The 72,089-nt window shown below is 40.6% G+C and overlaps 1 protein-coding gene and 1 pseudogene across 3 annotated transcripts; both read right to left on the bottom strand.

The window, feature by feature from the left end:
• Positions 1-23,743: 23,743 nt before the first annotated feature.
• LOC145537707 (testis-specific Y-encoded protein 1-like) lies at positions 23,744-26,023 on the bottom strand (annotated as a pseudogene).
• Positions 26,024-26,667: 644 nt separating this feature from the next.
• Positions 26,668-51,286, bottom strand: LOC145537794 (serine protease 53-like). Of its 3 annotated transcripts, XM_081568638.1 has the most exons (12): positions 39,800-40,169; positions 38,459-39,514; positions 38,070-38,350; positions 34,730-37,973; positions 34,061-34,229; positions 32,972-33,231; positions 32,682-32,815; positions 32,272-32,572; positions 30,645-30,780; positions 30,044-30,291; positions 27,614-27,747; positions 26,668-27,072 (listed from the first exon to the last, which is right to left on the bottom strand). In XM_081568638.1, exons 1-12 carry the CDS (start codon positions 40,167-40,169, stop codon positions 26,800-26,802), a joined length of 6,606 nt encoding a protein of 2,201 aa, XP_081424764.1. In that variant the 3' UTR covers positions 26,668-26,799. The 3 variants fall into 3 exon arrangements, with proteins under 3 accessions (XP_081424764.1, XP_081424767.1, XP_081424766.1); XM_081568641.1 differs by lacking the exons at positions 38,070-38,350; positions 38,459-39,514; positions 39,800-40,169 and adding an exon at positions 51,156-51,278 and having other exon boundaries at positions 32,272-32,431; positions 32,516-32,572; positions 34,730-34,927; XM_081568640.1 differs by lacking the exons at positions 38,070-38,350; positions 38,459-39,514; positions 39,800-40,169 and adding an exon at positions 51,156-51,286 and having other exon boundaries at positions 34,730-34,927.
• Between the last annotated feature and the right edge of the window lie 20,803 nt (positions 51,287-72,089).

Here is a 72,089-nt window from a genome sequence, read left to right as displayed (position 1 = left end):
GTGATATTGGCCTGTAGTTTTCTTTCATTGTGGCATCTTTTTTTCTGGTTTTGGCATCAGGGTGATGGTGGCCTCATAGATTGAGTTTGGACGTTTATCTTCTTCTGCAACTTTCTGGAAGCGTTTGAGTAGGATAAGTGGTAGCTCTTGTCTAAATTCTTGGTATAACTCAGCTGTGAAGCCATCTGGTCCTGGCCTTTTGTTTGCTGGAAGATTTCTGATTACAGTTTAGATTTCTGTGCTTGTGATGGGTCTGTTAAGATCTATTTCTTCCTGGTTCAGTTTTAGAAAGTTATACTTTTCTAAGAATTTGTCCATTTCTTCCAAGTTGTCCATTTTATTGGCATATAGTTGCTTGTAGTAGTCTCTTATGATCCTTTGCATTTCTGTGTTGCCTGTTGTGATCTCTCTATTTTCATTTCTAATTTTGTTGATTTGATTCTTCTCCCTTTGTTTCTTGATGAGTCTGGCTAACGGTTTGTCAATTTTATTTACCTACTCAAAAAACTAGCTTTTAGCATTGTTGATTTTTGCTATGGTCTCTTTTTCTCTCTTGCATTTATTTCTGCCCAGATTTTTAAAATTTCTTTCGTCTACTAATCCTGGGGTTCTTCATTTCTTCCTTCTCTAGCTGCTTTAGGTGTAAATAAAGTTAGGTTATTTATTTGACTTTTTTCTTGGTTCTTGAGGTAAGCCTGTATTGCTATGAATCTTCCCCTTAGCACTGGTTTTACAGTGTCCCATAAGTTTTAGGTTGTTTTGTTTTCATTCGTTTCTATGCATATTTTGATTTCCTTGATGAAGTGTTATTTATTCAGAAGCATATTGTTTAGCCTCCATGTGCTGAATTTTTTAACAGTTGTTTGTTTTTGTTTTTGTTTTTGTTTTTTTTTTTTTCCTGTAACTGAGATCTAATCTTACTGCACTGTGGTCAGAAAAGATGCTTGGAATGATTTCACTTTTTTTTTTAATTTACCAAGGTTATATTTTTGGCCCAGGATGTGATCTATCCTGGAGAAGGTTTCTTGTGCACTTGAGAAAAACGTGAAATTGATTGTTTTGCGGTGAAATGTCCTATAGATATCAATGAGGTCTAGTTAGTCCATTGTGTCATTTAAGGTTTGTGTTTCCTTGTTAATTTTCTGTTCAGTTGATCTATCCATAGGTGTGAGTGGGATATTAAAGTCTCCCACTATTATTATGTTATTGTTCATTTCCCCTTTCATACTTATTAACATTTTCCTTACATGTTGTGCTTCTCCTATGTTGGGTGCATATGCATTTATAATTGTTATATCTTCTTCTTGGATTGATCCTTTGATCATTATGTAGTGTCCTTTTTTGTCACTTTTCACAGCCTTTATTTTAGTCTATTTTATCTAATATGAGTATTGTGACTCCTGCTTACTTTTGGTTTCCGTTTGCATGAAATATTTTTTCCAGTCCTTCACTTTCAATCTGTATGTGTCACTTGTTTTGAGGTAGGTCTCTTGTAGAGAACACATATAGGGGTCTTGTTTTTGTATCCATTCAGCTAGGCTTTTTCTTTTGGTTGGGAGCATTCACGTCATTTACATTTAAGGTTATTATTGATAAGTGGTCCCTTTGCCATTTACTTTATTGTTTGGGGTTCGAGTTTATACACCCTTTCTGTGTTTCCTGTCTAGAGAAGATCCTTTAGCATTTATTGAAGAGCTGGTTTTGTGGTGCAGAATTCTCTCAACTTTTGCTTGTCTGTAAAACTTTTGAATTCTCCATCAGATCTGAATGAGATCCTTGCTGGGACAGTAATCTGTGTTGTAGATTATTCTCTTTCACTACTTTAAGAATGTTCTGCCATTCCCCTCTGGCCTGAAGAGTTTCTATTGACAGATCAGCTGTTATCCTTATGGGAATCCCCTTGTGTGTTATGTGTTGTTCTTCCCTTGATGCTTTTAATAACTGTTCTTTGTGTTTGACCTTTGGTAATTTGATTAATATGTGTCTTGGGGTGTTTCGTCTTGAGTTTATCCTGTTTGGGACTCTGGGTTTCTTGGACATGGGTGACTATTTCCTTCCCCATTTTAGGGAACTTTTCAACTATTATCTCCTCGAGTATTTTTTTATAACCTTTCTTTTTGTCTTTTCTGTGACTCCTATAATTCGAATGTTGGGAAGTTTCACATTGTCTCAGAGGTCCCTGAGGTTGTCTTCATTTCTTTTCATTCTTTTTTCTTTTTTCCTCTCTGCTTCATTTATTTCCATTATTCTATCTTCTACTTCACTTATTCTATCTTCTGCCTCCGTTATTCTACTATTGGTTCCCTCCAGAGTGTTTGATCTTATTTATTGCATTATTCATTATATACTGACTCTTTTTTATTTCTTCTAGGTCCTTGTTAAACATTTCTTGCATCTTCTCAATCCTTGTCTACGGGCTATTTATCTGTAACTCCATTTTATTTTCAAGATTTTGGATCATTTTTATCATCATTATTCTAAATTTTTTTCAGATAGACTCTCTATCTCCTCTTTTGTTTGGTTTTATGGACATTTATCCTGTTCCTTCAGAGAAGGCAATGGCAACCCACTCCAGTACTCTTGCCTGGAAAATCCCATGGATGGAGGAGCCCGGTAGGCTGCAGTCCATGGGGTCGTGCAGAGTCGGACACGACTGAGCGACTTCACTTTCACGCATTGGAGAAGACAATGGCAACCCACTCCAGTGTTCTTGCCTGGAGAATCCCAGGTACGGGGGAGCCTGGTGGGCTGCCCTCTGTGGGGTCGCACAGAGTTGGACACGACTGAAGTGACTTAGCATTAGCAGTAGCATCCTGTTCCTTTACCTGAGGAGTATTTCTCGGCCTTTTCATCTTGTTTAGATTGCTGTGTTTGGTGTGGCCTTTCTGTATTCTGGCAGTTTGTGGTTCCTCTTTATTGTGGAAGTTCCTCCCTGTGGGTGGGGTTGTACAATTGTCTTGTCAAGGTTTCCTGGTTACCGATGCTTGTGTCGGTGTTCTGGTGGGTGGAGCTGGATTTCTTCTCTCTGAAGTGCAATGGAGTGTCCAGTAGTGAGTTTTGAGATGTCTATGGCTTTGGTGTGACTTAGGGCTATGCTCCTGCGTTGCTGGAGAATTTGTGTGGTATGTCTTGCCCTGGAAATTTTTGGTTCTTGGGTGGTGGTTGGTTTCGGTAGGTACGGAGGCTTTTGGATGATCTCTTATTAATGAAGCATGTTTCTTATGGCTACTATCTATGATAGTATCTATGATACTTCTGCTGCAACTACTGAGTTGGCATTCTGGAACACATGGGCCTCCACCTTTGAACACATGCTCAAGTGCATGCATATGACTATTATGGAGCCTATGGTCCAGAGCAGTCTTGCTGAAACTACTGAAGTTACACTCTGGAACATGTGTTCTGCAATTACTGTGCCTGTGACCTTGAGCATCATGCTATAATGACGTAGCTTGCAGTCTGGAGCATCCCACTCATGTCTACTGGGACTTGCATTCCAAAGTACAAATCTTGTCTCTCCTAGATCCATGCTTTTGTGTATACATGACAAAACTGCTGAGTTTGCACCCTGGTGTTTGTGCCCTGTTACTAATGAACTCACATTCCATAGCATCTATGTGTCACTTCTGAATAAATGCTCCGAGCTCATGTTCTCAACTAGTAAGACTAGATTATGCATGCAATAATGCTAGCTTTGACTCTAGGGAATGCTTCTACTGTATGAAATCGGAGCATGTGTGCCGCAAATAATTAGGCTGCAATCTAGAGCATAGGTTACAACTCTAGTCCTACCACAATCTAGAGCTTGTGTATCACAGTGGGGCATGCCTGTGCTCTGGAGCTTCTTGCCACATCTATTGAGCCTCGACTATCCAACTCACTTTTCTCCACTATGGAGCTGTTATTTGGAATAAAGTGTACTACAAATTCTAAGCTTATACTCTATAACAGACATCATGTCAAGACTAAGACCGATGTTCTAGAATATGCATCCTGCAACTACTGAGCTTCCATTCTGGAGCAACACTTCTGCCACTATTGAGCCTGAGCTTTTGAGTAGTGTTCTGCAAATACTGAGATTGGACAGTGGAGGACGCATCCCACCATTCCAAAGTCTGAGTTCTTGAGCATATGACCTGCCACTATAGAGCATGAACCCTAAAACAAACCCGCTGCTGTTACCAATATTGCTCTCCAGATCCTGCGTCCTTGCACTACTGAAATTGCCTTTTAGAGCAAACGTGCCTCACCTACTGTACCTGTGCTCTCAAGCAGACATGCCACAAATAATTAACTTACTGTCTTAAACATAATCCCAGCCCCTACTGACCATGTACTCTAAGTTAGGTGTGTCAAGACAACTACTAAAGTTACATTCTGAAACATACTAATTGCCCCAACTGAGCCTGCCTCACGAAGAAAATAGCCTCCAATACTGGAGCCTGGATATCACCTGTTCTGCTCAGGATCTCAAGTGCATAAATTAAGCCTCTGTTGAGCCCATGCTTGAGAGTACATATGCCACAATAAGTGAACTTGCAATTGGAAGCACAGGTATCAGTTCTCACCATTGCAGAACATATAAACTTTCCAATGTTTTGTACTACCAAGATTTTACTCAGAAGACTATCTGCCACCATGACTGAGTTTGCGTCCTAGTCCTGGGGTAAGGACAATACTGAACCTATGCTGTAAAGCAGGTGTGTCTGAACTACTGAATTGCACTCTGGATCATGCATCCCACAACTATGAATACACGTAGTACAGCACACTCTAGTCACTTCTAAGTCTTCACATTAGGCAGGCATGACACAGTGAGTGAACCTGTGGTCTAGAGCACGTGTGTGGCAATGACTGATCTCACTCTGAAACATGTATCCTGCCACCCATGAGCCCATGCCCCAGAAGATCCATGTGGCAGCTGCTGACCTTGAACCCTGAAACACCCATTGTGCCCTCATGAGCCTGCTTTTAGAGCATGAGTTACACTACTAATGTGCCCATTCTCCATGGCTGGATGCAGAAACTAATGAGTCCACATCCTACGACTGCAATTCTGCAATGACTAATGTTGCTGTCTGTTGCATGCATCAGCCCAGTACATTTTCCTTACTCTGGAGCAGGTGTGCCAACTACGGATCTTGCACTCTGTAGTTCACATTCTACCACAACTGAGGCTGCATTCCAGAGCACATGCCCTGCCCAAAAGAGATCAAGCTGTGGCAACTAGTGAACTTGAACTCAGAAGCAAGAATCCCAGCTTCACTGAGCTAATGCTCTAGAGGACATGTGTCACAACTCTGTAAATGGCACTCAGACTAATAATTATGCTGCTAATTAGCCACCAAATACATAAGGCAAACTCCAGCTATTGTGCCTGTATTCTACAGCTGATGTGCCACAATTACAGATCTGGTACTATAGTCACATTTCCTGTCATTCTTGACCATTGAAACCAAAGCTCATACGCCATAACTCTTGAACTTTCACTCATAAGTATTTGTCCTTCCAGTACAGAGATCATGCTCTAAAGAAGGCAAACCACACTTACTGAGCTTGCTCTCTGGAGCATGCATCCCAACAAAGTGATCTGGCCTTCGAGAGGACTAGAAGCTAGTATGCTTCTAGAGCTAGTATGCCTCACTTACTGAAAATGCACTATAAAGCAGACATGCCACAGGTAATTAATTTGCAGACTTTAACATAAGTCCAGCGCCTACTTCACCTCAACTGCTGAGCATGCACTCTTGAGCAACTGTGCCACAACTCCTGAGATAACTCCTAGAAGCATGTGTCCTGCCACTACAGACCTCATGCTTTAGAGCATGTGTGTTTGTTCTAATGACCTTGCACTCTTGAGTATGTGTCTTACTGTCAGAGAACCAACAGTTTAGAACATATCCCTGCCACTACAGACTCATGATCCAGATCAGCCATGCTTGAAGTACTGAGCCTGAGCTTTAGAAAACACATGCCACATCTAAGCTTGAACTCTGAAGCATCCTTCCCACCACTACTGAGCCTAGTCATAACTAGTGGGGTGTCACTCGGGAGCCTGTGCCACACCAGTACTGAGCCTGAATTCTAGAGTATGAGTGCATAAACTACTGAGTTTGAAGTCTGGAGCCTACATCCTGCCACTAGGGTGCTTATATTTTAGAGCAGGCTGTCTGAAACTACCCAGGTGACACATGGAAGATGAATCCAGCCACTGCTGAACCTACATTCTAGAGCACACTTCTCACTAATACTGAACCCTTGCTCTAGAGCAGCATGGCTAAAATTGCTCAGTTGCATTCTGAAGCATATGTCTTTCCACTACTGAAATTTCATCCTACAGCTGATGTTTCACAAGTATTGAGCCTATGCCATATAGCTGGCATACCCCAAATACTTTCTTTGACTTCTGGAGGATGTGTCTTGCAGCTACTCAGCCTAAGCTTTAGATCAGCTGAGCTGAAATCTCTTAGCCTGCCCTCAAGATAATGTCTCACCTCACGTTTTATAGCACACATACTGTGACTACGAATTCTGTTTCCTAAGACAATGGTGCCACAGCTAGTGAGCCTGCACTCTAGACTATGTGTGCTACTAGTGCTCAGTTTCACCCTGCAGCATGCATCTTACTGATATTGAAATGCAGTTCTGAAGTGCACATTCCAAAAATATTGGATTTCACTCCAAAGCACAGTTTGCATCACAAATGAGCTTGACTGTAGGCAACCACACTGCTGATTAGCTTCTGTGTAACTAATCAGCCCATGCACTAGATTATGCTTTCAAAACCACTATCCTTGCACTCAGAAACACACATTCTACCACTTCTAAGACTATGCTCTAAAATACAGGTTCTGTATCTACTGAGCTTCTGTGTGGAGCACCCATCCCTCCAGTGTTGAAACAATAATCTAGAGGAGATGTGCTAAAGATCCTGACCTTGGAGTCTGGAGAACCAATCACATCACTACTGAACCTGTTCTAAGCCACATGTTGCCACTTGTGAGACTGTTTAGAGTAAGTATCTGCAAATACTATTTTTTCACTCTGGAGCATGCATTCCATCACAACTGAGACTGAGCTCTAGAAATAGCATGTCATAATTACTGAGCTTGTATGCTGAGGTTCACATTTTGCCACTACTGCAGGAGGAGAAGGGGACGACAGAGGATGAGATAGTTGGATGGCATCACCGACTCAACGGACATGGGTTTGAGTGGGCACCTGGAGTTGGTGGTGGACAGGGAGGCCTGGCGTGCTTCGGTTCTTGGGGTCGGAAAGAGCCAGACATGACTGAGTGACTGAACTGAACTGAACTAAATCAGGTATTTAAAGCAGGCATCCAGTCAATATTGAGCCTGCCTTCTACAACACCTCTGAGTACAATTGAGTCCACAGTGTAAGCCATCCATGCATCAAAACTACTGAGCTCCTCCTCTGTAGCATGTGTCCCACAGCTACACAGTGTGTACTCTGAAGCATGTTTCTTGCTGTACTATCCCGCACTCAATGGTTCTTTTGCTGCAACTGGTGAGCTGACTTTCTGAGTTGATCACGTGAACCACCACTACTGATCACATGGTTAAGAACAAGTGCCCGATGCAACTAGCCCATACGGAGCCTTTGTTCCAGAACAGGTGTGCCAGAGTTACTGAACTTGTACTTTGGTGTTTGTGTTTTACAACTACTGTCTTATGACCGTTAACATCTTGCTACAACAACATAGCTTGCTGTCTAGTACATTTCTCCGGGGTCTATTGGGCTTGTATTGCAAAACACAAATTCTTCTTCTTCTAAGTCTATACTCTTGAATAGACATGACACAACTTGTGAGATTGTACTCTGGAATATGTGCCCTGCTACTACTTAACTCACATTCTGTAGTACCATACACCACTTTGAAACTGATCCTCAAGCTCATGTGCCACCACTACTAATAGCACGGTCCAGATTATGCAGGCTACAATGACTGACCTTGGATACTTGAGCATGCACGCTCTACTCACATGCAATTAGAGCACATGTACCACAAGGTTGCACTCTACAGCATATACTGAAACTCTATCAGCCCACACTCTAGAATATATGCATCACAACTGAGTGTGCCTACACTCTGGATCTGGCATGCCACTTTTACTGAGCATGTACTATCCCAGACACTTATCACCACTACTGAGCCATTATTTCAAACCACACCTGCTACAAATACTGAGCTTGTATTCTGGAACCTGCATCTTTTCACACAACTAAGACCATCGTCTACACAGGTATACTACAACTACTGAGCTGACATTCTGGAGCACCCTTGCTCTCACTATTGTGCCTGTGCATTAGAGAATGTGTGCTGCAAATAATGAAATTGTAATGTGGGCATAAAGCCTACCAAACCTTAGTCTGTGTTCGTAAGCATATGACATGCCAGTACTGAGCCTGCATTTTAAAACATGTTTACTGCAACTATCAATATTGCACCCTGGATCCTGCATCCAAGCACAACGAAATCTCATTCTAGAGCAAGTGTTCCTTACCTACTGAACCTGTAAAGCAGACACTCCACAAGTGATAGCTTGCTTTCTTAAACATAAGTCTGATCCTTACTCACCCTGCACTCTATATTAGTTGTGCAGAAGCTCCTACTGAATTGGCACTTTGAAGAATGCTTCTTGGCACAACTGATCCTACACTCATGAAGAAAGTAGTGAGTTTGAACGCTGGAGTACATGTATCATTGCTACTCAACATGAGCTCAAGTGCATGCATCAGGCCTCTACTGAGCTCACATCAGTAACTAAACTTGCAGACAGGAGTACAGGTCTCACCACTATATAGCACAAACATCTTAACTTGGAATTTGTAGTACCGAGATTTTTCTCAGAAGAATACTTCCCCCCATGACTGAGTTTCTATACTCTAGAGCAGGAATGCCAGAACTACTGAATTGCATTCTGGATCACTCATCCTACTGCTATGTATCCTACGTACACTACAGCACACTTCTCACCACTTTTAGTCCTCACACTAGACAGACATGGCACCACTAGTGAGCACGTGGTCTAGAGGAGGTGTGTTGCACTTGTTGATCTTGTGCACTGAAGCATGTGTCCCATGACTCCTGATCAGTGACCACTACAGACTTTACATCCTGGTACACTCATTCTGCACTGGTACAAATTAAGTGCCTTGAAAAGAATGAGTTTCCACCATTACTGAGCCCATGTTCCATGTCACATGAGTAGGAACTAGTGAGCCCACAAATTACAGCTGAAACACTGTATTGACTTAGCTTTCATTCTCTTGCGTGGGTTTCCCACAACATTTTCTGTGCTTTATAGAAGGTGTGTGAACCACTGAGCATGCACTCTGGAGTACGCATTCCATGACACAGGCTGCTTTCAAGACTACGTATCCTGCCCCCAAATGAGGCTTCACTCTAGATCAAGAGGGTCCGTACCACAGAACTTGAACTCTGAAGCATGAATCTCTTCTCCACTGAGCCAATGTTCTAGAGAAAGTGTGACACATTTATTTAAGTGACATCCTAGACAACAGCAATTGTGCTAGTCAGTCAGCACTCCAGATTATGCAAGCTGCAAAGAGGGCACATGCATTCTACAGCTGATGGGCCACAACTATAGATCTGGTAATATCCATCACATATCCTGCCTTGCCTGATCATGTGTCTCAAAGCACAAGTCACAACCCTTGAGCTTGCACTGGCACTTGTGAACACTTGTCTTGTCACTACTGAGTTCATGTTCTAGAGCAGGCATACTTCCCCTATTCAGCTTGCTCTCTGGAGCATGCATCCCAATACAGCTATCCAATACTTAAGAGGACATTTCACTCAACTACAAAGCCTGCACTTGTGATTTAGTGCGCCACACCTCCTTAGAGGACACTTTGAATAATGCCTTCTGCAACTGCTGATCCAGTCCTTCAGAACATGCATGCTGAATCTACCAAGTTTGCATTCTTGAGCATACATCTCACCATCAGGAGCTTAGAACAGATGCCCACCACTACAGCTGCATGACCTAGAGCAGGTATGCTTCACCTACTCTGCCTGTACTTTAGTGAACACATGTCATTACTCCTGTGCTTGCACTCTAGATCATGTTTCTCACCGCTACTGACCCTGCGCTCTAGAGCAGATGTACCACAACTAGTAGGAGGGCACTCTGGAGTCTGTCCCACCATTAATGAGTCTGAGTTCTAGAGTATGAGTGCTGAAACTACCAAACTTGCAGTTTCAGCATGTCTTCTATCATTAATTTGCTTGTACTTTAGAGCAGGATGTCTGAAACTATCTAGCTGGCACACGAGTAAATGCAAGAAGCCAGTACTGAGCCTGTAATCTAGACCACATGTCCCACCGCTACAGATGCTTTGCTTTAGAGCCAGACACTACTGAGTGACTTCACTTTCACTTTCTATAGCTACTCCATGTATTATTGAGCTCACTGTGTAAAGTATGCATGCATCAAGACTACTGAGCTCACCCGCTGTAACATGTGTCCTGAAGATCCTGTTTGCCCTCTGAAGCATGCTTCCTACTGTTACCGCTCCACACTCTGGATACAGGAACCCCACTACTGAGCACATGTTCAAGTGCATTCATCTGACCCCTACAGAGACTGTGCTCTAGAGTGGGCATCCTTCAACTAGTGATCTTGCCCTCTGGAGCATGTTTTGCAACTAGTGTGCCTGTGACCTTGACCATCATGCTAGAAGTATATACCTTACACTCTGGAGCATTCTTCCCACATCTATTGGGCTTGTATTCTGAAGCACCTGTTCGTCTTAAGCCCATGCTCTTCTGTAGACATAAGACAATAGCTGAGCTTGGGCTCTGGACACATGCCCTTTACTAATGACCTCACATTCTATAGGACTGATCCATCACTTCTCACCAATGCTCCAAGCAAATGTGCCACACCTACTAAGACCACAATCTACATTATACATACTGCCCGATTTAGCATGGTCTCTGGAACATGTGTCAGGCTTCTAATGAGCAGACAATTAGAGCATGCATATGACAAGGAATTAGCTTTCATTCTAGAACATACATTACAATGATAGTCAGAGCACACAGTAAATTAGGTGTATCACAACCTGTTGATGGCTCTCTGAAGCTAGTATGTCACAACTATTGTTCATGAATTATGCAGCATTCTTTTTTATTGCTATTAAATCTCTTTTATTGAATTATAAATAACACACAGTATTATATTTTTTCAGCTACACTTCTTAGTGATTCTGTGCTTTTATTTTTTTAATAAATTTATTTATTTTAGTTGGGGGCTAATTACTTTACAGTGTTGTAGTGGGTTTTGCCATACATTGACATGAGTCAGCCATGGGTTTACATGTGTTTCCCATCCTGAACCCCCCCTCCCACCTCTCTCCCCATCCCATCCCTCAGGGTCATCCCCACTGCCCCAGCCCTGAGCATTTGTCTCATGCATCGAAGCTGAAATGGTGTTCTGTTTCACATATGATAATATACATCTTTCAATGCTATTCTCTCAGAACGTCCCACCCTCACCTTCTCCCTCAGAGTCCATAAGACTGTTCCATGCATCTATGTCTCTTATTCTGTCTTGCATATAGGGTTATCGTTACCACCTTTCAAATTCCATACATATGCATTAGTATACTGTATTGGTGTTTTTCTTTCTGGCTTACTTCACTCTGTATAAGGGCTCCAGTTTCCTCCATCTCAATATAGTAAAGTTGCAGGATATAAAATTAACACACAGAAATTCCTTGCATTACTACACACTAATAATGAGAAAACAGAAAGAGAAATTAAGTAAACAATATCATTCACCACTGCAACAAAAAGAATAAAATACTTAGGAATATATCTACCTAAAGAAACAAAAGACTTACATATAGAAAACTATAAAACACTGATGAAAGAAATCAAAGAGGACACAAATAGATGGAGAAATAAACCGTGTCCATGGATTGGAAGAATTAATATAGTGAAAATGAGTATACTACCTAAAGCAATCTATAGATTCAATGCAACCCCTATCAAGCTACCAACGGTATTTTTCATAGAACTAGAACAAATAGTTTCACAATTTGTATGGAAATATAAAAACCTCGAGTAGCCAAAGCAATCTTGAGAAAGAAGAATGGAACTGGAGGAATCAACCTGCCTACCTTCAGGCTCTACTACAAAGCCACAGTCATCAAGACAGTATGGTACTGGCACAAAGATAGAAATGCAGATCGATGGAACAAAACAGAAAGCCCAGAGATAAATCCATGCACCTATGGACACCTTATCTTCGACAAAGGAGGCAAGAATATACAATGGAGAAAAGACAATCTCTTTAACAAGTGGTGCTGGAAAACTTGTCAACCACTTGTAAAAGAATGAAACTAGAACACTTTCTAACACCATACACAAAAACAAGCTCAAAATGGATTAAAGATATAAACGTAAGACCAGAAACTATAAAACTCCTAGAGGAAAACATAGGCAAAACACTCTCCGACATAAATCACACCAACATTCTTTTCACCACTACTGAGCATTCACTTCAAACCATTCATGCCACAAATGCCGAGGTTGCACTCTGGACCACGTATTTAGTCACAACTACAACCATCAACTAGAGCATGTGTATTGCACTTACAGAAATTCCATTCCATAGTGCTCGTTCTGCCACTTTAAGCCTGTCCTTTAGAGCATTGTGCTACAAATACTGAGATTGTACAGTAGAACCAACAGTCCACCACTCCTGAGCCCATGTTCTTGAAAATATGTCCTGCCACTACTGAGCATGTACCCTAAAACATGCCTGCTGAAATATTGCACTTGGGATCCGGCATCCCTGAACTACTAAATTGCCTTCTAGAGAATGCATGCTTTACCTATTAAACTTGTGGTAAGGAGCCGCCATTCTCTTTTCACTGACATATTTAAACAGATAGCCAATAGGAATTTGCTATTTGATTCAGGGAACTCAAACCTGGGCTCTGTAATGACCTAGAGGGATGGTAATGCACGGAAGATAGGTGGGAGATTCAAGAGGGAGGGGACATGCATACACCTATAATTAATTCTTACTGATGTATGACAGAAATCAAACCAATATTGTACACCAATCATCACTCAATTAAAATAAATATTATTAAAAAGAGCAGCCATGCCTCAAGTATTTAGTTTTCTATATTAAACATACTTCTAGCCACTAACTACCCTTTGCTCTAGATCAGGTGTGCCTAAACAACTACTGTACTTACACTCTGTAGAACACCTCTTGCCACAACTGAGCCTGCAATCGTGAAGAAAGTAGTGAGCTTGAACCCTAGAGCAAAGGTGTCGCCACTACAAGCCACTATCTCAAATGCATGAATCAAACCCCTACAGAGCCCATGCTCTAATGCACGCATGCCACAATAACTGAGCTTGAAATTGGTAGCAAGTTCTCTCCACTAAAGGGCAAACATTTTAGCATGGGTTTTAAGCTACTAAGATTTTACTTGAGAGCGTACTTTCTGCCACACTTCAGTTTGCCTTCTAGGCCTTTTATACTTACTTTTCTGAGCCTGCATTCTAGTGCAAGCATACCTGACTTAATCCATTGCACTCTGGATCATGCATCCCATCACTATGAATCTGTATACCACAGCACACTTCTCACCACTTCTGATTCCTGATACTAGGTAGGCATGGCACAACTAGTGATTCTGTTTAGACCACATTCATTGCAATGAATGATCTTGCACTCTGAAACATGTTTCCCACCACCACCACTCCCGAACTCATGCCCCAAGGCATCCATGTAGCAACTATTGATTTTTCATGTTGGTACACTCATTCTGCACTCATGAGCCTTCCTTGCAGAACATGAGTTCCACCACTACCGAGACAATGCCCTATGGCCTGTATACTGGAACTAGTAAGCTCACATTATATGGTTGGAATTCTGCATTGACTTCCACTTGGTTGCATATTCTCCCACTACAATGCCCTGTTCTACAGAAGGTCTATTACCTACTGTGCTTGCCCTAAGGAGGGTAAAAAACCACCACAATGGAGGCTGCATTTTAGACCACATGCCCTGTCCTCAAATGAACCCTCATTCTAAATCAACTGTGTGACCACTACTGAGCTTGAACTCTGAAGCATGACTCTCATCTCAACTGAACCAATGCTCTACAGAATGTGTGCCACGGCTAATTAAGTAGCACTCTAGACAATATGCTAATGGAGATCAGTGGAGAAATAACTCCAGAAAGAATGATGGGATGGAGCCAAAGCAAAAACGATACCCAGCTGTGGATGTGACTGGGGATAGACGCAAAGTCCGATGCTGTAAAGAGCAATATTGCATAGGAACCTGGGATGTTAGGTCCATGAATCAAGGCAAACTGGAAGTGGTCAAACAAGAGATGGCAAGAGTGAACGTCGACATTCTAGGAATTAGGGAACTAAGATGGACTGGAATGGGTGAATTTAACTCAGATGACCATTATATCTACTACTGTGGGCAAGAATCCCTTAGAAGAAATGGAGTAGCCATCATGGTCAACAAAAGAGTCCAAAACGCAGTACTTGGATGCAGTCTCAAAAATGACAGAATGATCTCTGTTCGTTTCTAAGGCAAACCATTCAATCTCATGGTAATCCAACTCTATGCCTCGACCAGTAACGCCGAAGAAGCTGAAGTTGAACGGTTCCATGAAGACATGCAAGACCTTCTAGAACTAACACCCAAAAAAGATGTCCTTTTCATCATAGGGGACTGGAATGCAAAAGTAGGAAGTCAAGAAACACCTGGCATAACAGGCAAGTTTGGCCTTGGAGTACAGAATGAAGCAGGGCAAAAGCTAATAGAGTTTCACCACGGGAACGCACTGGTAATAGCAAACAACCTATTCCAACAACACAAGAGAAGTCTCTACACGTGGACATCACCAGATGGTCAACACCGAAATCAGATTGATTATATTCTTTGCAGCCAAAGATGGAGAAGCTCTATACAGTCAGCAAAAACAAGACCAGGAGCAGACTGTGGCTCAGATCATGAACTGCTTATTTCCAAATTCAGACTTAAATTGAAGAGAGTAGGGAAAACCACTAGACCATTCAGGTATGACCTAGATCAAATCCCTTATGAGTATACAGTGGAAGTGACAAATAGGTTTAAGGGACTAGACCTGATAGACAGAGTGCCTGATGAACTATGGACAGAGGTTCGTGACATTGTACAAGAGACAGGGATCAAGAAAATCCCCATGGAAAAGAAATGCAAAAAAGCAAAATGGCTGTCTGAGGAGACCTTACAGATAGCTGGGAAGAGAAGAGAAGCGAAAAGCAAAGGAGAAAAGGAAAGATATTCCCATCTGAATGTAGAGTTCCAAAGAATAGCAAGGAGAGATAAGAAAGCCTTCCTCAGCAATCAGTGCAAAGAAATAGAGGGAAACAACAGATTGGGAAAGACTAGAGATCTCTTCAAGAAAATTAGAGACACCAACGGAACATTTCATGCAAAGGTGGGCTCGATAAAGGACAGAAATGGTATGGACCTAACAGAAGCAGAAGATATTAAGAAGAGGTGGCAAGAATACACAGAAGAACTGTACAAAAAAGATCTTCATGACCCAGATAATCACGATGGTGTGATCACTCACCTAGAGCCAGACATCCTGGAATGTGAAGTCAAGTGGGCCTTAGAAAGCATCACTACGAACAAAGCTAGTGGAGGTGATGGAATTCCAGTTGAGCTATTTCAAATCCGCAAAGGTGATGCTGTGAAAGTGCTACACTCGAAATGCCAGCAAATTTGGAAAACTCAGCAGTGGCCACAGGACTGGAAAAGGTCAGTTTTCGTTCCAATCCCAAAGAAAGGCAATGCCAAAGAATGCTCAAACTACCGCACAATTGCACTCATCTCACACGCTAGTAAAGTAATGCTCAAAATTCTCCAAGCCAGGCTTCAGCAATCCGTGAACCGTGAACTTCCAGATGTTCAAGCTGGTTTTAGAAGAGGCAGAGGAACCAGAGATCAAATTGCCAATATCCGCTGGATCATTGAAAAAGCAAGAGAGTTCCAGAAAAACATCTATTTCTGGTTTATTGACTATGCCAAAGCCTTTGACTGTGTGGATCACAATAAACTGTGGAAAATTCTGAAAGAGATGGGAATACCAGACCGTCTGACCTGTCTCTTGAGAAACCTGTATGCAGGTCAGGAAGCAACAGTTCGAACTGGACATGGAGCAACAGACTGGTTCCAAATAGGAAAAGGAGTCTGTCAAGGCTGTATATTGTCACCCTGCTTATTTAACTTCTATGCAGAGTACATCATGAGAAATGCTGGGCTGGAAGAAACACAAGCTGGAATCAAGATTGCCGGGAGAAATATCAATAACCTCAGATATGCAGATGACACCACTCTTATGGCAGAAAGTGAAGAAGAACTAAAGAGCCTCTTGATGAAGGTGAAGGAGGAGAGTGAAAAAGTTGGCTTAAAGCTCAACGTTCAGAAAACTAAGATCATGGCATCTGGTCCCATCACTCCATGGGAAATAGATGGGGAAACAGTGGAAAGAGTGTCAGACTTTATTTTGGGGGGCTCCAGAATCACTGCTGATGGTGACTACAGCCATGAAATTAAAAGACGCTTACTCCTTGGCAGGAAGGTTATGGCCAACCTAGATAGCATATTGAAAAGCAGAGACATTACTTTGCCAACAAAAGTCCGTCTAGTCAAGGCTATGGTTTTTCCAGTGGTCGTGTATGGATGTGAGATTTGGACGGTGAAGAAAGCTGAGCGCCGCAGAATTGATGCTTTTGAACTGTGGTGTTGGAGAAGACTCTTGAGAGTCCCTTGGACTGCAAGGAGATCCAATCAATCCATCCTAAAAGAGATCAATCCTGGGTGTTCATTGGAAGGTCTTATGTTGAAGCTGAAACTCCAGTACTTTGGCCACCTCATGCGAAGGGTTGACTCATTGGAAAAGACCCTAATGCTGGGTAGGATTGGGGGCGGGAGGAGAAGGGGACGACAGAGGATGAGATGGTTGGATGGCATCACCAACTCGATGAACATGGGTTTGGGTAGACTTCGGGAGTTTGTGATGGACAGGGAGGCCTGGCGTGCTGCAGTTCATGGGATCGCAGAGAGTCGGACACGACTCAGCGACTGAACTGAGCTGAACTGAACTAGACAATCTGTTATGCTGCTAGTCAGCCAGCACTCTAGATCATGCAAACTTCAAAAAGTGTCTCTATATTCTTCAGTTGATGTGCCACAACTACATATCTGGAATTATCCATCATATTTCCTGTCATGATTCATTCTGTGACTCAAGAACACATGCCACAACACTTAAGCTTGCACTTAGCATGCTACTACCGAGCTCATGCTCTAGAGGAGGTATACTGAACCTATTGAGCTTTCTTTCTCTCTGGAGGATCCCTCTGCCCATAAAGATCCAGTCTTCAAGAGGACATGTCCTTCAACTACTGAGCCTATACTCTTGAACAAGTGCATCACAACTTCTGAGATAACACTGAACCTTCTGTCCTTCCACTACTGACCCCATATTTAGAGCATCATGCAATATGTACTGGGCTTGCATGCTTTTTTAATAAATTTATTTATTTTAGTTGGGGGCTAATTACTTTACAATATTGTAGTGGTTTTTGCCATACATTGACATGAATCAGCCATGGGTTTACATGTGTTCCCCATCCTGAACCCCCCTCCCAACTCCCTCCCCATCCCATCCCTCTGGGTCATCCCATTGCCCCAGCCCTGAGCATTTGTCTCATGCATCGAACCTGGAATGGCGTTCTGTTTCACATATGATAATATACATGTTTCAATGCTATTCTCTCAGAACGTCCCACCCTCACCTTCTCCCTCGGAGTCCATAAGACTGTTCTGTGCATCTGTGTCTCTTATTCTGTCTCCCATATAGGGTTATCATTACCGTCTTTCAAATTCCATATATATGCATTAGTATACTGTATTGGTGTTTTTCTTTCTGGCTTACTTCATTCTGTATAATGGGGTCCAGTTTCATCCATCTCAATAGAACTGATTCAAATGTATTCTTTTTAATGGCTGATTAATATTCCACTGTGTATATGTACCAGAGATTCCTTATCCATTCGTCTGATGATGGACATCTAGGTTGCTTCCATGTCCTGGCTATTATACACAGAGCTGCGATGAACATTTGCGTACACGTGTCTCTTTCGATTCTGGTTTCCTCCGTGTGTATGCCCAGCAGTGGGATTACTGGTCATATGGCAGTTCTATTCCCAGTATTTTAAGGAATCTCCACACTGTTCTCCATAGTGGCTGTACTAGCTTGCATTCCCACCAACAGTGTAAGAGGGTTCCCTTTTCTCCACACCCTCTCCAACATTTATTGCTTGTAGACTATTGGATAGCAGCCATTCTGACTGGTGTGAAGTGGTACCTCATTGTGGTTTTGATTTGCATTTCTCTAAGAATGAGTGATGTTGAGCATCTTTTCATGTGTTTGTTAGCCATCTGGATGTCTCCTTTGGAGAAATGTCTGTTTAGTTTTGGCCCATTTTTTGATTGGGTCGTTTATTTTTCTGGAATTCAGCTGCAGGAGTTGCTTGTATATTTTTGAGATTAATTGTTTGTCTGTTGCTTTGTTTGCTATTATTTTCTCCCATTCTGAAGGCTGTTTTTCACCTTGCTTATAGCTTCCTTTGTTGTGCAAAAGCTTTTCATTTTAATTGGTCCCATTTGTTTATTTTTGCTTTTATTTCCAATATTCTGGGAGGTGGGTCATGGAGGATCCTGCTGTGATTTATGTTGGAGAGTGTTTTGCCTGTGTTTTCCTCCAGGAGTTTTATAGTTCCTGGACTTATGTTTAGATCTTTAATCCATGTTGAATTGATCTTTGTGTATGGTGTTAGAAAGTGTTCTAGTTTCATTCTTTTACAAGTGGTTGACCAGTTTTCTCAGCACCACTTGTTAAAGAGGTTGTCTTTTCTCCATTGTATATTCTTGCCTCCTTTGTCGAAGATAAGGTATCCATAGGCGTGTGGATTTATCTCTGGGCTTTCTATTTTGTTCCATAGATCTATATTTCTATCTTTGTGCCAGTACCGTACTGTCTTGATAACTGTGGCTTTGTAGTAGAGCCTGAAGGCAGGCAGGTTGATTCCTCCAGTTCCATTCTTCTTTCTCAAGATTGCTTTGGCTATTAGAGGTTTTTTATATTTCCGTACAAATTGTGAAATGATTTGTTCTAGTTCTGTGAAAAATACCATTTGTAGCTTGATAGGGATTGCATTGAATCAATAGGTTGCTTTGGGTATATACTCATTTTCACTATATTAAGTCTTCCAATCCATGAATGCGGTATATTTCTCCATCTATTTGTGTCCTCTTTGATTTCTTTCATCAATGCTTTATAGTTTTCTATATATAAGTCTTCTGTTTCTTTAGGTAGATATATTCCTAAGTATTTTATTCTTTTTGTTGCAATGGTGAATGGTATTGTTTTCTTAATTTCTCTTTCTGTTTTTTCATTATTAGTGTATAGGAATGCACGGGATTTCTGTGTGTTAATTTTATATCCTGAAATTTTACTATATTCATTGATTAGCTCTAGTAATTTTCTAGTGAAGTCTTTAGGGTTTTCTATGTAGAGGATCATGTCATCTGCAAACAGTGAGAGTTTTACTTCTTCTTTTCCTATCTGGATTCCTTTTATTTCCTTTTCAGCTCTGATTGCTGTGGCCAAGACTTGCAAAACTATGTTGAATAGTAGTGGTGAAGCTGGGCACCCTTGCCCTGTTCCTGACTTTAGGGGAAATGCTTTCAATTTTTCACCATTGAGGATAATGATTGCTGTGGGTTTGTCATATACAGCTTTTATTATGTTGAGGTATGTTCCTTCTATTCCTGCTTTCTGGAGGGTTTTTATCATAAATGGATGTTGAATCTTGTCAAAGGCTTTTTCTGCATCTATTGAGATAATCATATGTTTTTTATCTTTCAATTTGTTGATGTGGTGTATTACATTGATTGATTTGTGGATATTAAAGAAATCTTGCATTCCTGGGATAAAGCCCACTTGGTCATGATGTATGTCCATCAGCAGATGAATGGATAAAGAAGCTGTCTTACATATACACAATGGAATATTACTCAGCCATTACAAAGAATATATTTGAATCAGTTCTATTGAGATGGATGAAACTGGAGCCCATTATACAGAATGAAGTAAGCCAGAAAGAAAAACACCAATACAGTATACTAATGCATATGCATGGAATTTGAAAGATGGTAACAATAACCGTATATGCGAGACAGAATAAGAGACACAGATGCATAGAACAGTCTTATGGACTCTGAGGGAGAAGGTGAGGGTGGGCCGTTCTGAGAGAATAGCATTGAAACATGTATATTATCATATGTGAAACAGAACGCCGTTCCAGGTTCGATGCATGAGACAAATGCTCAGGGCTGGGGCAATGGGATGACCCAGAGGGATGGGATGGGGAGGGAGGTGGGAGGGGGTTCAGGATGGGGAACACATGTAAACCCAGGGCTGATTCACGTCAATGTATGGCAAAAATCACTACAATATTGTCAAGTAATTAACCCCCAACTAAAATAAATTTTAAAAAGAAAAACCATCTGTATGTCTTCTTTGGAGAAATGTCTGTTTAGTTCTTTGGCCCATTTTTTGATTGGGTCGTTTATTTTTCTGGAATTCAGCTGCAGAAGTTGCTTGTATATTTTTGAGATTAATTGTTTGTCTGTTGCTTCATTTGCTATTATTTTCTCCCATTCTGAAGGCTGTCTTTTCACCTTGCTTATAGTTTCCTTTGTTGTGCAAAAGCTTTTAATTTTAATTAGGTCCCATTTGTTTATTTTTGCTTTTATTTCCAATATTCTGGGAGGTGGGTCATGGAGGATCCTGCTGTGATTTATGTCGGAGAGTGTTTTGCCTATGTTTTCCTCTAGGAGTTTTATAGTTTCTGGTCTTACGTTTAGATCTTTAATCCATTTTGAGTTTATTTTTGTGTATGGTGTTAGGACGTGTTCTAGTTTCATTCTTTTACAAGTGGTTGACCAGTTTTCCCAGCACCACTTGTTAAAGAGATTGTCTTTTCTCCATTGTATATTCTTGCCTCTTTGCCGAAGATAAGGTGTCCATATGTGCGTGGGTTTATCTCTGGGCTTTCTATTTTGTTCCATTGATCTATATTTCTATCTTTGTGCCAGTACCATACTGTCTTGATGACTGTGGCTTTGTAGTAGAGCCTGAAGTCAGGCAGGTTGATTCCTCCAGTTCCATTCTTCTTCCTCAAGATTGCTTTGGCTATTCGAGGTTTCTGATATTTCCATACAAACTGTGAGATGATTTGTTCTACTTCTGTGAAAAATACCGTTGGTAGCTTGATAGGGATTGCATTGAATCTATAGATTGCTTTGGATAGCATACTCGTTTTCACTATATTAATTCTTCCAATCCATGAACACGGTATATTTCTCCATCTGTTTGTGTCCTCTTTGATTTCTTTCATGAGACATTTCTCCAAAGAAGACATACAGATGGCTAACAAACACATGAAAAGATGCTCAACATCACTCATTATTAGAGAAATGCAAATCAAAACCACAATGAGGTATCATTTCACACCAGTCAGAATGGCTGCTATCCAAAAGTCTACAAGCAATAAATGTTGGAGAGGGTGTGGAGAAAAGGGAACCCTCTTACACTGTTGGTGGGAATGCAAACTAGTACAGCCACTGTGGAGAACAGTGTGGAGATTCCTTAAAAAACTGGGAATAGAACTGCCATATGACCCAGCAATCCCACTGCTGGGCATATACACCGAGGAAACCAGAATCGAAAGAGACGCGTGTACCCCAATGTTCATCGCAGCACTGTTTACAATAGCCAGGACATGGAAGCAACCTAGATGTCCATCAGCAGACGAATGGATAAGGAAGCTGTGGTACATATACACAATGGAATATTACTCAGCCATTAAAAAAAATACATCTGAATCGGTTCTACTGAGATGGATGAAACTGGAGCCCATTATACAGAGTGAAGTAAGCCAGAAAGAAAAACAACAATACAGTATACTAATGCATATATATGGAATTTGAAAGATGGTAACGATAACCCTATATGCGAGACAGAATAAGAGACACAGATGCATAGAACAATTTTATGGACTCTGAGGGAGAAGGTGAGGGTGGGACGTTCTGGGAGAATAGCATTGAAACATGTATATTATCATATGTGAAACAGAACACCATTCCATGTTCGATGCATGAGACAAGGGCTCAGGGCCTGGGCAATGGGATGACCCAGAGGGATGGGATGGGGAGGGAGGTGGGTGGGGGGTCCAGGAAGGGGAACACATGTAAACCCATGGCTGATTCATGTCAATGTATGGCAAAAACTATTACAATATTGTAAAGTAATTAGCCCCCAACTAAAATAAATAATTTATAAAAAAATTAAAAAAAGATAAACCATCCAATATTGTAAAGTACTTATCTTCCTACTAAAATTAATTAATAAAAATACTGTCTTACCATATGTAAAATAGATGTAAAATACTATATGTAAAATAGATTTCACCATATGTAAAATAGGTTACCAGTGTAAGTTTGATGCATGAAGTGAGGAACTAAAAGTTAGTATCTGTAACAACCTAGGTCTAAAGGGAGGTGGGTGTGGGGTTCAGGATGATGAAGGGTGGGGGACATGTGTATATATATGGCTGATGCATGTTGGCAGATATAATGGCAAAAACATCACGATATTGTTAAGTAATTATCCTCCAATTAAAATAAATTGATTAATAAAAAAACTATTCTTCCTAATACCTCACAATGGCCAGTATTCTCAGAATGATTGCAGTAGGTGAAAGAGACGCAAAATAAAAAAGGTAAGTGTGATATCAAAAAAAGAAACAATTGGCAGACAGTGGGTTACAATTTTGCACAAAGGAGACTCACAGGCTTCTGTCATGAGCAATAGCAAGTGAGCCCAAATTTAAGAAGAGACTGAAGGTGGTGTTGTTAGCCTTGGAATGACAGTTCAGAGATGTGCAGCTGAGACTATTTTAAATCTGAGTGGCTTTGGAGATAGTCAGACCACTTCATCTACCGCAAGATTTCCTAGTTCAAATCTCTTTTCCACTACAGTTCTCCACACTTACTCTCTCATGGTGATGCCCTCATGTCACTCTGTACTCCATGGAGTCTTAATTTATTCACAAGTGAAATAAATGACTAAGGTTCCCGGAAACACTCATGTCAGTGCCCAGGCCCTGGCGTCCTCACCTGTCCTCCTCCCAGTTACCTCTCAAGGCTTTCTCCTCACATAGTACTGCAAAGGATTTGTCCACAGATCCTTAGAGATGATCTGCCAGGAAAAGGAGCAAGATCAATACAGGTCTGGCCAGACCCCAAGCCTTTCCATGTACCACCAAGAACTCAAACATCAATCATCAGTGTTGCAGAAATCCAGTGGGACCCCACCTCAGCAATCCTGCTAGATCCTGCAAGTTGTGGTCAGAGAAGCAGTTGAAGATGTTAGTGCTTCTGATGTGGTACCTATGGCTGCATGCCTCATGTTCAAATATCTGGTACCACTGAACTGAAGTGGAATAAGATGCTCGGTAATCTGCAGGAAAAGGAGTATGGGAGAAGAGCCTAAACACATTCCAAGTTAAACTTACCCCTTCCTGCCCCTACTCCCCAAATCCAAAGAACTGCTTCTTACCAGTGGTGCTAATGAGATACTTCTTAACAATCACTTCCTTCTGGAAATACCTGTTATTCCAAAAGAAAGTGATCTTCCAGCAATCAGTGGGATACCTGAGCTCTTCCATCTGCCAGGACAAAGTGGAGCAGGGGGAAATGAAACCTCTTTACAAAAGAACTGTCCTTTCCTGTTTTCAAGTGTAAATCATCTCCCTTTCCCTCCCCAGTCAACTCCCTTCACTATATCGGTGTCCCCAGACTTACCTTCAAGTTGGTCATGTAGTTAAGCATGTCTGCATCTTGGTCACTCATCATGGCTGACATTTGGTGGTGGTTCACAAACTGCTTTAAGTCAATGAGCCTCTAGATGCTTGAGGTGAAAGGGCTGGAAGAACAAAGCTGTTCTAAAGAACAGCCTGACATTGTCTGAGTTCAACTTGCTATTAACAACTAGTCTCATCTCATCAACACAGACTGTATGAAGGCCCGACAAGCTCCAAGTCCATGGATATTAATGCACTAACACAAGGGTGTTCTCTTCTTAACAGGTAGACCCTAAGTTCTATCTCAGCCCCCTAAAAAAATAGCTTATTTCTGGAAAATAAACACTCCTAGCTACAACTAGCATGAGCACTTAGAAATCCCAATCTCATCCCCAAATTCATTCAGTGTTTTGGAGAAGACTTGTGTAGCTGACAACCCTTTTCTCTGAAGAGTTCCTGGTGCTAATGAAAATTATAATTAGGACCCCTGCAAGTAAAGCCCAAGTATCAATTTGTGCTAATTAGAATGCTATGCCATGCTATGCTAAGTCGCTTCAGTCGTGTCCGACTCTGTGCGACCCCATGGACTGTAGTCTACCAGGCTCCTCCATCCATGGGATTTTCCAGGCAAGAGTACTGGAGTGGGGTGCCATTGCCTTCTCCCTAATTAGAATAGGAAAGATATAACCCATAATATCAGGAACAGATTTGCAGGACAGTAGACAATATCCATAATCCAACAAAGAGACTCTGTACCAAAACTTCCAGATCTGTTAAACTGCTTTTGTAATAGCCCAGATAAAACGAATTTCACAAGCACCACAGGAGGGATACAATTTTGACTGAGAAGCCATGGATTTCCCAGATGATGCCACTTCTGTGTTCTAGATGGAGGGTCCACCTCTGACAGATCTTGTGTTTCAGTGGAGGGTGGGCCCTTTGGGCTTTCTTATTCACAGGATTCAGACCCACCTTCAGAGCTAACAGCATCTCCAGCAGGGGCCAGTCACTCCGGGATCCAGGCCTTGGATGTTCCTGGCCCTACTTCTCCAGCTTCTCTTCTTGCTCCTCTAAGGACATCTGCTCCCGCTCCTTGACCGCCACAACCTCCACTTCCTCCATGATGTCTTCTACCAGCAAGCGGAACTCTTGCCCTATCCTCCCGCAACTTCTCTATCCTCCAGGACTGTCCTTCCTCCACTGCCTCCACCCTAAAGAGGGAGGTCTTCTCATCTGGCATGCCACTTGGGGCCTGCATTGTTCCCACTGCCCCCACCATGCTTGCCGGCCCCAGGGCCCCTGGCCCCTGAAAACCTGGGCTCACAACTAAGAAGATCCACAGTCCCAGATCATTCCCATCTTTCTCTGGCCTCATCTCACTCTCCACATTGTCCTGGCCGTGGCCTCCAGCTGCGAAGGGGCTGGACACAAAAGCACAGCAAGTGGCTCACAGGTTGAAGTCACTCTGCACCAACTACTGGTTACTTGTCTATAGCCCATAAGCAGGGAAAGTGAGACATGCAGGCACAGAGCCTTGTGACAACATCCATACCTAATAGGTTGGCAGGAAGGAGCTGACTTCTACACCCTGACCTCTAGACCCCATCACTGAACCAATCAAATGGGCTCCAAAATCATTGCCCCTCAGCATGCCGGGCATTCTGGCAGCAGTGACCCAGCTGCCAGTCTTAGCTCAACACAAGGCATATGACCACAGAAGCCGTTTGCATGACCGACAGTTCAAAAGTGCCTGAGCCACGACTGGGAAAGCCAGGCCACTTGTGAGGTGCAGGCAAGAAACCTGAACCTGATGCTATAACCCTCCTCAAGCTGGCAATTGCCTCTGGAGCAGCAGGTAACCACTTTTTCTCAGGAGTCAACACAGGAGAGACAGGGTTACTGGGAATCTCCGGGATAAAGATGCTCAGATCCAAACTACAAACCATGTAGAGGGTGTGGGGTCACACAATGACCTCACTGTGGCTCAGCTGCTGCAGAGTCCATCCCTAAATTGTGCCTAAGGCTACAGCAGTGTTGGGAATGCAGCCATCCTTGAGGAAGAAGCGCACCACTTCCCTCTGCTCTCTGCCTGGCCCCCATACTGCACTCGAAAACCAAACCATCCTGGAGGCCCTGGCCAAAGGTCTGTCAGCCCCAGGCCTTTCCCCTTTCCAAAACCACGTACACCGTGTGCTTAGTGGGGCAGATCACATAGTATTTTGCTGTGTATATGTTCATTAATAAGTTAGTTTTTACATAATCTGTAAATATCACCTTTTTGTTGTAAAGAATCTTACTGTTTAATTTTCTTAAATAAATTTTATTTTTTGTAAACTGTATATTACATGTATATATATATATATATATATATATTCATTTTTCATGGAATAATGTGTGGCTTTTTTAATGAAATTACTTATTTTATAGGCATTTATTTTCTTAATGTTGGTATCATGAATTATTTTCCATTTTTCAATTGAATTGCACTTATTGGTCTAGAGAGCATGCTTTTTTTTTTCTTGTTTCATAGTTTTTGTTTTCTAAATCTTGTGTTTACTTTTTGGTGATGATGTATGTTTGAGTCCTCTTACAGTTTCAATATTTAGCAAAATAAAATTAATTTTTCAAAATAATGCAAAGGCTAGAAATTATCTTAAAAGTTAGTTTATTCATGACACATATTCTGAGGTTGCATAAGGTCTTAATTTTCTTTAACGTTGTTTAACAACTTTATTATATATAGTTTGAATAGATTAGCCCTGCCTTACATTTGCAGTGAGTTACGAAAGTCTTTGTAGCAAAACAATTATTATTGAAGAAAATGGCAGGGTGGTTGGCTGTTTTTTGAGACTAGAGGACTTAGGCTTTTCCATCCAAGGCATGAGTGCATGGCTTAATGGCTGCCCTGCCTTTGCTGAAGTGGATAATATCCATGAGAAGTGGGGGCTCACAATGGTAGCCAGTGCCTTCAGACTAGTGAGGCCTATCTGTCTCCAGCTTCCATTCCTAGACTTTGGTCTGCACATAACAGCACTGCCTGGACTTACTGGTTCCTGTGAAATAAAGGTAGAATTTAGATTCAAATCACCATCTCAGATTCTTCATTTACATTTTCAAGCTGGTATTCAGAGAAATAGCAGGACTTTAAATAGGTACATCAAAATAGGAAAATCAACTTTATCACCAAACGCATTAGTATTACAGGTGACACTACAAGTAAAAATCACTGGATAATGTGCCATAAAAATTTCATTTGTAAATTGACAATTTTTTAAAAAAGGTTTCTTATATGATGGACTCTTAGAAACAATGATTTTATAATTAAAAGTGCATAAATTAAATGAGATGCCAATTTGTTTGGAGAGCACCAAATCAGTTGTTAAGTTTGGGAAGAGAAGAATGACAGATGTGAGATAAGCCAGAGATTAGTCACAGTCTTTGAACAATTTTTATAGTTAAAGATGTTTTATTTTTCCCCACAGGTCAACAACTCAGTTTCTTAGTTTTATCATTTATGGATGATTTGGTTTATACAATTATAGATGGGAAAGATGTAGTTTCTGTGGAATTTTAAAGGAAAAAATCCCTGCTTACCACACTTGTGTCAGAGTCTTTGTCTTGAGTAATGAAGCATACAATAGAACTGCCTATATCAGGGTAAAGGTGGGCACAGCTTGAAGCACCTATCACCTGCATCTGTAATATTTCTGGGTTTTCATCTGTCTCTCCTAGAACAATTGGAAAGAAAATCTCAATGAAATAGTTTATCTTGAAACACCAGCTTTGGAGAGAAGACCACTATCTCTATCATCACTTTATTTCTAAGTTTTTATGCTAAGATGTTTTATCACTGTCATCATTAGCAACTTATTCCACAAATGTATATGTTTCAATCTTCTCACTCATTTTTCAAATGCCACTGTTGTTAATTAACAAGTACCATTTTACTTGTAAGTTTAGCAATTTCAACTTAAGTCTAGTTTCATTTTCTTAAAAAGAACAAATTAAAGGACACAAAAACATCTTCCTATGTTCTAAAGATACAAAACTGTTTAATTGCATATTTTCTCTATTTTGTTTATACAAACTGGCTGTACATAGAAAGATCTCCCTTGTATTATCTTTCATCTTTAAAATATTATGGATTCATCATAAAGCCATCGTTTTATGAAATAAAAATTAATTTCATATAAAATGATAGAAGTCTTAAAAGGAGGAATAATGGAGACAGTAGTGATTACAGTTCTTCCTTGAGGAGTGATATCTTTGCTCTCATGTTTACTGCAGCATTACTCACAATAACCAAGATAATTCAACAACTCTAATGTCTATATACAAATAAGTAAAAGCTGAGATATATATATATATATATGTATATATATGTATATATATATATATATATATATATATGCAATGGCAAGTATTCAGTCTTAAAAAAAGAAAATTTTCTTAATTATAATGGATGAACCTGGAGGACATTATGCTAACTGAAATAATCCAGTTACAGGAAGATAAATGCTCTATGATTCCACTTATAGAAGATATCTCATATACGTGACTGAACAACAAAAAGGTACCTCAAGTATTCAGATTCATATAAGTGGACAGCTGTCAGGGCCTGGATGCACAGAGAAATGGACTGTTGTTTGAAAGTCATAAAGTTTCTCTTAAGCAAGTTGATTAAGTGCTAGAGACCTGCAAAATCTCCTAAGGTACAAAAGTGTCCCTAAATTTAAGAATATTATATTATGCACCTAATTTTTTTATTAAGAAAGTAGTTCTCACATCAACTGTTCTTAACACATACACATACAAAATGGGGCACAAGGCACCTTTTGGAAATGATAGGTATGTGTATTAGCTTAAGTAAATGGTTTCACAGTTGTATTGCTGTTGTTTAGTCACTCAGTCATGTATGACTGTTTGTGACCTCATAGACTGTAGACTGCCTGGCTTGTCTGTCCCTGGGCTTCCTCAGGTAAGAATACTGGCCTGGGCTGCATTTCATCATCCAGGAGACCTTTCTGACCCAGGAATCAAACTATGCATTGTAGGTGGATTCCATACCAGTGTACACTTAGGAAGCTGCCTCATAGTTGCATGCATAATTCCAAATTCTTAAAATTGTTCAGATTAAATATACACAGTTTTTTATATGTTTGTTATATCTTAATAAAGTTATTAACTCTTAAAACCAGAGGGGTGGGATGGGGAGGGAGGTGGGAGGGGGTTTCTGGAAGGGGAACACATGTACACCCATGGCGGATTCATGTCAATGTATGGCAAAACCAATACAATATTGTAAAGTAAAATATATATATGTGTGTGTGTGTGTGTGTGTGTGTGTATTTTAAAAAAGAAAACATAAAGGTAATTCAATAAATAAAATAAAATAAAATAAAAAGAAATACTTCTTCCTTAAGTTTTTATCATCAAAAATATGGACCAGGAGTGGGATTTCTGGCTCATATAATAGCTTCATTTTTAGTTTTCTGAGGAACCTCCATGCTGACCTCCACAGTGACTGTGGCAATTTACAATACCAGCACAGTGTAGAGGGTTCTCTTTTCTTCACAGCATCTTCAGCATTTGTTATCTGGTGTTTTCTTGATGACAGTCATTCAAACATGTATTATTTAATTTTGGTTTTGATTTGCATGTCTCTGATGATTTTTGATGAAGAAGCAAAAGCAAAGAGACACAGCCATGTAGATACAGAGAACATAGAGTGGCTACCAGAGGACGATGAGCAGGGGGAGAAGGTAAGGGTTAAATGGAGATTTAAGCATATGGTGTTGCATGAAAACTAAATTTATGGTGTTGAGCAGTTGTAGTGTATACAAGGTAGAAATATAATGTTGTACAGTGGTCCAATATTCTTCACTGGACAATTCCATGGACAGAGGAGCCTGGTGGACTACAGTCCATGGGGTCACAAAGAGTCAAATGCAACTTAATGACTAAACAACCACCACCACTGTCTTATTTAAAATCAGTACCCTAACAAAGAAAATAAACACTAACCTGGCTTAAGAATTCGTGGCCCAGAGAGCCAGCATTCTGAGCTGTTCAGGTTCTTCAGATGACCCAAGGGTGCTAAAAGCTGAATGGGAGTCTGGACCTCTTGAAGGAGCAGCAATGCTAGATCGTTTCTTGCTGCCCCACTCACCAATCGAAATCTTTCATGCGGAAGAATGGTAGAGACCTTAACAACTCTCAGAGGTGCCCCAGGGTGCCTCAGGCCCAATATTACAGCTGTGTCTTCAGGATTCCTAGATGAATAGTTAGAGAAAATTAGAACAGACTCCCTTGGAAACTTGAGTCCTGTAAATCTACCACATTAGCTTTTATCATGTATTCCTTACCCCTGATACACCAAGTTCATACTTCGCATCAAGAAAAATAAAGCTGGGTTCACAGACAATATTATTACAGAAACATTAACTGACAGAGAAAACAATCGGCCAAACACAGAGACATGTTTGCTTAGCCTGATGCAAAGATGTTATGAAGCATAAGAGAGATGATTCAGGCATAAAATGAAGTGAATTTGTTCAAAGAAAGCTTCAACAAATGTGGAGATACTAGGTTATAGTATACTGGAAGATTCATGAGGCCAACTTACATATTCCTGACACAGTGGGCTGCAGTGAGTATCCAAGAGCTGCTAACAATGGAACCACTGCAAATTTGACTGCCACAACTGATGATCATGGCCTGCCAAGGCATGGCATATCTCAGAGAAATTCGTTCTGCCAACGCTGAGGAAAAACAGTAAAAATGAATTCAGCAGAATTTTCATCTATATCCCATCTATAAAATTTTCACGTCTCACAGCTCTGCTAAGCATATCTATTATTAAAATTGACTTGCAAACACACACTCAGCATTTTTGTGTACACGTTACCTCCCTGGAAATAATTCTCCCCTTATTATTGCCTTTTCAAATGTGTAATTTTTAATAGTCCAGGTTCAGTTTTCTCCAGATCTCTCACTGAGTTACAATATAAGAAAATCAACTAGAAAGCAATAAAAGACAATAATTTAATTTGAAAATGTTACAGAAATAAAAATTGTAGTTTAAGTGAGCTGGAGGGGTGAGCTGACTAAATTCAAAACTTAGTGACATGGCAAATAGACACACTAAATTGGAAATTTCAGCAAAATGCTTATATTTAAAAAATAGGAACTCAAAAAGTGGGAGTTGAAGCTAAGTATGTGTGTGTGTGTGTGTGTGTGTGAAATGGTGGAGATAAGCTACTTTCAAAAAGTAGTAAGGGCGTAAATGAAGATAAAATTTGATCCTTCACTGATGCATACTCTGAGATATCTGTGTGAAAAACATTGAAGAATTTGACTATAAAATGAGATGATCCCTATGTTTTAAAAGCATAATTCAGTGTGGATATGGCAATGTGAGCCAGGGCAAATGGCTTTAAGTAAAAATGTAAAATGTGGGAATCTTACTCAATCAAAATATATCTAATTTACTTTGATGAGTATAATTTGTTGCATAAGAGTTAAGGAAAGAAGAAATGATAATCATCAAAATATGCCATTGTTGGGTACGTAGTAAAAGAAAACGAAGTGAAGTTGCTCAGTCATGTCCAACTCTTTGTGACCCCATGGACTATAGCCTACCAGGCTCCTCTGTCCATGGGATTTTCCAGGCAAGGGACTAGAGTGGGTTGCCATTTCCTTCTCTAGGGGATCTTCCAGACCCAGGAATTGAACCCGGGTCTCCCACATTGCAGGCAGATGCTTTACCATCTAAGCCACCAGGGAAGCTGGGTACATAGTACCCTCCAGAAATACTTACATATTGTCAACAAAACCAACATATTTAACTTAAAATTTTAAAATTATTTTTGTAAAGCAATAAACAATAGTAAAAAACTTTATATTAGGCAAATAAGAAATTTGAGTTTCTGTGCTATCCCTGTTTCCACTTTGATCTTTAACAAATGATGAATCCAGTGTACTTCTCTAGGTTTCAGAATAATACATTAAGATGAACATAATGATAATGTCATGTATATCATATGGGTACATAAGAAAGTTAAATAATGTGTCAAGGATGAAATGCATTTGTAAGCCATAATGTAAATAATTCCTATCACTTCATTGGCATAAAAATTCATGCATTACCAGGAAAAAAAATATTCTCTACACCCTCCCTTTTCTACTTTCATTATCCTCTTCTCTTCCTTTCTTTCTACAACGTCACTCACTACAATTTTCCTGGGCCTTACTCTGAGGCTGTGGCAGAAAGATGAAATGTGGCCGTACAGAAGCAGGTATGGAGGTAAAAGCTGAGGCATTCATAGAGGTAGAGACTGAAAGGGAGATGGAAGCCGAGGTAGTCATGAGCCCTTGCTTGGACCAGGGTGCATGGCTGGGTCGTGTAACTCCCTGGATCCAGAAAAGGAAAGGGCTCACTTGGCTGAAGACGTAGGGCTTTGTGCAGTGTTCATCAAAATGAGTCAAGATTCCCACCTGCACCCATGTGTCTTTTTGTTGTAGATGACACACAAGAGGTGCCCCAAGGTCACCCTACAAGAAACAAGGAAAAAGAATATTTTAAAGGAGGTTAGGAAATAACTTCTTATATTGAAGGATATTCCTCTCTTTCTTCCTGCCTTTTATGCCCTCAACTCATCACCTTACAGCCAGCCTCCCCCATAGCTTTCTTGGCTTCCACACAGAAAGTAAATTCATTCAGTTTGGGCCAAAACTGGGCACATGTGATGACTTGCAGGATGCTCAGGTGCCTTTTTTGCAAAATTCCAGGACTTCCTAGTGGAAAACAGAGAATAGAGAGTTTAAGCATTAGCCTAGACTAGAAGGAGAAATGCGGCTAAAGAAAAAAAAAATCTACTATTACATATTACAAAATATTGCTCTTTCCAAATGTGTCATTGTCCTCCAATCTCAGTTTTCTGTATTACTCACCTCTCATGAGAGACCAACTGGGTAGCCAGCAGTCATATAGTTGTATATTTTTCTCTTCCTCTAGGTTCTCCTCCAGGCAGATAGGAAGAACCAGGGGTTGAAAATGTAATGGTTGCTTCAAGAAGATTAGACCAGGTCCCAAAGGTCCTCTGGAGCCTAGGTAGGGCATGGCACGATGAATGCCTACAGGTTGAGCTTGTGCAGGGTCTTGAAGATCAATAAGCCCCACCTGGACATGAGCCAGTGCTTCTGAGTTTTTTCTGGGAGGAAAATTAAGCAGGCATTTTATTGTTACATAATTCAATGTGAAAAAAAAGTGCTTAGAGATCATATGAATCAAATGAAATCTAGGTGAACACTAAATTACTAGTTTTATTCTCTTCTCTACTTGTTGCCAACATATAATATCTTATTAGGCACAATATGTTTGGACGCTTTCAATATTTTACATTCTACTACTTATAGTGTTTAACACTGAGTGATGCAGACTTGGAAAGTACCAGCTGAGCTACAAGGAAAGCCCAAGAATACTGGTATGGATAACCTATCCCTTCTCCAGTGGATCTTCCTGACCTAGGAATTGAACCAGGGTCTCCTGCATTGCCGGCGAAGGCAATGGCACCCCACTCCAGTACTCTTGTCTGGAAAATCCCATGAATGGAGGAGCCTGGTGGGCTGCAGTCCATGGGGTCGCTAAGCATCGGACACGACTAAGCGGCTTCACTTTCACTTTTCCCTTACATGCAATGGAGAAGGAAATGGCAACCCACTCCAATATTCTTGCCTGGAGAATACCAGGGACGGAGGAGCCTGGTGGGCTGCCGTCTATGGGGTCGCACAGAGTCAGACATGACTGAAGCGACTTAGCAGCAGCTCCTGCATTGCAGGCAGATTCTTTACCAACTGAGCTGTTAGGGAACCCCTGCAAAGTTAGGAGTTAAAATATCCCATATCATGTATACCAGATCCACTATCTATAACTAAAGAAGCATATCTAGCTTCTTTGAAGGAATATACCATTAATGAACTGAAAATCTTCATATTTTGTAATTATACTTTAACCTTTTGAAATGACTGATTCATACTCACATGAAATTTGCACATCTAGCTGTAGTGAGAATCCACTGTTCGTTCAGTATAGAACCAGCACAGAAATGGGAGAAAGAGAGTTGCACAGAAACCATCCAAGGGAATTCACCCACTTCGGCCTCCCAGCAGTTGGGACAGTGTGGAACTAGGCCGGGACGTAATCCACACTCTGTAGAAGGAATCCATAGGTGAGACAGGGTGAAGTTAATGGTACCACCCTTCTTTCCCTGAACGTGTTGACTTCCTACGTTTAGATTTTAGGAAAATGCCTGTAACTCTTCAATTTTTCAGGAATGCTTGGAAATATATGTACATTTTAACCCTATAATGTTAGATAGTATAACAGTTTGTCTACCATGAAAAACCCAAAGTATCTCTATTCATTTCCCAAGTGGAATAGTAAACTATTTCTAAGCACTAAAGCTCTTATACTACTGTTATCTGTGTAAAATTTAAATCTTAAACTATTACTGGCAAAATAAGATATTTTCTTAATTATGTGGATATATCTTAAGATTATATTATTTATTGCCCTTTTTTTCATGCAGATTATAATTTTAATTTGGTCCTGACAAGATTTGACATGATCTCTGGTCTATCCAGAAACTGGCTTTACGTTCCAAAAAAGACATAATCCCAAATACAGTAACTCAAATAAGCTGAACTTGCCTGTGATTTCATGAGAAATAACAGCTGTCTTGAAGAGCGACAAAGCCTGGAGACTCTCTTTCCAGACCACACCCAGGTGACACTCAGCAAGGGAAATATTGAGTTCAGAATACTTAAGAAGATCTTGTTCAGGCTGATTAGATTTGGTTCCAGATTGATATCCAGGCATCATAGATGGTTGCTTTGTTAAAAGAGTGGCTGGAGCAGTATGTAAGGATGAAAAAGCATGAGAAACAACGGCGTCTTCAGTAAATTTTGAAAAAGATGGTTCCTGGAGAGAACTATCAGAAGCAGCTAAGGGAAGAACGGGAGAGAATGCCACAAGAGGAAGAATTGAGCAAGAAGGAACAGTACAGGGTGAAGAAAATGTGCAAGAAGAAAATACTGAACAGGTAAGAGACAAAGAACATGAAGATGGGAAAAAACAAGGAACAGGAAAGGAAAAAGATGGAAAAAGAGGGTTGAGAGAACTAGATGGGATATGAGGGCTTCCTTTTGTTTTGGTAATTTGTAATTTATTGCCAAAGTTCAGGTAACCAACTCCTCTAGGAAGCCATGTGCTTGAAAGTGTAAGAAAGAGAATATTTGTGATCTCACTGGGTTGGAAAAAATTTGTTTGACCTTGGCTTTCTACTGAAGCTATTTCAGTTGACAAAGCTGCAAAATACTCATCTAGGGAAGGGACAGTTTCTATTGGTAAAAATGTTACATGGTTATACCAGGAATCAAAGTGACTAATTGTTCCATCTGGTTCAATTTCAGGAGAAACAAATGATGTGATTATATCAGCTTCATAAATGACGCCAGGCCTTATTTCTGTCTCAGGCTGGATCCACATTCTGACTCTTTCAGGCTTAGGAATAGCCAGGGATGCAACATTACCAGTTTTAGGGTGAGCCCCAGGATTGACTGCCTGGGTTTCTGGTTGGATCCAAGCTTTAGCTCTACTAACATCAGACTGCATCCAGAAACTCAATATTTGAGACTCAGAAGGAATCCCCAGTCTGACTTTTTTCATTTGAACATGAAACCGAGATTTGATTGTATTGGCTTCCACATTGATCCAGGGTCTGATTGCCTGTGTTTGAACATATGTCCAGGGTTGATTTACCACAGCTCTTTGCTGAGACCAGGGGTTAATTATACCAAATCCAGTCTGGGGCCAAGGATGGACTGACTGAAAGTCATATTGAATCCAGGATCTACTTGCATCAGTTTCAGTCTGTAACCAAGGTGTGACTATACCAACTTCAGATAATTTGGGAGGTTTAACTACCTGACTTCCAATCTGGGTCCAGATTGGAATTGTTTCTGTTTCAGCTTGGGTCCAGAATCTGATTGTATCCACTTCAGGCTGATTCCAAGTATTCATTGGATCAATTTGGGGCTGGAACCAATGCCTTACTGCTGAATCAGTCTCAGGTTGGGTTGAAGGGTAGATCTCTAAAGTTTCATATTGGGTCCATAGTGTGATTTTAGGAGATTCGATATGGAGCCAGGGTTGACATGTACCAGTTTCAGACTTGATCCAGGATCCAACAGAACTAGTTTCATATTGAGTCCAAGGACTGATTATATCAAATTCATTTGGGGCCCAGGAACATGTCATCTGAGATTCAAAGTGAAATGAGGTCCTAATTGAATTTTGACTCAGTGACCAAAATGTGACTGACTGAGATTCAGATGAGATCCATGAATTTCTTATATCAGTTTCATAATAGAGTCTGACTGTGTGGGTTTCAGCTCGGATCCAAGGCTGGGTCCAAATTCTGATTGAATCACTTTTAGGCTGAATCCAGGGGTAAACTGTTTGCAACTGTGTTTGGATCCAAGTAGCAACAATTTGAGATTGAGTTTGGGTCCCTTCTCTTACTGCATTAATTTGAGTTTGGAACCAAGATTTGATAGTATCAGCCTGGGTCAATAGTGTGATTGCATTAGTTTTAGATTGTGTCGAGGGTCTGACTAGTTCAGATTCAGCTTGGATCCAAGCTCTGACTACACTACTTCTCGCTTGAGTCCAAGAGTTGACTATACCGGCTCCAGTTTGGATCCATTTTCTTACCTCCTCAGTTTCAGAAAGGGGCCAGAACCTCACTGTGTCTCCCTCAGACTGGTTCCAAGGGTGGAATATACCAGTTTCAATCTGAAACCATGACATGACTATAGAAGTCTCATGTTGGGCCAAGGGCTTCACTCTACCCACTCCAAAATGTGTTGAGGTACTCATTCTTTGAGACTCTGATTGGGCCCAGGAATTTATTCTTTCTGAGGATACAAACCAAGTTCTGCTAATATCAGCTTCATTTTGGGGCCAGAGTCTAGCTGCTTGGGGCAAAGGTACTACCTGCGATATGAGTGTTCCAGATTCAGGAAGGGTCACTGTATTGGCATTATCAATTTCAGGATGTGTCCACAGAGGAGATTCCTGATTTTCAATTTGGTTCAAGGATCCAAAAGTATCAATTTGAGGATTTAGTGAAAACATGAGTGTACCAGTTTGAGGCAGATGCCACCTTTTCTTAGACTCAGTTTTAAGCATTGGCCAAAATTCGATTGTATCAATAATATTTTGTGTGAAAGAATGTAATGCTAGAGCCTGAGTAGACAACACCACTGTGGAAACCGCAGACTGTCTCCACGATGTTAATGCTGGAGATTCAGCAGATTTCCATGGTGTGATTATGGCTCCTAAAGATTCTATCAAAGTATTTATTGAAAACTGACACTGGGTCAATGGTGTGACTATGTAAGTGACCTTAGTCTCTGTCCAATATTTTGTTGTTGAATATTCAGCCTCAGTCCGCAGTATTGGCTCTGTCTGAATATTTAAAACTGGCTTTACTGTGTGAGTCCATGATGTAATTCTAAAACTTTCAGTAGATGTCCAAGGGTTTGCTGGTGCAGAGTCAGACTGAGCCCGTGGCGGGCCTCTGTAAAGCACATTCACTTTCCAGGTATTTGTAGCTTGATTTTCAGCCTGAGTCCATGGAGCGGCTGTGAGAAGCATAGCCTCTGTCCAGGTGTTTACAGCTGGACTTCCAGTGTGTGACCATGGTGCAGCTGTAAAAGGGGCATTCCATGTCCAGGTATTTACTGCTGGACTTTCAGCCTGAGTCCATGGTAGAGCTGAGAAAGGCACATTTTTTCTCCAGGTGTTTACAGATGGACTTTCATCCTGAGTCCATGGTGGGGCTGTGAAAGGCAAAGTCTCTCTCCAGGTGTTTACAGCTGGACTTTCAGCCTGAGTCGTTGATGGGGCTGTGATTTCAGCCTGAGTCGTTGATGGGGCTGTGAAAGGCAAAGTCTCTGTCCAGGTGTTTACAGCTAGACTCTCAGCCTGAGTCCATGGTGGAGCTGAGAAAGGCACAGCCTCTCCCTCGCTTTTTACAGCAGGATGTTCAGCCTGAGTCCATGGTGGCGCTGTGAAAGGCACAGTCTCTCTCCATGTATTTACAGCTGGATGTTCGTCCAGTTTCAAGGGTGGGGCTATTAAAGGCACATTCTCTCTCCAGGTATTTACAGATGAATTTTCAGCCTGAGTCCAAGGTGAGCCTGCTAAAGGTACAGTCTCCTTCCAGGTATTTAAAGTTGGACCTTTAGCCTGTGCCCATGGTGGGGCTGTGAAAGTCAACATCTCTCTCCAGCTATTTACATCTGGGCCTTTACCTTGAGTCCATGGTGGGACTGTGAAAGGCACAGTATCTGTCTGGGTATTTACATCTGGACCTTCAATGTGTGTCCATTGTCGGGCTGTGAAAGGCACAGTCTCTCTCCCAGTATGCACAGCTATACTTTCAACCTGAGTCCAAGGTGGACTGGTAAAAGTCACAGCTTCTCTCGAGGTATTTACATCTGTACTTTCAGCCTGTGTCCATGGTGTGGCTGTGAAAGGCACAGTCTCTCTCCAGGTATTTACATCTGGACTTTCAATCTGTGTCCTTGGTGGGGCTCTGAATGGGACAGTCTCTCCCCAGGTAATTACACTTGGACTTTCATCCTGAGTCCATAGTGAAGCTGTAAAAGGCACAGTCTCTCTCCAGGAATTTACAGCTGGCCATTCTATCCAAGTCCATGATGGGGCTGTGAAAGGCACAGTCTCTCTCCAGTTATTTACAGCTGGACCTTTACCTACAGTCCATATTGGGGCTGTGAAAGGCAGAGTCTCTCTCCAGCTATTTATAGCTGTACTTTCAGCCTGAGACCAAGGTGGGCCTGTGAAAGGCACAGCTTCTCTTGAGGTATTTACATCTGTACTTTCAGCCTGTGTCCATGGTGCGGCTGTGAAAGGAACAGTCTCTTTCCAAGTGTTTACAGCTGGACGTTCAGCCTGTGTCCATGGTGGGACTGTGAAAGACACAGTCTCTCTTAAAGTATTTACAGCTGTACTTTCAGACTGAGTCCAAGGTGGGCCCATTAAAAGCACAGTTACACTCCAGGTATTTACAGCTAGACCCTCAGCCTGTGTCCACAGTGTGTCTGTAAAAGTCAACATCTCTCTCCATTTGTTTACAGTTGGACCTTTATCTTGAGTCCATGGTGGAGCTGTGAAAGGCACCGTCTCTCTCCAAGTATGCACAGCTGTACTTTCAGCTTGAGACCAGTGTGAGCCTGTGAAAGGCACCGCTTCTCTCAAGGTATTTACATCTGTGCTTTCCTCCTGAGTCCATGTTGGGGCTGTGAAAGGCACAGTCTCTCTCCAGGTGTTTACAGGTGGATTTTCAGCCTGAGTCCAAGGTGGGCTTGTGAAAGGCACAATCTCCCTCCAGTTATGTAAAACTGGACCTTCAGCCTGTATCCATGGTGCAATTTTGAAAGACAAAGTCTCTCTTAAAGCATTTACAGCTGTACTTTCAGCCTGAGTCCAAGGTGGGCCTGTTAAAAGCACAGTCACCCTCCAGGTATTTACACCTGGACTCTTAGCCTGTGTCCTCGATGGGGCTGTGAAAGTCAACATCTTTCTCCAGTTGTTTACAGATGGACCTTTCAACCTGAAAGCTATACTTTCAACCTGAGACCAAGGTGGGCCTGTGAAAGGCACAGCTTCTCTTGAGGTATTTACATCTGTACTTTCAGCCTGTGTCCAAGGTGGTCCTGTTAAAGACACAGCCTCTCTCCAGATATTTACATCTGGACCCTTAGCCTGTGTCCACGATGGGGCTGTGAAGGTCAACATCTTTCTCCAGTTGTTCACAGATGGACCTTTAACTTGAGTCCATGGTGAAGCTGTGAAAGGCACAGTCTCTCTCCAGTTATTTACATCTGGACCTTCAGCCTGTGTCCATGGTGGGGCTGTGAAAGGCACAGTCTCTCTTAACGCATTTACAGCTCTACTTTCAGCCTGAGTCCAAGGTGGGCCTGTTAAAAGCACAGTCTCCCTCCAGGTATTCACAGCTGGACCTTCAGCCTGTGTCCATGGTGGGGCTGTGAAAGTCAACATCTCTCTCCATTTATTAACAGCTAGACCTTTATCTTGAGTCCACGATGGAGCTGTGAAAGGCACAGTCTCTCTCCAAGTCTGCAGAGCAGTACTTTCAGCCTGTGTCCAAAGTTGGCCAGTTAAAGGCACAGTTTCTCTCAAGGTTTTTACATCTGGACCTTCAGCCTGTGTCCATGGTGGGGCTGTGAAAGTCACAGTCTCTCCCCAGGTAAGTATAACTGGACTTTCAGCCTGAGTCCATGGTGAGACTGTGAAAGGAACAGTCTTTATCGAGGTATTTATAGCTGGATTTTCTCTCTGAGTCCATGGTGGGGCTGTGAAAGGCACATTCTCTCTCCAGGCATTTACAGCTAGACTTTCCATCTGAGTCCATGGTGGGTTTGCCAAAGGAACAGTCTCACTCCAGGTATTTACAGCTGGACTTTCCATCTGTGTCCATGGTTGGTCTGTTAAAAGTACAGTCTTTCTCCAGGTATTTACAGCTGAACTTTCAGCCTGTGTCCATGGTGGGTCTGTGAAAGGCACTTCCTTTCTCCAAGTATTTGTAGCTGGATTTTCTGTCTGAGTCGATGGTGGGAATGTGAAAGGAACAGTCTCTCTCCAGGTGTTTGCATCTGGACTTTCAATTTGTGTCCTTGGTAGGGCTCTGAATGGGACAGTCTCTCCCCAGGTAATTACACCTAGACTTTCATCCTGAGTCCATAGTGGGACTGTAAAAGGCACAGTCTCTCTCCAGTTATTTACAGCTGTGCCTTTATCTGGAGTCCATATTGGGGCTGTGAAAGGCACAGCCTGAGTCCAAGGTGGGCTTGTTAAAGGCACAGCTTCCCTCCAGGTATTTATAGACAAACTTTCAGCCTGTGTCCATGGTGGGCCTGTGAAAGGCACTTCCTGTCTCCAGATATTTATAGCTAGTCTTCCAGCCTGAGTCCATGGTGGGGTTGTGAAAGGCACATTCTCTCTCCACGTATTTACAGCTGAACTTTCAACCTGTGTCCATGTTGGGCCTGTAAAAAAGACAGTCTCTTTCCAGGTATTTATAGCTGGATTTATAGCCTGAGTCAATGCTGGTGTTGTTAACGACTCAGTCTCTCTCCATGTATTTGCAGTTGAACTTTCAGCCTTTGTCCATGATGGGGTTGTGAAAGATACAGTCCCTGTCAAATGAATTATGGAAAATTGAGTTTTAGTCCATTTTCTTCCCCCTACATGTATAGACTCTGGTCTGAAATTCACTTCATTTGGTTCAACTTGGGACACGGTTATGACTCTATAATTTTCTATATGTATCCCATATTTATTTGCTAAAGATTCTACTTGTGTTGATGGTGGAAATGGCTCAAAATTAGAATGTATCCAAGCATTTATCCTTGATGTTCCATATTTGGCCCAAAATGGGACTGTGTAAGCTAATCGTTGTGTCTGGTAATTTGCTACTGGAGATGCACCCAGAGCCCATTTTGTGACTGTATCTACTGTAGTCTTTGTCCAGGAATACAATGCTGAAGATTCATTTTGGGTCCACTGTGTGACTGAATTTGCTGCTGTCCACATCAATGGATGTACTGTTGAATATTTAGCCTGTGTCCATGGTATGACTATGGAAGATACAGGTTTTATCCAGTGATTTACCGATGGAGAGTCAACCTGACCCCATAATGTGACTGTAATCGTCTCAGGCTGTATTAATAGGTTTACACCTTGAGTTTTGGATTTTGTCAAAATATTTCTTGGTAGTGACTTAGACTGTGTCCAGGGATTTACTACTGGAAATTGAGCCTGAGTCCACAGATTTACAAATGGATATTTAGTCTGTATCTGCTTTGTGACTGAGTCAGCTGCAGGTCCTGTCCAGAGAATTCCTGCTAGAGATTCAGACTGAGTCCATGGTTCAGTGACACCTGCCTCAGGCAATTTCCCAAGTTTTACTTTTGAAAAACTGTACTTGGTTCCTGGTGTGACTATATCAGACACAGTCTCTATCTGGGCTTTAACTGCTGTAGAGAATCCTATGGTCGACGGTGTGAGTGTTTCAGAACCTGCCACTTTCCAGGCCTTTTCCTTTGGAGATTTAACCTGGATCCATGGTGTGACTGTATCAGCTTTAGGCCTTGACCAGGGATTTACCTCTGGCGTAAAAACCTGAGTAAACAGTGTGGTTACATCAGTTATATCTCGTGTGAAGTTATATACCAGGGGAAACTCATTTTGGATCCAATGTGTGACTGTTTCTGTCACAGACTGTGACCAAGGCTTTAGTAATGTAATTTTGGCCATGTTCAACAGGGTCATTGTATCAATTACAGACGCTGTTGAGGAAATTACTGCTGGTGTTGTATTCTGGATCAACAGTGAGACTACGTCATATTTAGATTTTGTCCAGGGATTTACTGCAGGAGATTTAGCCTTGATCCATGGTGTCATTTCACCAGCTACAGCTGTTGTTAAGGGACGTGTTGCAGGAGATTCAGCCTGGATCCATGGTTTGACTGATCTAGATAAAGCTATGTTTATTACTGGAGACTCAGCCTGGGTCCGTGATGTGAATGTGCTAGTTTCAAATTGTGTCCTGGAGTTTAATGCTGAATATCTAGAATGGGCCCATGCTGTAATTGGATTGACTTCAGACGGAGTCCATGGATTTACTGAAGCAAATTGAGCTTGGATCCATTGTGTGACTCTATCAGTTTCAAACTGAGACAAGGGATTTACTGCTACAGACATAGTCTGGATCGAGGCTGTGAGTGTATGAACTATGGACTGTGTCAAAAGATTGATGACAGAAGAATTTGCCTGGGTCCAGAGTGTACTGGTATCAGTTGCAATTGTTTCCCAGGGATTTACTGAAGGATATTCAATCTGATTCAGTGTTCTTACTGTATCTGCAACAGCCTCTGTCCAGGAATTTATGACTGGAGATTCAGCCTGAGTCCCGCGTATGATTGTGTCAGTTACAGGTTGTATCCAAGAATGTATTTCTTCAGATTCAGTCTGAGTCCACTGTGTGATTACATCAGTTTCATGCTGTGTCCAGGGATTTACTATAGGTGATTCTATTTGGTTCAATAGTGTGGCTGAACCAGATATGGACTGTCTCTGAGGCTTTACTACTGGGTATTTAGCCTGAGTCATCTGTGTGACTGTGGAAGCTATAGAATTTATCCAGGTATTTAGTGCTGGAAATTCAATTTGAGTCCGTGGTGTCATTGTAGAAACTGCAGCTTCTGTCCATGGATTTATTATTGAAGATTCAGTCTGATTCCACATTGTTACTATATCAACCAGAGGATCTGTCCAAGTCTCTACTGCAGGAAAGTCAGCCTGGGTAATTGATGTCACTATATCAGACATATTCTGAATCCACTGAAATTCTGTTGGAAGTTCAGTTTGAATCCACTGTATAACACGATCAGATGCAGGATCTATCCAGGGATTTATTGTTAGAGAATCAGTCTTGGTCCATAGTGTATCTACATCAGCTGCAAATTGTGTCCAGGGGTTTACTGCTAGAGATTCAGCCTGGGTCCATGGTATGACTGTGGAAGCTACACTCTCTGTCCAAGGATTCACTAAAGATTCAACCTGAGTCCATGATGATATTGTATCACTTTCAACTTCTGTCCAGGGATTTAGAGCTAAAAAATCAGCCTGAGTCCATGGTGGAGCTGCACCAGCTACAGCTTGTGTCCAAGTATTTATTTCTGGACTTTCTGACTGGGTCCAAACTGTGACTACATCAGTTTCATAAGGTACCCAGTTGTATATGTCTGGATTTATTTGATTGGTCCATGTTGAGATACTGTCAGTTTCAGACTGTCTCCAGGAATTCATGGCTAAAGATTCTGTTGAGGTCCATGCAGTGACCATATCCATTTCAGACTTTGTCCAGAAATGTAATAATGGGGAATCGGCCTGAGTATACAGTGTGACTACATTAACCACAGGTTGAGTCCATAAATTTACTACTGGAGATTCACTTTGGGTCCGTTGTGTGACTGTCCCAGCTGCACTATCTGTCCAGGGATTTACTGATGATGATTCAGCCTGAGACCAAGGTGTTGCATCAGTGACAGCTTTTGTCCAGGGAGTTATATCTAAAGGTTCACTGTGGGTCCATTGTGTAATAGTATGAGGTATAGACTGTGTCCAATAATTTATTATGAAGGAGTCAGTCTGTGCCCAAGGTGTAACTGTATCAGGGTCAAATGGCACCCAGGGATTTACTACTAGAGATTCAGCCTGGGTCCATGACTTGACTCTGTCAATTGTAGTTTTTGTCCAGGGATTTGTTTCTGAAAACTCACCTGGAGTCCACTGTGTGACTGTATCAGTCATAGGCTGAGTCCAGAGATTTACTACTATAGATTCAGTCTGAGTCCGTGGTGTTACTGTATTAGATACCAGATGTGTCAAGGGCTTTACTCCTGGAAATTTAGCCTTTGCCTGTGGTATGGTGGTATCAGGTATTTCTGTCCAGTGATATACTGCTGGAATTTTACTATTGGTTGACAATGACACTGTGTCAGTGTCAGATTGTATCCAGAGATTTACTTCTGGATATTCAGCCTGAGTCCAAAGCATGAATGCACCTGCTTCATTTTCTGCTCCAGGGTTGTTGATAGCAATATCTGACTGAATCCAGGGTCTCATTGTATCAGCTTCTGACTGAGTCCAAAATCTATCTTTATTGTTTTCATTCCATGGCTTGAGTGTTTTAGTATCATGTTGCGTCCAGGTTTTAACCTCATAAAATTGGTTCCAGGGCTTGACTATTTCCTTTTTGGATTGTATCCAGTTGTGGGATGTTTTGATTACTGGCTCTGTCCAAAATGTGACTGTTTCCATTTGAGTCCAGAACCATTTGACATTTTCAGCTTCAGTCTGGGTCCATGATCTGTCTATATTACCTTCAGATTGGGCCCAGGAATGGGCTGTTTCTATTTCTGTCTCAATCCAAGGTTTAAATGTATCAGTTTGAGTATTCCACGGAGGTCTGACAGGAACAGCTTCAGGTTCAAACCAAGAAATGATTGTTTGAGTTTCAGTTTGGGTCCAGGTTCTGATTATATCAGTTTGTGTTTGCAACCAAAATCTGATAGCATCAGCTTCAGGTCTTGTCCATGGTGTAGTTGTATTAACTTTAGACTCTGTTGTGAGTCTGAAAGGAGATTCCTCTGGCTTTGTCCGTTGTTGGATGGTGCCACCTTCAGACTGAATCCATGGTCTGACTGTGTCAACTTCAGGCTGAGCCCATATGTGGAGTGTTTTAAAGGCTGCCTGAGTGCTCAGTGTTATTTGGTCAGATTTTGTCAAGAACAAAGGTCTGGCAGTACCAATTTCAGGTTGGTCCCAGGGTCTGAGTGTTTCAATTTCATGGTGGGTCCAGGATATGACTGCATCTGCTTCTGACTGGATCCAAAGTTTATATTTACCTTCTTCAGTTTGAGTTCTGGGTCTGAGATTTTGGAGTTTAGGTTGAATCCAGTGTCTTCTTCCTTTAGTCTGTAACCATGGTTTGGTGGTATCAGCTTTCAGCAGATTCATAAGGCTTCCTGATTGGGTTTCTGACCAGGTCCAAGTTTGGACTACATCAGCTTCATGCTGAGTCCATGGTGTATCAACTTCAGAGTGAATTAAAGGATCAACTATACTAGTAACTGTATGAATCAAAAGCCAGGTTGTATCATCAGTCTGCTTCTGGGTTTTGACTGTAAAAGCACCATACTCGTTCAATGGATTCATTCTATCCATTTGACTTAAGGATGTGATTGTACTGGCCATATACTGGGCCACAGGCCTGTTAGTCTTGCTTGTGGATGAAGCCCAATTAAGGAGCATATTAACAGTTGAGGAAGTCCAAAATTGAGTTGACTTAGATTCAGGGAGAAGTCTGAGTTCTTCTGTCCTTTCTATAGGTCCTTGGGATTTAACTATATTTAGGACAGGCTGAAACCAGGGTTCTGATGTAGGAGTTACTGTCGGATATCGGGATCTCTCTTCATTTAGTATGGAATGAGTCCAGAATCCAATCTTATTAACAATTAAAGGGACCCATGGATTAATCTTATAAGCTACTGGTTGAATAACAGTATTAACTCTATCAGCAGCATGATATGTTTGAGTTCTAAAACTCTCCTCAGCAGGTTGAATCTGCATCACTATTCCTGTTTTATCAGGCATATTATGTGTCAAAGGTCCAACACCAGATATAATATGCAGCCAGGGTCTTCCTGGAAATTGACCTTGGGAAGGAATCATACCATACTGAACTTGAGACTGAACATTATTTATCTCAGAATGAACTTGGTATCCATCTACATCACTTGAAAACAGAATATGTGATCCATCAGCATTATCTAATGGTGGAGTATAAAACCCAATTATACCACCTAAAGATTCAACCCAGTATCTTAATGAATCTGTCATATTTCTATATTTATATTTCATTGCATCTCTCTGAGGAAGGTTCCAGGGTGTATATACATCTGGTGCTGGAGTGTTTCGAGGCTGATGAAGAACTGAAGGATTAGATGTATCAGTTACGGCAGTATTCCAGGACACAGCTGTATGAAAAGGATCCCATGATTTGACAAGAGGAGACGTCCAAGATTGTACCATTAGGAAATTGCTAGCTGAGGAGATCTGACTGCTTTGAGGGTATAACTGTGAACTTCCAGGAAAAGAGTCTCTATTATTTGAACCAAAAAATACAGGAGGATGATTCTGGCGCTGTCTGGTTAGTGGAAAAGTGCCAAATTTCCCCCTCCACGACTGTATAGAGAATCCATGGGAGGAAAAAAATGCAAAAGCACTTTTTGGGCTAAGCCTATCTTGATTACCATGTTCTACCCTAGAAGAAAAACTGCAGGGTAGAGAAAAAATAGGATCCAGTGACTTCTGGGATGCCTTGATAAGTCTTCTCATCCAAGGTAGGTAGGGGGCTGTCTTGATGACAAGAATTGGGTCATAGCAGGCCATTGAGGACTCACTGACCAGGCCTACGAGTTCCAAGTGGTTGCCAAAGACACAGAAAACAGGACTGCCCTGCTGTACCTGAATAAGGAAACAAAGATAACCCATATATATATATATACATGTGTGTGTATATATATGTATGTATATATATATATACATACACATATATACATGACAGATATATATAGTACACATATATAATAAATATAAGTACATAATATAGAAAATAATTATAAAATATAATTATATATTATATATGGTTAACATAATTTAGAAATGCATTAAAATATATAACATTCATATATTTTTGTACAACATATAAATTCCCACACAACATGATAAACAACAACAAATGGTATATGGTGCATACTCCAAAGAGGTCTACGAAATGACATAGGTAAACATAACACTTATTAAAAGAGAAAAGTCACACAGTAGGGGAAAATTTATGGAAAACTTCCAAATTCTAAAAAAGCAAGCTATGTATTCAACATCTTTGTTGCTCTATCACTTGTTATCCCTTTAGCTGAGTATGTCTAGGCAGATTATCTCTACTTATACTAGTCTGGTTCAAGCTATCATTTCTGTTTTCTTCTCACCCACCCTTATCCCAGCATTTGTTCTCATCCCCAAAAGCAAAATTAACTCAGTGTAAAATCCAAATGCTTTACGTTGTTGGTCCTTAATTTCAATATTATTTATTTTACCCTTTTGTTCATTTTTCTACAATCCGGGTATCATAACCTCCTGTTCTTCCCATAGTTTCAAAGATTATTTCTAGTAAGTTCTGTATTATTCAAATTTCTCCCTGAAAATATTCCACCCTTCTTTGTGATCTTGAGAAAAAAGTCTCTATTCATCTTTTACATAATCATGATGCATGTTTACATATATGCATATGATTATGTGATCCTCATAAACACTACATCTATGTATTGCAGTGGATGGATGAAGCACAAACTGGAATCAAGATTGCCAGGAGAAGTATCAATAACTTCAGATATGCAGATGACATAGCCATTTCAGCAGAAAGCAAAGAAGAACTAAAGAGCCTCTTGATGAATGTAAAAGAGGAGAGTGATAAAGTTGACTTAAAATTCAGCATTCAGAAAAATAAGATCATGGCATCCAGTCCCATCATTTCATGGCAAATAGATGGGGAAACAATGGAAAAAGGACAGACTTTATTTGGGGGGAGGGGGCTCCGAAATCACTGCATGTGGTAACTGCAGCCATGAAATTAAAAGATGCTTGATCCTTGGAATAAAGCTATGACCACCCTAGACGACATATTAAAAAGCAGAGACATTACTTGAGACATTTCTGGGTAGCCTTCCACTTCTCCAGGGGATTTTCCCAACCCAGAGGCCAAACCCAGGTCTCTCGCATTGCAGGTGGATTCTTTACCAGCTGAGCCTCAAGTGAAGCCCAAGAATACGGGAGTGGGTAGCCTAACCCTTCTCCAGTGGACCTTCCCGACACAGGAATTGAACCAGTGTCTCCTGCATTGCAGGCATATTCTTTACCAACCGAGCTGTTAGGGAAGCCCCATGTAAACAGTGAAGACTTTATTTTGCGGTGTTCCAAATTCCTGCAGATGGTGACTGCAGCCATGAAATTAAAGACGCTTGCTCCTTGGAAGGAAATCTATGACAAACCTACACACCACATTAAAAGCAGAGACATTACTTTGCTGACAAAGTAGTCTAGTCAAAGCTATGGTTTCTCCAGTAGTCATGTATGGATGTGAGAGTTGGACCACAAAGAAAGATAAGTGCTGAAGAACTGATGCTTTTAAACTGCGGTTTTGCAGAAGACTCTTGAGAGTCCCTTGGACTGCAAAGAGATCCCACCATTCAATCCTAAAGGAAATCAGTCCTGAATATGCATTGGAAGGACCAATGCTGAAGCTGAAACTCCAATACTTTGGCCACCTGATGCAAAGAACTGACTCATTGGAAAAGACTCTGATGCTGGGAAGGGTTGAAGGCAGGAGGAGAAGGGGACAATAGAGGATGAGATGGTTTGATGGCATCACCAACTCGATGGATATGAGTTTGAGTAAGCTTTGGGAGTTGGAGATGGGCAGGGAGGCCTGGCGTGCTGCAGTGCATGGGATTGCAAAGAGTTGGACACCACTGAGCGGCTGAACTGAACTGATTGCTGTGGAAATAGAGAGCCTTTTATTCTTTTCTTTTTTATTATTTAACATGATATCTACCCTCTTAAATATTTATACTGTATATTTGTTTGTCTGTATATAGCATATTATACAGCAGATCTGCAGAATTTACTTATCTTGCATAAAGGAAGATTTATATCTATTTCATAGAATTTTAATACATTATATAGCCCCCCAAAAGTAAATGCCTTTATACAGAAAGTACCCAGCAGTCTTCTTCTGGCTGACTCCAGATGCATAAATTGTTACTTTTAGTCAGGTGAATGTTTTGATGGCGGCAGAATGAGAGGTCCAGCAGCTTAACTGACAATTTCTTGATATTGCTTTCAAAGTTACCATGATCTGAAGGGACAGATGTGGGAAGGATTGTGAGTAGAGGCTATTACGTCTCTTAACATTTTATAGAATAGCTTCCTAGTATTTTTATGTACATATTTCCATTTTTAATTACACAAAATTCCAGAAATATTCTGATATCTTTTCCTGCATGTAATTTCATACACACTTATACACTCTTGGATTTTTTAACTGCTCCCAAATCCTTTGTAAATAGAATGGAGAATAATTGTATCCCATGATTTTGTTACTTTACTTCCTTAAGGACTCCACTCCCCACCCTGTAAAGTGCACTAACGTGTATTTAATTATTAAGAGTTTTTTAAACTTTCCATTTGTTTTCTCATTAATTTGCTTTGTTTTTAATATCAATTTTTGAACTACATTTATGGTACAGCACAACATAACATTTGTGGCTTACTCTGATATTGGTACACCCTGCAGTGTCTGTATTGGCAGTTATAACAGGCCTTCCAGAAGATGTTATAAGTGTGAGAAAGTGGTATTTCTTTCTTCCTGATAGGATATTGAAGGAGTACCACCCCTACATCTGCTTTGACTGGATCTTTTCCAGTTTCTGGATCAAAACTAGGGAGTAGGCATATTTTGTGGCCTCGTAAGACATCTTCTTGGTCAAAGACTCCCGAAATGTCAGAGTTTAACTGTCTCCTAAGGGAATAGGAAAATAAACAACATAATAAAATCAGAGTAAGAAAAATATTTCATTAAACTTCCGTTTAAGCCAAGATGTCTGCCAGTATAAGATCTTTTACTTACAATTCAACAAATCTCTACTTTTTGTCACTGTAAACTGAATTTCTGCCTTACACATTGAATAGTATTTGAGTTTTAGAGCTTCAAATTTCATTTTTAATATATTTTTCAACTAAGATAAAAGTTCGTTTAATGCACAAGATCCAAAGCAAGTACAGCTAACTACAAATGAAGCTAATATGCAAACTAAACGTAACTATGATCATTTTCTCATCCCTTTTAAAATATACTTACAGTTTAGTCAGACAGCTGGCCGTGGAGAGGATCCACCAACGACTCAGGATAATGCCCTGGCAGGTCTCAGCCATGGACACTAGCCATGGGATGTTGTTGGACGCTGACAATGGGGCAATTGTTGGGGTCAATGAGGTTAACCACTGCTTTTGAGAATTGGGTACTGAAAGGGCCAGATAGGGAAGGGAAGAGGTAAATATAACATGAAAAACAGTATCTTGTTAAATGATTAATGAGATTTCTCATTCTAAAATTTTGTTTGATGAAGATGGAAAAGGAGAGAATACAGAAAACTATGACAAGGGATAAAAGTGGGGAAAATGTATCATTAAGCTGAAGAGAAGCACGGATAAGAAACAGGAAATGAGATAAAAGTAACAAGGAGAAAAACAGATGATGTTTCAAGAGAATTTAAGGAAAATCAAAAGTATCTTACACAGCACTAAGACAAATGAGGTGAGATATTCTATGTATCTATAACTTACCACCATAGCAGTGGAAAAACAGCCCCCAAAACTGACAGAGGCAAAGTGGACCTTTCATCTTAGTTCACGTAGATGTGAACACAAGAATAAGGCTCTAGTAGAGTAGCTCTCAAGGTTGAGACTGAGATTATAGAGTATAGAATGTCTGACATCATAATAAGCACTTGTTACATAGACACATCCATTCTATCATGACTAACCAACTAGAAATGTTATAAATAAAATTACTTAACTGAGTTACATATCTAAAAATAAAAATTTTATCTACTTCAATATTAACTTCCATTTTTGGAATGTTACAATCAATATCCCAGTTCCACATCTTGTAAAACATAATGATATATTTGGCATTAGTAGTTAAGTTAGTGTTAGTCACTCAGTCATGTCTGACTGTTTGCAACCCCATTGGCTATAGCCCACCAGGCTCCTCTGTTCATAAGGATTCTCCAAGCAAGAATACTGAAGTAGGTTGTTATTCCTTTCTCCAAGGGATGATTTCAGCTCATGGATTGAAGCTGGGTCTCCTGCAATGCTGGAAGATTTTTTACTGTCTGAGCCACCGGAGAAGTCCACTTGAAATTACCATATGGATTTATTAACCTACTATATACTGCTTACTAATTAAAAGAATTAGATCAACCTACATGACAAGGGAGCCTGATGGGCTGCCGTCTGTGGGGTCGCACAGAATCGGACACCACCGAAGCGACTTAGCAGCAGCATATGACCTTAGATAGAAAGAAGTTAATGAAATAGTTATTTATTATAGTTTAAAATAATTTGCAGATAAATATACAAAGGATAGCATTATATACTAAATATTTAAATGCAAGGAAAGAAGCTTTTACCCTAATTGAGTTTTCAGGTTAGTGGAGATTATTATTAGTTATGGTTAGATTCTGCTGAACAGAATAGAAAATATAAAATCAATTATAAAAATTACATTTATATTTTGTGTGATATGAGTCATAAGATAGCAGCTAATTCAGGTTCATGATTTTATTGGACATCTGAGCTTGTTCTATCAATTACTTGGCAATTTAAGCCTTTCTTTGCATCCTCAAAATGATGGAAATATGCCATCTCTGTTCCAGAGAAGAAAGGAAAACTCTTATACCTTTCAGCTGAGTCAGATATTTAAGAGACTTAGTAAGTAGCTTTTTCTAATACTTCCAAGATTCCTCATTGTATTTCTTTGTCTACTTCATGAAAATCACTGCTTTTATTAATTCAAGTTTACAAGACTGAAAAGCATTTAAAATAATAAATTTATAAAAATGATCAGAGGGAAGCAGATGGACATGGAATATATATCTCTCCATGGATACATCAGGAATACACCCTCAGGCACATTAGATCTCACAGAACACAAGCTAAGAGAGGGCAGAAGTCCTTGGCCACTGGAAAAGAGTATATAGACCCACACAAAACTCAGTAGGATGAAAGAAGGAGTTGGAGGGAAAGAGGAGCATGAACAGGACTGGACCCAGGGAGTGCGGGAACTGAAGTAGGGCTTATACCCCACATCAGGGCCAATGTTTCAGTAAGAGGGGAGTATTTTGGCAGTGTGGGAGAGTGAAGTAGATGATCAGTGATAGTGTGAATGGAGTGAGAACCACAAAGACAATCCTTGCCACAGCCATGCATATCCCAGACAGGGACTCAAGTTCCCTAGAAAGCACAGTGGCTGGAACATGGGGACTGAAGAGTAATCCCAGACAAGGTCTGCTGTTGACTGCAGGGTAACAGCCTGAGGGAATGTGAGGGAGGAGACTGTGGTGGAAAATGATGTGGAGGTAAACCTGGCAGCCATGGAGACAAGGCAATACTGATGAGTCATGCTTGTGGGTGGGGCCATCACCATATTCTCTCTCTCCACGTACGCCAACACTGGGAGCTGAACAAAAGAGAAGAACCCCAGTGAAGGAGGCTCTTTAAGTGCCCAAATGGGCTGAGCAACATAGAAGGACCCCATGGAGGGGAGCCCTCTTATTGCCTGAAAGAGTGGACCAATGGAGAAGGTCCAGCAAAGAAGTTTTCTGATCAGCAGCTACCAGAGGCTAGAAAGGCACAGATAGGACCATAGCTCCTGTGGCTGAGGGAATCTCTGTCCCTGTACATTTGACACAACCAGGGTCCCTGTGACCTAGGAGCTGTGCCGTCTTCATGTTCAATTCTCACTGGGGCAGTGTTGCCTTAGGTTAGAAAAAGCCCTAATAGCACCATATCTCCTGTGACTATAGCCACCAGCACTCCTGCATAGTCAGCATTCCCAGGCTGTGATCCAAGCAAACGTGCCAACTCCATGCATAATCCCCACTGGTACAGAGCTGACAGAAGCTAGAAAAAGTCCTTCATCTGTGCACATGGGGTCATTTTGGTTGCATTCAACTCTTTGTAACACTGCACACTGTGGCCTGCCAGGCTTCTCTGTCAGGGCATTCTCCAGGGAAGCATCCTGGAACGGATTGCCATACCATTCTGGAGAACCGTATTTCCTATTGTCCTAGATGCCAGATCCCCTGGGTACCTGGTGGTGCCAGGGCCCCTGTGACCCAAGCAACTGCATCTCCCCAATATCTAGCCTTCACTAGAGGCAAACACAGGTCCTCCAGGGCAAGCTCAGGGGCAAAACCCTATGGATGACTAACACACAGAGATGTAGATAAGACTGCAATTGAAACCCAGGGACAGTGTGGCTAAGGAATAGGACCCCAAACCTTCCCACCACATGTGCAAGACGTATATTAAATCCACACAATCAATTAGGCAGACACTGCCTACAGAATCTAGAAATGTACAATGAGAATTCCAAAAAAAGAAAAGGCATTAGTGCTGAAAGCTATGGATATTGTAGAAAAGAATGCACAGGAACAGGAACAGACTAGAATCTGGTCTGTCCCCGCAGCAGGTCGAGACCAGCCCAGTGTTGCAGGGCATAATAGGGAGGTGAGGTGGCGTATGACTCCCAGTGAGGGAAAGGACACAGACAACAGATACTCAAGAAAAACACTTATTATTATTTTATTTTGACTTGTACCGTAGTTGCTTCAGGATTTCTTTCTTTTTCCTTCCCACCACCCCCATTGCTGCAATTTAATTCAGTTCAGCTCAGCTCAGTCACTCAGTTGTGTCCAACTCTTTGCCACCCTATGCGCTGCAGCATACCATGCCTCCCTGTCCATCACCAACACCCGGAGTCTACTCAAAGTCATGTCCATTGAGTCGGTGATGACATCGAACCATCTTATGCTCTGTTGTCCCCTTCTCCTCCTGCCTTCCATCTTTCTCACCATCATGGTGTTTTCCAGTGAGTCAGTTATTTGGTTCAGGTGGCCAAAGTATTGGAATTTCAGCTTCAGCATTCATCCTTCCAATGCATATTCAGCACTGATTTTCTTTAGGATAGACTGGTTGGAACTAGTTGCTGTCCAAGGGACTCTCAAGAGTCTCCTCCAACACCACCATTCAAGAACATCAATTCTTCGGTGCTCAGCTTTCTTTATAGTCCAACACTCACATCCATACAAGATTACTGGATAAAATTATAATTTTTAAGTACATGGGCCTTTGCTGGGAGAGTAATGTCTCGGCTTTTTAATAGGCTGTCTAAGTTCGTCATAACTTTTTTTCTAAGGACCAAGTGTGTCTTAATTTCATTACTGCTGTCACCATATACAGTGATCCTGGAGCCCCCCCAAAAGAAAATCTGTCATTGTTTCCATTGTTTCCCATCTATTTACCATGAAGTGATGGGGCCAGTATGAAAAGGCAAAAAGATAGGACACTGAAAGAGGAACTCCCCAGGTCGGTAGGTGCCCAATATGCTACTGGAGATCAGTGGAGAAATAACTCTGGAAAGAATGAAGGGATGGAGCCAAAACAAAAACAACACTCAGTTGTGGATAGGACTGGTGATAGATGCAAAGTCCGATGTTGTAAAGAGCAATATTGCATAGGAACCTGGAATGTTAGGTCCATGAATCAAGGCAGATTGGAAGTGATCAAACAGGAGATGGCAAGAGTGAACATCGACATTGTAGGAATCAGCGAACTAAGATGGACTGGAATGGGTGAATTTAACTCAGATGACCATTGTGTCTACTATTGTGGGCACGAATCCCTTAGAAAAAACGGAGTAGCCATCATAGTCAACCAAAGAGTCTGAAATGCAGTGCTTGGATGCAATCTCAACAACGACAGAATGATCTCTGTTCATTTCCAAGGCAAACCATTCAATATCACGGTGATCCAAGCCTATGCCCAGACCGGTAACACTAAAGAAGCGGAAGTTGAGCAGTTCTATGAAGACCTACAAGACCTCCTAGAACTAACACCGCCGAAATATTTTTTTCATTATAGGGGACTGGAATGCAAAAGTAGGAAGTCAAGAAACACCTGGAGTAACAAGCAAATTTGGCTTTGGAGTAAAGAATGAAGCAGGCCAAAGGTTAATTGAGTTCTACCAAGAGAACGCACTGGTCATAGCAAAGACCCTCTTCCAACAACACAACAGAAGACTCTACACATGATCATCACCAGATTGGCGGCACTGCAATTAGACTGATTATATTCTTTGCAGCCCAAGATAGAGAAGCTCTATATAATCAACAAAAACAAGACTGGGAGCTGACTGTGGTGCAGATCGTGAACTCTTTATTGCCAAATTCAGACTGAAATTGAAGAAAGTGGAGAAAACCACTAGACCATTCATGTATGACCTAAATGAAATCCCTTATGGCTATGCAGTGGAATTGAGAAATACATTTAAGTGACTAGATCTGATAGACAGCGTGCCTGATGACCTATGGATGGAGGTTCATGACATTGTCCAGGAGACAGTAACCAAGACCATCCCCAAGAAAAAGAGAAGCAAAAAAGCAAGATGGTTGTCTGAGGAGGCCTTTCAAATATCTTTGAAAAGAAGGGAAGCAAAATGGAAAGGAGAAAAAGAAAGCTATACCCATTTGAATGCAGAGTTCCAAAGAATAGCAAGGAGCAACAAGAAATCTTTCCTCAGTGATCAATGAAAGGAAATAGAGGAAAACAATAGAATGGGAAAGACTAGATATCTCTTCAAGAAAATTAGAGATACCAAGGAAACATTTTATGCTAAGATGGGCTCAATGAAGAACAGAAATGGTAGGGACCTAGCAGAAGCAGAAGATATTGAGAAGAGGTGGCAAAAATACACAGAAGAACTATTCAAAAAAGATCTTCACAACCCAGATAATCACGATGTTGTGATAACCCACCTAGAATCAGACATCCTGGACTGTGAAGTAAGGTGGGCCTTAGGAAGCATCACTATGAACAAAGCTAGTGGAGGTGATGGAAATCCAGCTGAGCTATTTCAAATCCTGAAAGATGGTGTGTGAAAATGCTGCACTCAATATGGCAGCAAATTTGTAAAACTCAGCAGTAGCCACAGGACTGGAAGGGTCAGTTTTTATTCCAATCCCAAAGAAAGACAATGAGAAGGAATGCTCAAAGTACTGCACAACTGCATTCATCTCACATTCTTGTAAACTAACACTTAAAATTCTCTAAGCCAGGCTTCAGGAATATGTGAACCATGAACTATCAGATGTTCCACCTGGTTTTAGAAAAGATAGAGGAACCAGAGATCAAATTGTCAACATCTGCTGGATCATCGAAAAAGCAAGAGAGTTCCAGAAGAACATCTATTTCTGCTTTATTGACTATGGCAAGGCCTACTATGTGGATCACAATAAACTGTGGAAAACTCTTAAAGAAATGGGAAAACCAGACCTCCTGACCTGCCTCTTGAGAAATCTGTATGCAGGTCAGGAAGCAACAGATAGAACTGGACGTGGAGCAACAGACTGTTTCCATATAGGAAAAGGAGTACATCAAGGCTGTATAATGTCACCCTGCTTATTTAACTTACATGCAGGGTGCATCATGAGAAACGCTGGGCGGGATGAAGCACAAGCTGGAATCAAGATTGTCAGGAGAAATATAAATAACCTCAGATATGCAGATAACACTACCCTTATGGCAGAAAGTGAAGAAGAACTAAAGGGCCTCCTGATGAAAGTGAAAGAACAGAGTGAAAAAGTTGGCTTAAAGCTTAACATTCAGAAAAAAAGATCATGGCATCCAGACCCATCACTTCATGGCAAATAGATGGGGAAATGGTGGAAACAGTGGCTGACTTTGTTTTTCTGGGGTCCAAAAATCACTGCAGATGGTGATTACAGCCATGAAATTAAAAAAACACTTACTTCTTAAAAGGAAAGTTATGACCAACCTAGACAGCATATTAAAAAGTAGAGACATTACCTTGCCAGCAAAGGTCCGTCTAGTACAGCTATGGTTTTTCCAGCAGTAAAGCATGGAAAGTGAGAGTTGAATTACAAAGAAAGATGAGCGTAGAAGTAGGATGCTTTTGAACTGAGGTGTTGTAGAAGACTCTTGAGAGTCCCTTGGACTGCAAGGATACCCAACCAATCCATCCTAAAGGAGATCAGTCCTAGGTGTTCATTGGAAGGGCTGATGTTGAAGCTGAAACTCCAATGCTTTGGCTACCTAATGACAAGAGCTGACTCGCTGGAAAAGACCCTGATGCTGGGAAACATCGATGGCAGGAGAAGGGGATGACAGAGGATGAGATAGGTTGGATGGCATCACCTACTCAAAGGACATGGGTTTGGGTGGACTCCGGGAGTTGATGATGGACAGGGAGGCCTGGCATGCTGCAGTTCATGGGGTCACAAAGGGTCGAACATGACTGAGTAACTGAACTGAACTGAACTGATGGGACCAGATGCCATGATCTTAGTTTTCTGAATGTTGAGTCTTAACCCAGCTTTTTCACTCTCCTCTTTCACTTTCATCAAGAGGCTCTTTAGTTCTTCCTTGCTTTCTGCCATAAGAGTGGTGTCTTCTGCATATCTGAGGTTATTGATGATTCTCCTGGCAATCTTGATTCCAGCTTGTGCTTCATCCAGTCCAGCATTTCTCATGATGTACTCTGCACAAAGTCAGATAAGCAGGGTAGCAATATACAGCCTTGATGTACTCCTTTCCTGATCTGAAACCAGTCTGTTTTTCCATATGCAGTTCTAACTGTTGCTTCTGGACCTACATATGGATTTCTCAGAAGGTAGATCAGGTGGTCTGGTATTCCCATCTTGAAGAATTTTCCACAGTTTGTGGTGATCCACACAGTCAAAGGCTTTAGAATAGTCAATGAAGCATAAGCAGATGTTTTTCTGGAACGCTTTCTTTTTCAATGATCCAATGGATATTGGCATTTTGATCTTTGGTCCTTCTGCCTTTTCTAAATCTGGCTTGAACATCTGCATGTTCATGGTTCGCAAGTATACTTAGAAGCCTGGCTTGGAGAATGTTGAGCATTACTTTGCTAGCATGTGAGATGAGTGTAATTGTTTAGTAGCTTGAGCATTCAAAGAAAGGCATTGCCTTTCTTTGGAACTGGAATGAAAACTGTCCTTTTAAAGTCCTGTGGCCACTGGTGAATTTTCCAAATTTGCTGCCATAGTGATTGGAGCACTTTCCCAACATCATCCTTTAGGATTTGAAATAGCTCATCTGGAATCCCATCACCTCCACTATCTTTGTTTGTAGTGATGCTTCCTAAGGCCCACTTGACTTCACATTTCAGGATGTCTGGCTCTAGGTGAGTGATAATCACCCTCTTGATTATCTGGGTCATGAAGATCTTTTTTTGTACAGTTCTTCTGTGTATTCTTCCCACCTCTTCTTAATACCTTCTGCCTCTGTTAGGTCCATAACATTTTTGCCCTTTATTGTGCCTATCTTTTCATGAGAAATTCCCTTGGTATCTCTAATTTTCTTGAAGAAATTTCTAGTTTCCCCCATTCTATTGTTTTCCTCTATTTCTTTGTGCTGATAACTGAGGAAAGCTTTCTTATCTTTCCCTGCTATTCTTTGGAACTCTGCATTTAAATGGTCATATTTTTCCTTTTCTCCTTTGCCTTTCACCTCTCCTCTTTTCAATCTATTTGTAAGGCTTCCTCAGACAGCCATTTGGCCTTTTTGCACTTCTTTTTCTTGGGGATTGTCTTGATCTCTGCCTCTTGTAAAATGTCACGAACCTCTGTCCATAGTTCTTCAGATACTCTGTCAGATCTTATCCCTTGAATCTATTTGTCACTTCCACTGTATAGTCATAAGGGATTTGATTTAGGTAATACCTGAATGCTCTAGTTGTTTCCCTACTTTCTTCAACTTAAGTCTGAATTTGGCAATAAAGAGTTCACGGTCTGAGCCGTGGTCAGCTCCTTGTCTTTTTTTGCTGACTGTATAGAGCTTCTCCATCTTTGGCTGCAAAAGATATAATTAATCTGGTTTCAACATTGACAACCTGGTGATTCCATACGTAGTGTTGGTAGAGGGTGTTTTCTATGACCAGTGCCAACTGGAGAAGGGAATGGCAAACCGCATGAGTATTCTTGCCTTAAGAGTGTGATGAACTGTAATTTTATTAGTACTATTAAATCTATTTAAACCTTTAAGCTTTTTTAAAATCACACATTTCATTTCCTTTGTACATTTCCGCCTTTACCTTGGATTTTTGTGATTCAGTGGGGTGTCTTTTATTTACATTTTATTATTTATTTGTATTTATTATTTTGTTTGCTTTTCTGATTGTTTTTTTATTACCATAGTTATTCTTTTTCTAATAAATTTATTTATTTTAGTTGGGGGTTAATTACTTTGCAATATTGTAGTGATTTTTGCCATACATGGACGTGAATCAGACCTGGGTTTACATGTGTTCCCCATCCTGAACCCCCCTCCCACCTCCTTCCCCATCCCATCCCTCTGGGTCATCCTATTGCCCCAGCCCTGAGCATTTGTCTCATGCATTGAACCTGGAATGGTGTTCTGTTTCACATATGATGATATACATGTTTCAATGCTATTCTCTCAGAACGTCCCACCCTCACCTTCTCCCTCTGAGTCCATAAGACTGTTCTATGCATCTGTGTCTCTTATTCTGTCTCCCATATAGGGTTATCATTACCGTCTTTCAAATTCCATATACATGCATTAGTATACTGTATTGTTGTTTTTCTTTCTGGCTTACTCCGCTCTGTATCCATCTCAATAGAACTGATTCAAATATATTCTTTTTAATGCCTGAGTAATATTCCACTGTGTATATGTACCAGAGATTCCTTATCCATTCGTCTGCTGATGGACATCTAGGTTGCTTCCATGTCCTGGCTATTGTAAACAGTGCTGCGATGAACATTGTGGTACACGTGTCTCTTTCAATTCTGGTTTCCTCCGTGTGTATGTCCAGCAGTGGGATTGCTGGGTCGTATGGCAGTTCTATGTCCAGTTTTTTAAGGAATCTCTACATTGTTCTCCATAGTGGCTGTACTAGTTTGCATTCCCACCAACAGTGTAAGAGGGTTCCCTTTTCTCCACACCCTCTCCAACATTTATTGCTTGTAGACTTTTGGATAGCAGCCATTCTGACTGGTGTGAAATGGTACCTCATTGTGGTTTTGATTTGCGTTTCTCTGATAATGAGTAATGTTGAGCATCTTTTCATGTGTTTGTTAGCCATCTGTATGTCTTCTTTGGAGAAATGTCTGTTTAGTTCGTTGGCCCACTTTTTGATTGGGTCGTTTATTTTTCTGGAATTCAGCTGCAGGAGTTGCTTGTATATTTTTGAGATTAATTGTTTGTCTGTTGCTTTGTTTGCTATTATTTTCTCCCATTCTGAAGGCTGTCTTTTCACCTTGCTTATAGTATCTTTGTTGTGCAAAAGCTTTTCATTTTAATTAGGTCCCATTTGTTTATTTTTGCTTTTATTTCCAATATTCTGGGAGGTGGGTCATGGAGGATTCTGCTGTGGTTTATGTCAGAGAGTGTTTTGCCTATGTTTTCCTCTAGGAGTTTTATAGTTTCTGGTCTTACATTTAGATCTTTAATCCATTTTGAGTTTATTTTTGTGTATGGTGTTAGAAATGGTTCTAGTTTCATTCTTTTACGAGTGGTTGACCAGTTTTCCAAGCACCACTTGTTAAAGAGATTGTCTTTTCTCCATTGTATATTCTTGCCTCTTTGTCGAAGATAAGGTGTCCATAGGTGCGTGGACTTATCTCTGAGCTTTCTATTTTGCTCCATAGATCTATATTTCTATCTTTGTGCCAGTACCATACTGTCTTAATGGCTGTGGCTTTGTAGTAGAGCCTGAAGTCAGTCAGGTTGATTCCTCCACTTCCCTTCTTTCTCAAGATTGCTTTGGCTATTTCTTGTATTTCCATACAAATTGTGAAATGATTTGTTCTAGTTCTGTGAAAAATACCGTTGGTAGATTGATAGGGATTGCATAGCAAAAATCAACAAAACTAAAAGCTGGTTTTTTGAGAAGATAAACAAAATTGTCAGCCCATTAGCCAGACTCATCAAGAAACAAAGGGAGAAGAATCAGATCAACAAAATTAGAAATGAAAACGGAGAGATCCCAACAGACTACACAGAAATACAAAGGATTATAAGAGATTACTACCGACAGCTATATGCCAATAAAATGGACAACTTGGAAGAAATGGACAAATTCTTAGAAAAGTATAACTTTCCAAAACTGAACCAGGAAGAAATAGAAGATCTTAACAGACCGATCACAAGCACAGAAATCGAAACTATAATCAGAAATCTTCCACCAAACGAAAGCCCAGGACCAGACGGCTTCACAGCAGAATTCTACCAAAAATTTAGAGAAGAGCTAACACCTATCCTACTCAAACTCTTCCAGAAAATTGCAGAAGATGGTAAACTTCCAAACGCATTCTATGAGGCCACCATCACCCTAATTCCAGAACCAGACAAAGATGCCACACAAAAAAGAAAATTACAGGCCAATATCACTGATGAACATAGATGCAAAAATCCTTAATAAAATTCTAGCAAACAGAATCCAACATCATTTTGAAAAGATCATACATCATGACCAAGCGGGCTTTATCCCAGGAATGCAAGGTTCCTTTAACATCCGCAAATCAATCAATGTGATACACCTCATTAACAAATTGAGACATAAAAACCACATGATTATCTCAATAGATGCAGAAAACGCCTTTGACAAAAGTCAACATCCATTTATGATAAAAACCCTCCAGAAAGCAGGAATAGAAGGAACATACCTCAACATAATAAAAGCTATATATGACAAACCCACAGCAAACATTGTCCTCAATGGTGAAAAATTGAAAGCATTTCCCCTAATGTCAGGAACAAGGCAAGGGTGCCCACTTTCACCTCTGCTATTCAACATAGTTTTGCAAGTTTTGGCCACAGCAATCAGAGGTGAAAAATAAATAAAAGGAATCCAGATAGGAAAAGAAGAAGTAAAACTCTCACTGCTTGCAGATGACATGTTCCTCTACACAGAAAACCCTAAAAATTCTCCAGAAAATCACAAGAGCTAACCAGTGAATATAGTAAAGTTGCAGGATATAAAATTAACACACAGAAATCCCTTGCATTCCTATACACCAATAATTAGGAAAAAGAAAGAGAAATTAAGGAAGCAATACCATTCACCATTGCAACAAAAAGAATAAAATACTTAGGAATATATCTACCTAAAGAAACAAAAGACTTATATATAGAAAACTATAAAACACTGATGAAGGAAATCAAAGAGGACACAAAGAGATGTAGAAATATAGTTATTCTTTAACATACATAAATCTTTTTCAGTTCAGTTCTGTTCAGTTGCTCAGTGATGTCTGATCCTTTGCAACCACATGGACTGCAGCACACCATGGCTCCCTGTCTGTCAGAAACTCCTGGAGTTTGCTCAAACTAATGCCCATCAAGTCTATGATGTCATCCATCCATCTCATCCTCTGTCATCCCCATCTCCTGCCTTCAATTTTTCCCAGCATCAGGGTCTTTTCCAATGATTCAGTTCTTTGCATCTGGTGGCCAAAGTATTGGAGTTTCAGCTTTAGCATCAGTTCTTCCAATGAATATTCAGAACTGATTTCCTTTAGGATTGACTGGTTGGATCTCCTTGCAGTCCAAGGAAATCTCGAGAGTCTTCTCCAACACCACAGTTCAAAAGAATCAATTCTTTGGTGCCTAGCTTTCTTTGTGGGCCATCTCTCATATCCATACATGATTACTGGGAAAACCATAGCTATGACTAGATGGACTTTTGTTGTCAAAGTAATGTCTCTGCTTTTTAATATGCTGTCTAGGTTTTTCATAGCTTTTCTTCCAAGGAGCAAGTGTCTTTAATTTCCTGGTTGTAGTCACCATCTGCAATGATTTTGGACCCCCCCCAAAAATGAAGTCTATCACTGTTCCCATTGTTTCCCCATCTATTTGAAATGAATGAGACCAGAAGATGATGATGATGATGAAACCATATGTCCTGATCTTAAGTTTTCTGAATGTTGAGTTTTAAGCCAACGTTTTCACGGTCTTCTTTCACTTTCATCAAGAGACTTCTCAGTCTTCGGTTTCTGCCATAGGGTAGTGTCATCTGCATATCTGAAGTTATAGATGTTTCTCCTGGCAGTCTTGGTCCCAACCCAAGCATCATCATGCCCAGCGTTTCACATGATGTACTCTGCATATAATTTAAATAAGCAGGGTGAAAACATACAGCCTTGACATACTCCATTCACAATTTGGAACCAGTCCATTTTTCCATCTCCAGTTCTTACTGTTGCTTCTTAACCTTCATACAGGTTTCTCAGGAGGAAGGTGAGGTGGTCTGGTATTCCTACCTCTTGAATAATCTTCCACAGTTTGTTGTGATCCACACAGTCAAAGACTTTGGTGTAGTCAATAAAGTAGAAGGTGTTTTTTTCTGGAATTCTCTAGCTTTTTCTATGATCCACTGAATATTGGCAATTTGATTTTTGGTTCCTCTGCCTTTTCTAAATCCAGTTTGAACATCTGGAAGTTGTCGGTTCATGTACTGTTGCACCCTCACTTGGAGAATTTGTTCAGTACATCGAACATACTTTGGTATTGCCTTTCTTTCAGATTGGAATGAAAACCGACCACTTCTATCTACTTGTATTTAACTTTACTTTTCTACTGCTACTTTTTTTCCTTTTCTTTCTTTTTGACACCATGTTTGTTTGCTTGTCTTGCCTTTGTGGATTTATTCCTCATTTGGAACCCTGGGTTTTTTGTTTTGTTTTGTTTTCAATTTGTGCTTCAGTTAGTTTTTTTGTTTTTTGGGTTTGTTTGTTTGTTTGTTTTCTAATTTATTGTTATCATTTTTTGTTTCCTTTGCTTATTGGGTCACTGTCTTGTATATTTCTCTCTCTGTCTCTGTCTCTCTCTCTCTCTTTTTTTGTACTGTTTTGGTTTGTTTATATGTTAGATGTGTATGTTCCATTTTTTAATTTTTATTTGCCTGACTTTGTGTTCACAAAATCTATGGTTCATCTTTTGTTTCTTGCATTTGTTGTATGTTTCTTTTCTTTTTTTTTCTTGAAATGATTTTTTTATTTGGAAAGATGTCATAATATTATAAACAGTCTTAAGACAAACTTTATATTGCTGTCACCCTCACATAATACAGTTCTACAAATGACTTCGTGATACTTTCACAGCCCCAAATTTAGTCCACTCAGCTGGCTTTCTCCGTGGAATTAATGGTTATGCTACTTCATTTGTTCAGGCCATAATGCTGAGAGCCATCCTCATACTTCTCTCGTACATCCCCTGTCAATCTGTCTGAAAATCCTCTTGGCTCTATCTTCAAACTGTATCTAGGATTCAATACCTCGCTATTCTCACAGCCACTTTCATCCCACACCTGGACAACCCAGGTCCCTCTGTCCTTACTCCTCTCCTCCAGTAGCCTAATCTTCACACAGCAATCAAAGTGATCCTTGTATTTTTGTGCTTAAAACCACACAGTGTATCCCCAGTTCAATTGGAATAAAAATCCAGTCCTTTGAGTAGCCTACATAGCCTGATACCACCTGGCCTGCTTACTCCAACTGGCTTTCTCACTCTGACTCAACCACACTACATTCATTGATACTCCTTGGGGAATATTTCTAATGCAAAAGCTCTAACTGTTCTCTCTGCTTATCAGTTCATCAGTCAGTTCAGTCACTCAGTCGTGTCCGACTCTTTGCAACCCCATGGACCGCAGCACGCCAGGCTTCCCTGTCCATCACCAACTCCAGGAGCATGCTCAAACTCATGTGCATCAAGTCAGTGATGCCATCCAACCATTTCATCCTCTGTCAGCTGCTTCTCCTCTTGCCTTTGAATTTTCCCAGCATCAGGGTCTTTTCCAATGATTCAGTTCTTCGCATCAGGTGGCCAAAGTATTGGAGTTTCAGCATCAGTCCTTCCAATGAATATTCAGGACTGATTTCCTGTAAGATTGACTGGTTTGATCTCCTTGAAGTCCAAGGAACTCGCAAGAATCTTCTCCAGCACCACGTTTAATCTGCTTTAATACCATAATAAACCATCTGTGGAATCTGAGTGCTCCTGCAAGAGATTGGGCCCTGAGACTTTGGATTCAGAGCACTGAGCACAGAACCCTATTCTGTTAGAGAACTCCTAAATCCTAGGAGTATTAATTAGTGAAAACTCCCACAAAGACCTCTGCCCAGTATCCAAGACAGGGCATCACCCAACTTCCAGCAGTACCCACTGCAAGACACCTCATCCAAACAAGAAACAAGACAAAGTTACAAACGCAATCATCAGCAGACAGGATCACAACCTTACACAGCCCTACCCATCAGAGTTGTGGGGGAAACTCACCTTCTCCCACCAGAACACAAGCACAAGTCACACCCAATATGAAACTTACACTAACAACCAAACTTTCCCCTTGAGGGCAGAAACCAAAAGGAAGGACTTTGACCTTGAAGACTAGGAAAGGAGACCTAGAACATAATATGGTAAAAAGAAAAGGCAGATAAATGTTGAACAGATGAAAGAACAAGGTAGAAACACAAGACCAAATAAATGAAGAGGAAATAGGCAAAGTACCTGATGATTGTACTTTGATGTAATAAAGATGATTCAAAACCTCGAAAATAAAATGGAGAAAATATCAGAATCAGTTAACACATTTAATGAAGACCTAAAAGAAATGAATAATTAACAAGAAGAGAAAAACAACACAAATTCTGAAATTAAAAATATCTAGAAGGAATCAGTAGCAGAATATCTGCAGCAGAAGAATGCATAAGTGAACTGGAAGATAAAAAGGAGGCAATAACTGCTGAAGAGCAGAATAAAGGGAAAAAATGAAAATAACTGAGGGTAGTCGTAGAAACAACTAGGAAAATGTTAAACACACTAATATTTTAATTATAGAGATCCCAGAAGAAGAAGAGAAAAAAAGAAACGGTCTGAGACATTTTTTGAAAATACTATAGTTAAAAATTTCCCCAGTATGGGAAAAGAAATTCAAGCAAGTTCAAGAAGCACAGAGGTTCCCATACAGTATAAACCCACCCAAGGAGAATCATGCCAAGATACATGCTAATCAAACTAACAAAAATAAACAGAAAGAACATTAAAAGCAGCAAGGGAAAACAGCAAGCAGCATACACTGGAAACCCCACAGTTTTAACAGCTAACCTTTCCACAGAAACTCTGCTGGTCAGAAGTTAAAGGCAAGCTATATTTAAATTACTGAAAGGGAAAATCTACAGTCAAGATTACTTCACCCAGCAAGGTTCTCATTCAAAATTGGTGGAGAAATCAAAAATTTTGCAGACAAGCAAATTTCAGAGAATTTAGTACCACTAGACCAGTTTTACAACACATATCATAGAGACTTATATAGACAGGAAACACAGAGAAGGAAAAAAAAACCCTACAAAATCAAATCCCAAACAATCAAGAAAATGTCAGTAGGAATATATATATCAATAATTACTTTAAATATAAATAGATTAAATGCTCCAACCAAAAGACACAGACTGACTGAATGGATACAAAAACAGAACCCAGGTACAGGCTGTCTAAAAGAGACCCACTTCAGACCTAAAGAAACATATCGACTGAAAGTGAAAAATAAATTCACGGAAAAATATATTCCATGCAAATTAAAATCAAAAGAAAGTCGAAGTAGCCATCCTCATATCATACAAAATGAACCTTAAAATAAAGAATATTACAAGAGATAAAGAAGAACACTACATAACTATCAGGGGTGAATCCAAGGGGAAGATGTAACAATTGTAAATTTTTATGCACTCAACAAAGGATCACCTCAATACTTAATACAAACAGTAAGAGACCAAAAGGAGAAATTGACCATAACACAATAATATTAGGGGAATTTAACACCCAATTTTACCAATGGACAGGTCATCAAAACAGAAAATCAATAAAGAAACACAAACCTTAAATGATACTTTAGATCAAATGGACCTAATTGATACCTTCAGGACATTCCATTCAAATGCAGAAGAATATACTTCCTGGTCAAGGGCACCTGAAACATTCTTCAAGGTAGACCACATATTGGGCCATAAATTGAGCCTCAGTAAAATTAAGAAAATTGAAATTATATCAAACTTCTCTTCTGAACAAAATGCTATAAGACTAGATACAAATTACATGAAAAAAAAGACAAAAACCCACAAATGTGTGACGAGTAACCAATATATTTCTAAAGAGTGAACATGTTACTGAAGAAATCAAAAGAGAAAGGAAAAAATTCCTAGAAACAAATGACAATGAAAACCATGATGGCTCAAATTCTATGGGATACAGCACAAGTAGCTCTAAGAGGGAAGTTTATAACAATACAATCCTATCTGAAGAAACAAGAAAAAAAAATCAAATAAATCCTCTATGACCTACCTCCTAGAGTAATGGAAATAAAAACGAAAATAAACAAGTGGGACCTAATTAAGCTTAACAGCCTTTGCACAGTGAGAGAATCTATAAGCAAGGTGAAAAGACAATCCTCAGAATGGGAGAAAATAATAGCAAAAGAAAAAACTAACAAAGAATTAACTTCCTAATTAGACAAGCAACTCATTAAAATCAGTACCAGAAGTACAAACAACCCAATTAAAAAAGGGAAAAAGACCTAAACAAACATTTCTCCACAGAAGACATAGAAATGGCACATGAAAAGAGGCTTAACACCACTCATTATTAGAGAAATGCAAATCATAACTACAGTGAGATTTCATCTCATATCATTCATGGTAGCACTTTTTAGGCAGGTGGATAAGGAGTTAATGAGGTCCTGGAATTTACAGTGTTGTTACCAACACCAAAAATGAGAACTAAGAATCTAATCAATTGATAACACTGGAGACATGGGAACTGGTTTCTTTAATGTTGTCAGGAAACCAAGCTTTTTTACAAAATCTAAGAAAGACAAATTGACCTAATCTTATGCAAAAACTATTTTTAGTAACAGGTCAAAAGGTATATAATAAGATGTCTTAAAAATTGTAGGTGGGTCTCTTCCTATGCCCTTTTGGTATCTATGCCAGAAACTGTCTCTGTTACCACTCTAAATAAAATGGTTACATTGCTGCAAAGACCTGAGAAACTGTGGTCTTTGGGCCCTGGATTGAAATCTTTCCTATGGAGACTTTGAACCCATAGCCAACACTGAAAGTTGAGGAACAGTCAGAAAGGCCATCATCAAAAAATCTATAAACAATAAATGCTGAACAGGGCATGGAAAAAAGGAGTCTTCTTGCACCGTTGGTGGGAATATAAATTGATACAGCCACTATGGAAGATAGTATGAAGATTCCTTTAAAACCTAGAAATAAAACCACCCAAACCAGAAAAACAAATATCATATATTAACACATATATAGAATCTATAAAGATGGTACTGATGAACCTATTTGCAGGGCAATAGTGAAGACACAGACACAGAGAACAGACTTGTGAACCTGGCGGAGAGGAGGTGAATGTGGGACAAGTGGAGAGAGTAACATGGAAACTTACACACTAACATGCACAAAATATGTAAAATATTATGTAAAATAGGTATAAGTATATAAAATAGATAGCCAATGGATATTTGCTGTGTGACTCAGCAAACTCAAATCAGGGCTCTGTAACAACCTGAAGGGGTGAAATGGGGAAGGAGAGGGAGGGAGGTTCAAGATGGAGGGGACATATGTACACCTATGATTGTTTCATGTTGATGTTTGACAGAAAACAACACAATATTGTAAAGTAATTATCCTTCAATTTAACAGAAATAAATTTCAACATCAATATTAATATATATATATATTCAACATATTATATATATATAATATATATATATACACATACACACAGGATAACATGAGAATTATATGAAAAGAAAAAGAAAAGAGAGAGAGAGTAGTTGCACCTCCCTAGGATGCCCTCCCAACACTGTGTTGGTCTCTGAAAGTGCTGTGGGGGCAGTTCAAACTCTAGTCTGTTTGCGCTTCTGTGAGTTCTCGCCTCCAATGTCCACAACTGTCAGAACTAGTATGTTTTCTTTTTGGGGAACTCTCAATGTCCTTTTATATATTCCATTGACAAAGTGTCTGACTAGTTGACCTTGTGGATTAAATCTGCAGCTTGTACGGTTGGTGGGAAGGTTTTGGATCCTTCTCCTTACCCACTCTGACCCTGGAGTTCGACTGTGATTTTATCCCCACACCTATAGTGGTTTGCTCCTAGGTTGCTCTGGAGAACTTGGCTCTGCCCCAGTGAGGATCACTCTGGAGATGGTGCAGCTGCTTGGATCACATGGGCCCTGAAAGTGCCAAGTACACTGGGGAGACAGTAGCCATGGACCCAGGAGATATGGTGCTATTAGGGTTTTTCTAGCCTCTAGGGGAAGCTCTGTCCCTGTTAAGGATTGTGCATGGAGATAGCACTGCTTCTTGTAGGGAACCTTTTGGTGCCAAGTGTGCAGGGAGACTAGTGGCCATGGGTGCAGGAGATAAGGTGCTATTAGAGAGTATTCTAGCTTGTGGAAGCTGGTGTTCAAAGGGATTCCCTGATTGGCTGTTGTTTTGTTGCTTGACATAACAGGCACACAAAGAGCACCCATGACTGGGGTCCTTCTCTATTGCTCTGTGTAACAGGCACTCAAAAAGCCACCTTGTCTGGGGTCTTTGTCTGTCAGTCAACCGCCAGCATTGGCTTGTGGCAAGAGAGAGGGGGGATGCAGTGATGGTTCCATCTCTTTCATGTGACTCAGTGGTGTTTCCCTGCCTCCATGGCTGTTCTTCTGTCCTCCAGAGACATTTCCCGCTTTGATTTCCTCTCTTATGTCCATTCAGGCCATTTCCCCACAGTCAACAGCAGATTTCACCCTATGATTGTTCTCCAATCCTTTGCCCCAGAAATATTATCTGAAGACAAAGACACGCACTGACACACACCTAAATCTGGACAGACAGAGATCTCACAGTTTTCCACTTGAGATTTAAAATATCCCTTTGCATTTTTCTTTTTATTTAGTTTTTCTTGGCTTGAAGTTGTACTGATTTATTCACAGGAGAATCTCAGACAGAGTAGACTGTGTATCTCAAAGACATTATAAGCATTAACTTCAGGTTTTTTTCTAGATATGTTTCTGTTTCTCATACAGCATTGGAGCTCCAAAAAAAGTACCTTAACAAGCTAGCTTTTTCTTAATTGCATGCACAAAAAGAACCAATTTTGCAATTTCAAAAAGATTTCATTTTAACCAGTTTTCTCTGGAGTCTAAAGAACATCATGGCCATCCAGTGTCAAAAATGTAATTTCTCTTTTTTGTAGTCATAGTTTTACAGCTAAATTTTAAACTAGAGTGTCTTCAAATTGGCTCTGATGACAGGGGCAGACTGACTGACTGATAAGATGTTGTCCTAGCAGGGATTGTGTCTCTGGTAAGGTGAGGTCTTCTCTTAAAGTAAAGAAAGCCTGTATATAAGGGACTTTTTAGGATCTGGTTATCAAACATCCAAGTTTTTCCAACATGTAATCTAAAGGGGTAGAAACAGAAGCCATGTGGATTTCCCATCTGTAAGAAAGGAAAAAGAGGTATCTAGCACACTTGTTTTTCTACCAGAGGTGTCCCTGCCTGGTCTAGATGGTGGTGGAGACAAGTTTTCCAATTAAGTTTTTCTTTCCTTGTCAGATTTAACTTGTCTGTTACTAACACAGATACCTTATTCATTAACCCTCCTCTTTCTACTATCTAGGCAGGATGGAGATGCACCAGGGTAGAACTGGCAGCATCCCAAATTGTTTTCCAGTCCCTTAACATTAAAACTTTCATTTATTTCCCCTTTCCCTTTGATGCCACACTGGGTGCAACAGGGTGGTCTTCTGGAATGTTTCCCATACCAAACCCACAAGGAGGAAGCATGTGAATGTATATGTCTTTGCCCTATTACATTAAAAGTGGCAAGTTCAAAATGGGTGAATGTGAAAGCCAAAATGTCTCTGCTGAGAAAATCATACCAGTGTATATAATAGCAAAGGAGGTGATTAAGAGTTGGCCAACAAGAGAAACAGACTCTGTCATTTCTGCAGGGTCTCAAGGTCAACATTTCTATTTCTGTCTCACAGATTGTTCAAAAAGCATATCTAAGGAATTGAGATAAGAGCCAAAAGAGGGCTTTCTCTGGTCCCTTAGGAGCTAGAGTTATCTAGGAAAGAAGCCTGCTAGATTCCCAATCTGCCCAAATCTGTGGCTCCTGGATCGGATCTGTGTCCCCAGGAATCTCATAATTGTGAGCAATGCCTCCATCCGTATAGTCTGGAGATATAGCCATGACAAAGACTCACCTCTGGGTCTCTGGGCTTTCATGAAAGCTGTCACAGGGGTGATTTCCAGCCTGAGAGATGTCCTGGAGATACAGCTCCACTAGCTTCCTAGTGTGTTCCTGACTGCAGTGTCCTCTTAAACTTGGAATGAGGATCTGGCTAGAAAAATACACTAAC

The sequence above is a fragment of the Giraffa tippelskirchi genome, chromosome Y, assembly GCF_054371585.1.
Source record: "Giraffa tippelskirchi isolate mGirTip1 chromosome Y, T2T-mGirTip1v1.2.pri, whole genome shotgun sequence".
Classification (NCBI taxonomy): Eukaryota; Metazoa; Chordata; class Mammalia; order Artiodactyla; family Giraffidae; genus Giraffa; species Giraffa tippelskirchi.
Note: the sequence above shows the minus strand (reverse complement) of the source record. Positions and strands in the feature narration are given on the sequence as shown.

Excerpts from the sequence above, each read along its gene's own strand:
- LOC145537794 (XM_081568638.1), bottom strand. The coding sequence starts at position 40,169 with ATGTTGACTTTCACAGCCCCACCATGGACACAGGCTGAAGGTCCAGCT. Across the intron at positions 34,230-34,729 it reads TATTTCTCATGAAATCACAG|AGTGTGGATTACGTCCCGGC; the intron begins GCAAGTTCAGCT and ends TTCCTTCTACAG. Across the intron at positions 27,748-30,043 it reads GCCACGAATTCTTAAGCCAG|GAGAGACAGATGAAAACCCA; the intron begins GTTAGTGTTTAT and ends CAATTGTTCTAG.